Source organism: Labeo rohita, chromosome 22 (genome assembly GCF_022985175.1).
Source record: "Labeo rohita strain BAU-BD-2019 chromosome 22, IGBB_LRoh.1.0, whole genome shotgun sequence".
NCBI lineage: Eukaryota > Metazoa > Chordata > Actinopteri > Cypriniformes > Cyprinidae > Labeo > Labeo rohita.
Window position 1 is genome coordinate 27893146 of NC_066890.1, and position 72089 is coordinate 27965234.

At 34.6% G+C, this 72089-nt stretch overlaps 2 protein-coding genes and 1 long non-coding RNA gene across 4 annotated transcripts; 1 reads left to right on the plus strand and 2 right to left on the minus strand.

Annotated features, from left to right (window-relative positions):
* The first annotated feature begins 12735 nt into the window (after positions 1-12735).
* LOC127153999 (uncharacterized) lies at positions 12736-22692 on the plus strand. The gene is made up of 4 exons (XR_007825389.1): positions 12736-12853; positions 15316-15385; positions 15533-15719; positions 22610-22692. It is a non-coding gene; the product is annotated as an uncharacterized LOC127153999 (long non-coding RNA).
* gna15.1 (guanine nucleotide binding protein (G protein), alpha 15 (Gq class), tandem duplicate 1) lies at positions 22238-38836 on the minus strand. 2 transcript variants are annotated; one of them, XM_051095336.1, is made up of 8 exons: positions 38419-38836; positions 37556-37711; positions 36378-36562; positions 34471-34625; positions 32704-32832; positions 32349-32478; positions 28717-28870; positions 22238-22858 (listed from the first exon to the last, which is right to left on the minus strand). In XM_051095336.1, the coding sequence occupies exons 2-8, from the start codon at positions 37704-37706 to the stop codon at positions 22656-22658; spliced, it is 1107 nt and encodes a 368-aa protein (XP_050951293.1). In that variant the 5' UTR covers positions 37707-37711; positions 38419-38836; the 3' UTR covers positions 22238-22655. The 2 variants fall into 2 exon arrangements, with proteins under 2 accessions (XP_050951293.1, XP_050951294.1); XM_051095337.1 differs by lacking the exon at positions 22238-22858 and adding an exon at positions 25782-25984 and having other exon boundaries at positions 38419-38605.
* A 2328-nt stretch (positions 38837-41164) lies between these two features.
* Positions 41165-47549, minus strand: LOC127153993 (guanine nucleotide-binding protein subunit alpha-11-like). The gene is made up of 8 exons (XM_051095338.1): positions 47425-47549; positions 46056-46222; positions 45416-45600; positions 45106-45260; positions 44814-44942; positions 43645-43774; positions 43407-43560; positions 41165-43293 (listed from the first exon to the last, which is right to left on the minus strand). The coding sequence occupies exons 2-8, from the start codon at positions 46198-46200 to the stop codon at positions 43091-43093; spliced, it is 1101 nt and encodes a 366-aa protein (XP_050951295.1). The 5' UTR covers positions 46201-46222; positions 47425-47549; the 3' UTR covers positions 41165-43090.
* Positions 47550-72089: the final 24540 nt, after the last annotated feature.

Below are 72089 nucleotides of genomic sequence, written 5' to 3' on the forward strand. Positions count from 1 at the left end.
GCAGTTGAAGTCAAAAGTTTACATACATCTTGCAGAATATGCAAAATGTTAATTATTTTACCAAAATAGGAAGGATTTAGTCTATTTAGTACTGACCTCAATAAGACATTTCACATAAAATATGTTTACATATAGTCCACAAGAGAAAATAATAGTTGAATTTATAAAAATGACCCCTTTCAAAAATTTACATACACTTGATTCTTAATACTGTGTTGTTACTTGAATGATCCACAGCTGTGTTTTTTTGTTTGTTTGTTTGTTTGTTTAGTGATAATTCATGAGTTCCTTGTTTGTCCTGAACAGTTAAACTGTCTATTGTTCTTCAGAAAAATCCTTCAGGTCCATCAAATTCTTAGTTTTTTTGAGCATTTTTGTGTATTTGAATTCTTTCCAACAATGACTGTATGATTTTGGACTCATATGCAACTATTACAGAAGGTTCAAACACTCACTGATGCTTCAGAAGGAAACACAATGCATTAAGAGCCCAGGGGTGAAAACTTATTGAATTTGAAGATCAGGGTAAATTTCACTTAATTTGTGACCCTGGACCACAAAACCAGTCTTAAGTCGCTGGGGTATAGTTGTAGCAATAGCCAAAAATACATTGTATGGGTCAAAATTACAGATTTTTCTTTTATGCCAAGAGTCATTAGGAAATTAAGTAAAGATCATGTTCCATGAAGATATTTTGTAAATTTCATACTGTAAATATATCAAAATTTAATTTTTGATTAGTAATATGCATTGCAAAGAACTTAATTAGAAAAACTTTAAAGGCGATTTTTCTCAATATTTTGATTTTTTTGCACACTCAGATTCCATATACTGAAATAGTCGTATCTCGGCCAAATATTGTTCAATCCTAACACACCATACATCGATGGAAAGCTTATTTATTCAGCTTTCAGATGTATAAAGATCAATTTTTAAAAAAATTGACACTTATGACTGGTTTTGTGGTCCAGGGTCACATTTGTCTTCTGGGGAACATGTAAGCATCTTCTGTGGCTTCTGAAGGGCAGTACTAAATAAAAAAAAAAAAAGATATTTAGGCAAAATAAGAAAAATGTACACATTTCCATTCCGTTCTAAAGTTTTCACCCCCCTGGCTCTTAATGCATGGTTTTTCCTTCTGGAGCATCAGTGAGTGTTTGAATCTTCTGTAATAGTTGCATATGAGTCCCTCAGTTGTCCTGAGTGTGAAAAGATGGATCTCAAAATCATACAGTCATTGTTGGAAAGGGTTCAAATACACGAAAATGCTGAAAAACCAAAGAATTTGTTGGACCTAAAGGATTTTTTCGGAGAACGGCGGGCTTTTCACGACAAACAAGAGGCTCATGAACAACTATCACTAAACAAAAAAACACAGCTGTGGATCATTCAGGTAACAACACAGTATTAAAGGAGAAGTCCACTTTCAGAACAAAAATTTACAGATAATGTACTCACCCCCTTGTCATCCACGATGTTCATGTCGTCTTTTTTCAGTTGTAAAGAAATTGTTTTTTGAGGAAAACAAAAAAAAAAAAAAAAACAATTTATATAATTTTAAATGTCAAACACTCGTCTTGTCTTGCTCTCCCTGAACTCTGTGTATTCTGGCTCAAGACATTAGGGTATGTTGAAAAACTCTTATCGTAGTTTCTCCCTCAACTTCAACATCATCCTATATCGCTGCTTTACCTTTTTTGTTAAGGGTGTTTGATCTTCTTTGCATGTTCACTTTGCATAGACCGGTTTAGTACTTCTGCAGCGATGTAGGATGATTTTGAAATGATTTTTGAAGTTGAGGGAGAAAATACAATCAGAGTTTTTCAACATACCCTAACTGTCTTGAGTCAGAATACACAGAGTAAGACAAGACAAGCGTTTGAGATTAAAAAGTATATAAATTGTATTATTTTTATGAAAATAACCAATCGTTTCGCTAGATAAGACCCTTCTTCCTCGGCTGGGATCGTTTACGACCGCATTTAAACTGCATTTTGGAAGTTCAAAAATGAGGCACCATATCAGTCAATTATATGGAAAAAAAATGCAGAAATGTTTTCCTCAAAAAACATAATTTCTTTACGACTGAAGAAAGAAAGTCATCTTGGATGACATGGGGGTGAGTACATTATCTGTAAATTTTTGTTCTGGAAGTGAACTCAAGTGTATGTAAACTTTTGAACAGGGTCATTTTTAAAATTTCAACTATTATTTTCTGATGAACTACATGTAAACGTCTTTTTAATGTGAAATATCTTATTCAAGTCAGTATTAAATAAAAAGTAACATGCTTTTTGTATGACCCCACTATTATTTTGTTAAAACAATTAACATTTTGCAGATTCTGCTAGGTGTATGTAAACTTTTGACTAGGTGAGAATATCCTCCTGTCTTGTGAGAACCAAGTTTTGTTTACAGCAAAAGAAGACCAGTCTCCTCTTGGCTTATATCGAAATCCTCTGACATTTTTCTTTACAAATCCTTGTTTTGTTCTTTGCACTGTGCTTCTATGTTTGTCTCCATTCACTGCCATTATAAAGCTTGGAAGAGCCAGGACATTTTTTTAATATAACTCTGATTGTTTTCGTCTGAAAGAAAAAAAAAAGTCATATACACCTAGAATGACTTGAGTAAATCACGGGGTAATTTTAATTTTTGGGTGAACTGATCTCTTTAAGTGTGTCAAGAAACATTTGAAAAAATATACTTTTAAGATTTGAAGTACAGTAGAAGTTTACAATTAAACTTTGAAGAAAATCTCAGTAAGAAAACTAGGTAAAGTTACTTAAACTGTTGACAATTTTAGCTAGCTGCCCGAGTAACAACAAATTCGGTTTAATAGCGCAGCATTATCATTTGCATTTGCATAGAGTGTATTTCCGTCATTACAGGAGTTCACAAAAGCATAAATAACAAAATGGTCGTATCCAAGAACTCCTGTGCCAGGGCTAAACACCCTTGTCTTAACCTCTTAGCACAACAACATTGAGTCCTACAACTAATGGCACTGACTGCGGGAAACTAGCCATTTAGCATTAGCCTCATGCTATCCTTGCAGCCTCAAGGTTGACAAAGATCTCCTTTTCCTGTCTATAAACTATCCTGATTTTGCGGCCCATCACTGTAAGTGCTGCTAATGTCTCGTTGGAAAGGTCAACTAGGCTTTTAAGCCCTGCTGACGGAACCAGCCTTGAAATTACAGAATACATTATAGCAGATCGACCTCACCTTCGAACTCCATCAAGGAGAAAATTACTTGCGATGTACAGATTAGCAAGTGCTCTCTCTGGTTTGATGGGTGCTTTGAAGGCAGTGTGGGTTCATATTTCTGTGCATGAATACATATTTATGTGTTTTTTGTCTGTTTTGCTCTCTTTCTGTAGGTGTGATGCTGTGCGCTCTTGCGCTCTTTGTACATGGGGTCTAAGTGAGCAAACGAGCGACAGAATTATAATGCTTCTGTTGCAATCAACAAAGTGGTCTACACTGCAAACGAGTGTGTTGATTATGACAGGAGCTTGCTAATTTTGTGCCGTCACATTGTTAGCTTGCAGTGCCATAATGGAAAAACTGGGTCATACCAGTTTAAAGTGGTCAGGTTGGTTTTTGGAACCTGGAAGGTGGTTTATAACCTGGCAGCTCCACCAACCAGCAGTCAAAGCTGATATCATGAGAAACCGCAACTGTTTTACATATTGGAGTGTCTATTTACACTAAGTGCAAATAGCCCGCCTTAGATGTCAAGCAGGATGAGTAAATAATCTGTAAATTTTTATTCTGGAAGTGAACTTCTCCTATAAGAACCAGAATATGTTTTTTTTTTTTTTGAAGTGTCACTGTTAGGAAAGAGATTTTACTAATAGACATACCAATTTCTGTGTAAAAATGGTCATTTTGCACCATTTGGCTCCAAATCTCAGGTGAAACTTGTCATTTTGACCCCCCCTTCTCAAAATAGAGGATTACTCAGTAAATATACACCTGTGACATTTAATATTTTAGCTTTAATCGCTATATATGTTTGTCTTTCTACAGAAAAAATATTAACAAAATCAAAAAACTGACCTGGGAAAATTTCCGAAATTTGTTTGATTTTACATGGTATGACTCACATAACATTGTTACTTCACAGGTAAGATAAAATTTAATTTAGAGCCTGTTGAAATTCATTTTATTCCTTTATCTTTTCCATTAGATTTTTCCCCCCCTGGTTTTTGTTTTATGATTGAATTTGTTTTTTAAAGATACAAATTTATCATAAAAATGTGTATAAGTTGTAACAGGTGTAACAGTTTGATCATTCTTTTAAAACGTAATTTAAAATTTAATTTACAAGCAAGCAAGATTCTGCACAACAGAACTGTATAAATTTACCAAGGTAAAAAAACACCTTGGTTTTATGATAGTCCTTAAAGATATTATTATGATTCAGTAATATAATATAGTATTCAATAGTATAATTCTGTCATAAATTCTTCAGGTTAAACCAAGCTCTTATTTTGGTGGTTTGTGGTGAAGATCTTTGAGTTTCAGCGTGTGTTTGATGGTAGTTTTACTCAAATTAAATGGTGTAAAATTGGTGAAGTGTCTATCAGAGCAGCTCTGGAATTTGTGCATTCATGTTGTCATATATTGAAACGCAGATGCTAAAATTGCCGTAAGCATCAAGTTTGAGTTTGTGTATCAGACGAAACAGCACCGAGACAAACAAAACATGCAGACTTATTAGCGACAAGCACTGACTGGCAGCTGTTGCCTTTATTCTGTTAGATAATCCAGATAATCCAGATCTTATCATCGTTATCATCTTAAATTTTATGGTGATCTCGATATGATATCATTCATTGCCCCACCCTACATGAGACTGTATTGGTGCAGCTATATTTGTGACCATGGACCACAAAAGCCAGTCATAAGGGTCAATTTTTTCGAAATTGAGATTTGTACATCATCTGAAAGCTGAATAAATAAGCTGAAAGCTGAAAGCCAAAAAAGCCATCGATGTATGGTTTGTTATAACATGATAATATTTGGCCGAGATATAACTATTTGAAAATCTGGAATTTGAGGGTGCAAAACAATTTAAATATTGAGAAAATCACCATTTAAAGTTGTCCAAATGAAGTTCTTAGCAATACATATTACTAATCAAAAATTAAGTTTTGATATATTTACAGTAGGAAATTTACAAAATATCTTCATGGAACATGATTTTTACTTAATTTCCTAATGATTTTTGGCATAAAATAAAAATCAATAATTTTGACCCATACAATGAATTTTTGGCTATAGCTACAAATAAACCCCAGCGACTTAAGACTGGTTTTGTGGTCCAGGGTCACATTTTGGAACATGGTAGATGGTTTATAAGATGGTAAATGCCACTAGCTAAACCCAAACTCAAGAGAAAACATACCCATTTTACGACATGGAGGTTTCATATGGAAATCTGTGATGTTTATTTAAAAAAAGTTTGAAAGTCCCTGAACCTATCTGTCAGATCGCACAAAAACTTAAAATAAGAATGTACAAATTCATATTATCTTGCAATAAGTATGGGATTATTTTTGTGCCAATAAGAATGAACGTAACTTTATAAAACTGAACGTAACTTTCCAATAAACGATCAAAAATATGCCACTGCAAAAGAAGAAAAACACAATGAAAATGAAAAAATGAACTCAGTCGTAAATTTAACATGCTCTTCAAATATGCTTCATTCTTTGTTAATGATTTTCAAAGAATCGCTTTCGCGAATCATGGATTCTGAATGCGTTGCCACAACTTCAACGCTTCGCAAATTTTCGTATGCTGTTTTGGCACAAACCTCTCGTGGGGGCGGGCTTAACAGCGATCTACTCTGATTGGCTAATTTTTGATGGACAGTTGCAACTGGAAGCACGGACGGTGAAGTCAGTGGCGCAATACGTCGTGCTTTTTTATAGAAACTATCAGAACTGTTGCACACTGTACATGAATAAAACTTTTATCGATGTTATTGATTAACGTTACTTTAGCAACACGAACCTACTTCAAGCTGCCCTGAGGGACAAGCTGAGGTGGAAGATGATGCTGCTCCGTGTCTTTCCTGGGAGCTCATCTTTAGAAACTAAGAGACGACCATAGGTGAAATACTAATAACATTAATACTTAATATAAACAAAGCACGACGTATTGCACACCGCAACAACTTTCCAATATGTGCGCCACTGACGTCACCGTCCGTGCTTCCAGGTCAGAGAGCAACTGTCCATCAAAAGCTCATTAGCCAATCAGAGTAGATCGCTGTTAAGCCCGCCCCCACGAGAGGTTTGTGCCAAAACAGCATACGAAAATTTGCGAAGCGTAAGCGAAAGTTGTGGCAACGCATTCAGAATCCATGATTCGCGAAAACGATTCTTTGAAAATCATTAACAAAGAATGAAGCATATTTGAAGAGCATGTTAAATTCGTGCGACTGAGTTCATTTTTTCATTTTCAGTGTGTTTTTCTTCTTTTGCAGTGGCATATTTTTGATCGTTTCTTGGAAAGTTACGTTCAGTTTTATAAAGTTACGTTCATTCTTATTGGCACAAAAATTATCCCATAAATAAGATCCTCCAAAACGTGAAATGGTTAAAAATAGCTATTAGAATGAATTGGCACAGCTATATTTTGGTATTTGGTAGCTAGTTTATAACTGGTCTAAGATGGTCAACTCCTGGTCGACCTATCTGAGAAAATATTTTTACCAGCCTAAGCCGGTCTTAGCTGGTTTAAACTGGCCTTTTGGCCAACCTGGTTTTCCTGGGTGAAAATGTGCATGCAATTTATCTTTATTTTGAAACTTGCATGGCAGAAATCCATTGCAAGTTTCTGTTTGTGTGTCTCTGTTGGGTGTCTCTCGATTACAATTAGTCTCTGTGTGTGTGTGCGGGATTCATCACTGGTATAGTGTGGCAGGAAAGGTCAGTCTCGTTCACCCCCTCAAATCAAACACTCATTAATATTCAATATGGAAATACAAGAGCTCGCTCTTTCCAACCAAAGACGGAACTGTCTCGGCTTTGTCCACCCACCAGGACTGATTTCCAGAGTGGGATTTATCGTACTCAACCATTTGTTCAAACACTGTAGTAAATATAGTCCAGTGTAAATATCATTTCATTTTGCAATTTGACACTTATTTGCAACATTTATTGTATGCAAATGATTTAGCTAATATAAATTTTACTCAAATTACCTGTCCTTCAGTTGTGGTGTCATTTCCATCACAACAGATAATTTGCACCAAGGAGAAAATAATGTGAAGTAAAAGTATGAAGTAAAAATCAAAGGAAACATCACAGAATATTTCCAGTCAAGCTTTAAATTTGTTAAGTTCTATGAATTGATGTGAAAATCATATTTAATTTTGAACATTTGAAAGTCTAAAAATTACAAATAAATAGGAATGTAACTATGCACCCCGAGACGGTTAAAAAAACGATCAAAATATGTGATGATTCATATCGATTGAGATGTTAAAATGAAACACAATAAATCTGATGGTGGAGTTTATAGAAATGTTCCTGAGGGGAAATGACTGTCTTCACTGAAGTTTTAGACAGTATTTTCTTTTCATCTTTGCATATTAAAGTAGTATTTAACCTCAGAGCTGCTTTGTTTACAGGAAACGCAGTATCGCTGCTGTTCCATAAGCGCCATCTGCTGTCAGAGGCTATGTGTACACTAGTGCGTTTTCCATTTGCACTGGAAAAACATGAATTTTATACTCAAATTACTATATTTTGTCCAACCCGATCTCATGACGAAAATCTACCTGTGGGAACTTTTTTGCAAATTGCGAAATACGTACCGCCATGTACGTTTTGTGACATATCAGATGTAAAATGTCCACTCAGTGGCGCTAAAAGAGTGTTAGTTTTTTCCCTCGGAACAGATGAACGTACAAATGGTACGTTTTATGTGACATTGGTTTTGTATGTGTCATCGCAATTCTGACTTGAATAACTCTAATGCTCCATGACGTTTTAAAATAATGTACCATTTGCACTACACCTAAACCTACCTGATAGTATGAACAAAAGCAAATGTGACGTAAAAACATGATTGCAAGCATGCGGTTTTAGCTTGTTTTTCGATCTTTCAGCTCTTTTATCATGAGTCATGTTTTCAAAGAATTCATCCCCAAGGATTCTGCATCCATGCTGGTCCAAATCCATGCTGCCTGAACTACCGAGCAAGCATGTTATTTCCGGAATACTGTAAGCATAACTCTGTACAAAACTCTGTACAAAACGTTGTAAACTGCAGTGATACACTGCCCTCCAAAAGTTTGGAAACACCCTAGAAAATTGGTTTTTTTGACAATATTGGCATGAATCCTTTTTAATTTGTGATAATTTTGCACTGATAAGGGACAACACAAACTACGAAAACATATTTTATTACATAAACAGTTTATACACAGAAAAAACTTACATTTTTCGATTCATCAAAATATTGATGAATAATTAATTGTTGAAGCTATTAAGATGTGCTGACCCAAAAATCTTTTAAAACCTGGGCCAAGTTTAAACCAGTAACCAGGAATCACAGCTGGCAAATGGGCATGTCTGACTTTGACATGTATATATTGCCATTATTACGTAATCAAAATGAAAATTATTATCGCTGGTCTTCAATGATAATGTCAAGTTACTTCAATGTATTTGCACCAAAAAATGATAAGGATTTATGCTGATATCATCCAAAACCACACTTTGCCAGGGGTGTTTCCAAACTTTTGGAGGGAGTGTATGTACTCAGGGCTGTCAAACAATACAACTTTGCCTAATATATGTGTGTATACTGTGTGTAATTATCATGTATATATAAATACAAACACATTCATGTATATATTTAAAAATTTTTTACAAGTATACAAATTTCTTAAATTTTTATTTAATTTATATTATATTTAAATATAAATATCTTGTACATAACATATTTCTCCTAAATATATATATTAATTTGTGTGCATTTATATATACATAATAATTACACACAGTACACACACATATACTAAGCAAACGCAAACTTTTATTTTGTATGCGATTAATCGCGATTAATTGTTTGATAGCCCTAGTACTTATTGGTACTTATTTCGCATCTTGTGAAAAAGTTCCCACAAGTACGTTTTAGTCATGAGATCAGGTAGATTTTCTTGTAATTCCCGATAAAAAAACAATTTTCTCAGAAAGTTTTTGCTATATTTGCAATTCCCCAAAATGTTTCTGAAGTCATGGTGCCGCAGGTGAAAAAACGTTGTGATCATTTTATTGCTTTGATATAAAAATTCTTGCATCACACCTCGTTAAAATCAAGTTATTCTGCAATGCACTGGTGGATATGAAAATGAATTTGGTTAAGCTGTTAAGCTTTGTTAAGCTGTTTTTGTTAAGATGTAATTTAATGCAATGCATTAAATAACTAAATTACTTGTTTTTGTTTTATGTCATATGCCTAGATATACAATATTAGACTTATCCTTTGCTCTTATCAGAAGTTAAAGTTGCAGAAAACAGATGCAGTGCCTCAGGGCAAGAGAAAGAAAGATAAAACCCTCCCGCCTCTCTCTGGTGCCAAAGCGAGTGTTTGGATGTCTCGGTGGCACCATTTTGTTCTCGTGCATGTTTGCTTTTCCAGCAACGCTTGTGTCAACAGTCATAACAGTTTCTCCGCAACCATTTCACAGCTAGCCGTGGATTGGTAGCTCATTCATGCACCTTTCAGGATGTGGCACAAGGAGTCAAACAGGATGTTTAGCAACACAGGCTGCCTTGAAAAGATCGAGGAAATTAAAGCCTGTGTTTTGACTGAATTCCTTGTAGTGTTTTTCAAACACTGATTTGAAGTTTCTTTTGTATTTTGAAAGTTTCAGGTGCGCTTTCATCTTATATCCTTTCAAGTTTGGTGTTTAAGCTCTTTGATATTTTACTTTATTATCGATCAGAGGTGTTTATTTTCACTGTTTATCCCTCGTTAGCTGTCGAGTCTTTTTAAATGCAGCTCATTTAAAAAACATGAGTGTTTTATTTAAGCTGTTATGAATGTGCCGTCCCCTGGCTCGTCACCTTTAGTGACAGAACAAGGGCTTGAGAGAGACATAAATAGAAAACAAGGCCGAGAAAGACAGATCGCAGTGGGTGGTTCGGGCGCAGTCTGTCGGGACGGGGCGAGGGCTGCGTATTTAATGGTTTGTCTGCACGGTGATAATTTAGACGCAGAGGCTCAACGGGGGGACGTGCCCTGCCATTCATCTTCATTTTAATTGGGAACATTTTGTGTTTGGTGTTTCTCAGCATTAATAAAACCAAAAGCCCTGAGCTGTTTTGGTTAAATCTAATTAATGGCCTCAAAACAGGTGCGTATGCGTGTCTGCATGTGTTGCAGCAAGAGCAAAACAGACAGATTGGGTTCTGAATGAAGACAAATTCATAAAAGCAAGGGTGGAAACTAGATTTTTACAATTTCAGGAGAAAATGTGAGTGGCGCATGCTTGTGCGAAACTCGCTGGTAGAATAGCAGGGCTTTGCTATGTGGTTACTAGGGTATAGTCATTTAACTATGATTTTAAGATTTTTTTCTGGCCCTCCAGAGGGAATTGTCTATTAGAGATTTTATTCATTTTTGCATGAAATTTTATTTTTGGATTAAGTTTATTCAGGTTTAACACTTGAATATGTAGGGTGCCTAGAAATATGTTTCATTGTTTCCCAAATTTTGTTTTATTTTTTCCCCAAATTTAGTTTTTCCATATACTTTTTCTGTATAACCAATTTTAATGATTTAGTTAAATTTTAATAATCAAAAAGGATGTCTGATGAAGTGGATTTAATGAATTATTAAAAAAAAAAAAAAATTAATACACTATTGTTGTCTGTTTTAATTTTTATGGATTATGTGTTTTATTAATTCATTACTAATTTATTATCAGTACGGGTGATAATTAATCTCTGAACAATTCCTTTTATTATTTTTTTTAATTTTAGTTAAAACATAACATGATTTTGCTAAAAAAAAATGCTTTAATAAACTGTTTTGATATTGCTGTTATTATTACTTTATTACTGTTATTATTACTATTATTTCTTAGATATTTGAGTTGATTCAGCTTAAAATTTTAAGGCAGCTGGGTAACAAGCCCAGCTTTTAAGTTTAACAAACCAAATTTTTAGTTTAGCTGTCTCAAATATCTAAGTTATCACTTAGTACAACTTTTCATTTTGACTAATTTTCAAGTTGACTAATCTTATTTGAGTTGACTGAACTTAAAATTTTAAGGTAGCAGGGTAACAAATTATTTTAAGTTGACTCAACAAATTGTGTTTTATTGTTTTTTACAGTGCACATACATTTTTCTGTATTACCCTTTTTAATGGTTTAGTTACATTTTAATAATCAAAAAGGATGTCTAAAGAAGTGAATTCATAAAACTTTAACAACTTAATAATTTAATAAAAGTTGTTGTAAAAAAGTTTGAACAAAACTGTTGTTGTTGTTGTTGTTACTTTACTTTATTGTCATAATTTCTTATGACAAAAACTTAAACCAAACTTCTATTTCTGGCATGTTGTAGAAAGAAGGGGAATTTAAAATGATGTTTTTTGTGAACATTTTACCCCTTTTAATGGTTTATATAAATTGTAATAATCAAAAAATGACGTCTAATGAAGTGAATTCATAAAACCTTAACAATTTAATAATTTAATAAAAGTTTAAAAAAAAGTTTTTTTTTTTTTTTTTTTTTTTTTTTCTTTGTTGTCTGTTTTAATTTTTATGGATTTCAGAATTTTATCAGTAGGGCTGATAATCAAATAAATACTTAAATTAAAAAAAAAAACAATCTCTGAACAATTCCTTTTATTATTTTCTTTACGTTTTAGTTAAAACATCACATGATTTTATATATATTTTATTTTCATAATAATGTTTTAATAAACTGTTTTGTTATTGTTGTTATTATTACTTTATTACTGTTGTTATTATTATTTCTGTCATAATTTCTTCAAGTTAAACCAAACTTCTATTTTTGGCATGTTGTAGAAATTTAAGACCTTTGAGTTTCTGTGTGTATCTGATAATAGTTTTATCAAATGAAATCCTATGAGATTAAATTAGAATTTTGATTTTTTTGGTATATTTTAACTTTCACAGCTAGTACTTTGTACTTTTCTTTTGCCTTTTTCATTCCATGATCTTTTTTTATTTATTTATTTTTTAATTTTCAAAAGTTTTTTTTTAATACGTTTTATTATATTAAATTGTTTTGCATTTTTGTAGCCTATGGTGTGCTGGTGTTTGTTTGATTTTTGCCAAATGAAATGTTGAAATACTCATGACGTGACTTTCAGAGCAGCTCTGGAGATGAAGTTCACGTGTTCACATCTTCATAGAGGGAGACGGTGGACACCGAAAACCACAAGCATCACATGCATTTGAGATCAGACGAGACTTCACCACTAATTCACAATACACAGATCAGGCAAACTTCATATTTAAATAGTCTTTTTGCAGTTTAATATTCAAGGACACAAGTCCATATCATGATTTGATTAAGTGTACAGCCTTACTTTAAATTTAAACATTTTTAGAATTCTGTAACATTCTACATTTTAAATTCCACTTTTGAGATTCAGCTTCATGGAAATTATTGTGTCAAGTATAAGCAATAGTAACAGTAATACTAAAATGTATGTTATATTTATATGTATTTGTCTTGCAGGTGGTTTGGGCTGAGCAGCAGAATTAGTGGAAGAAGGAATGGAGGGATGCGATGCATTTTCATGGGAATAAAGGATGGTTAAGGTTTCATGAGGACAGTCATCAGGTATTTACACAGAACATTGACTTTGACACTGACCTCTCAAGACCCCTCGTCTCCCTGGGTAGCATTACCGGTCGAATTATTGATGTTTTACATACTGCAGGTGCTAGCTGGTTCCTAGCTGAAATGAAAAGACACTTTCCAAACATCACTGCAGGAGATGCTTGATACAAAACTGGCTCTAGCCTGTGTATTTCTTTTCGTAAATTGCTTGTTCATTCCTGTAGGTGTGTGTGTGTGTGAGGCAGGACGGATTTGGCAGCGTCTTATCAGTAAATGCAGTCCGCGCCACAGTGACATCATGGCCGCCCATGCAGCTAATGCGACCAGCATCTCTCTAAAGTCTGAGTCTAAAGCTACCTGGGGCCAGTTGCATAAAAGGTTAAGACTAGTCTTAAAAGTCTCTTTAAAGTTACTGATTAGTCTAAAGAATCTAAAAAATAAGACCTGAACTCCAGTTCTTAAGACACTGTCTTAACATAGGTCTAAGTTTATGCAGTGTGTGCTACATATTTTATTAACCTGGGAGTGGACGTCAATTTTCCGTGAGCTGTCTTACTGAGTTTATAATGTTATATTCAGGCCAATAAATTAAGCTTTGCTTAAACCAGTTTTTTTATGATATTGGACATCTTCAGTATAACACACGCTCACACAAACCTGCCAATAATCAAGCTCAGGCAGAAGATGAATAAATCTTTCTAAATGTCATATAATAACTGTCTGACATTCTTAAATAGGCACAGAAGTAACCCTGAGATTAATAAAACCGGATACAAGCGATACAGTCTCAAAATGACTTGGCATGGGGATTTAGTTTTTGGCGCAAATATTAAAAAAGCAACAGAGAGAAACAAAGCTGATCATCTGAGGTTGAATTTTTTCATTATTTAATTGGAAAAAAAAAATTGTTCAAGTGCATTAAGAGATAATTCACCCCCCAAATTTTTATTCTGTTATTATTTACTCATCTTCATGCCGTTTGAAATCGTATCACTTTCGTTGTTGTTGTTCGGTGATGTTTTCCAGAATGTCCAAGCTGCTCTTTTCCATACAATGACACTAAATGGTGATTTATGCTTCACAAAAGTACTATAAATATGTAGTAAAATATACATCACAATTCAGGCCAAATGACTTGACAGGCCCCTCTGCACATGATCACAAGCGAACTTAGTATTGAGAAGGAAAAACATTCATTGTACTAAACTAGCATTAAATATCATTTAAATATCATTAAATATCAAATAATTTAGCTCAAAGAACCACTGATCTCTAGAAGCTAATAACTCAGTCTTTCCATCCACCTATTTTTATCACATTTTGGTATATTGCATAAAAAACGCTGGATTGAAACGCCAAGATCTGCATTAATTCTAAAAATGCGCATTAAAAAACGTATGTGTTCAACTAAGTGGTTAAAATTCTTATCCGGTAAGAAAACATGCGGATAAACTACGATGTACACATCTTAAGGCGCGTTAAAAAATACATGTAACTTTGCGATGGGACAGCATAACTGGACTAACCAGTGAACTGATCTCTTTGCACAGAATCCGTCTTTAGTCATAATTACGAGATAATAAGTCAAAATTGTGTCAAAAATGTGACAAGTCCAAATTATAAGATACTGTCTTAATTATGAGCTAGAAAGCTAAAAGCTGCATATTAATCTTGTAATATTATAACATAAAAAGTTACAATTTAAAAGTCATAATCATGGCAAAAAGTCAAAATTATGAGATGACATTATAATCATGACAGAAAGTCATAGCTATGAAATGCAAAGTAAGAATTCTGATTGAAAATTAAAATGTTGGTCATATTTACAGCTTTTTACAATAATTATGACTTTGTATCTTATAGTCTTGACATAAATTTAATTTAAATGTTTTATGTCATAATTATGATTTGCTAAAGCATAATTTGTTGTTTCTTATGTGGAGGAAATGGGCTTTCATATTTGTGTGAGGAACAGACTGCAGTTTAAGCAATTATTCTTACAAGATCTTTCATTTTTAATCTTTTTCTCACATAAAGGCAAATCAAATCAAAATTCATGTGGTTAAATAAACATTACTTGCTTACTATTTTATATTTTTACATTAGCAATGTAATCAGTATTCTAGTTATTAAAGCTTTTTAAGCTTTTTACAGTTATTTCAAAATAATAACTCAAGGCAGTAACAGTTCAAACTATATATTTTGTGAACTTATGTTAAGCTATTCTCTTTAATAGTTAACTTTTAAGTATTTTTACATTTTTCAGATTATCAATATTGGTCACAGACACAGAGATTTACCTTTTTACCAAGCTGATTACTCACGAAAAACTCATGTTTTCATGCCATTTCAAGTCTTTTTTTTTTTTTTTGACATAACGAAGTTGTTATATGTGTGAGTGAGTTGTTTACTTACTTTTTTAAATTAGTCTTCCCATTAATGACATTATTTTGTTAATTCAGACCTATTCGTGAACACCTAGTATTTTGAGCAGACACGGCCTCCCTCCACGGAAAACTGAAGAAAGTACAGGTATGAAAGAATTTTCTTTTTTTCCTCTTTTGAACTTGTTAAATTTAGGCTATTATCACATGTACCCCAATCGCAGGAAATAGAAAAGGGCAGCAGAGTTTGTTGGAGAGAATGGCAAGCACATCTAACAAGGCGTCCCTCTGACAGGGGCAGTGAGACTGGCTGCGCCACGGCTGTCGCTTGCAGGAAGCTGACACACACACACACACAAGGTGCCCAGCGGGAAGAGTGTCAGCTCAGCTAACAGGGAATGACAGTCACCAGTGCCGCCGGATCACACATCAAGACGCACTTCAGTGCGCGTTTCCGACTCGCTGTCTATTAGTGCGCGTGGGTAGGTAAAGTGGTGTCATGACTGCGAATGTGTGTCTGTCTATGCAGCATGTCAACTTTAACACTATTATTAGAATTTACACATAATCCTTTTAAATACCATAGTTACTATTCTACAGACATAAATTGAGTTTACCGTGCTAAAAACTTGACTGGCATGACATCTAACCTGATTCTAAAAGCACTTCAGATTAAATTTGACTTCTTCGTAAATAAATAAGGAAGTATATTTAGGCTGGTCTGACTCGCTCCTTGTGTACATTAGCACAGTAAATGCCAAAGCAAATCTTTCATGACACTGAACAATAGCAGATGCCTCTATAAGTAACTGGGTCAAGACCTGAGCCGTCATGTGTTCATTATGTTTGTGCAATCTTTGGATAATTCTTACAAATAGGCCAAGAAACAAACAGAATTGACTTTTCCAGTGTATTGACCTTTTTTTGTGCGTGTGTATAGATGTATTCATACTGTTTAAGCTGAATGTTCCTGCAGTTTTGCACCTGAAAGGATCTGGTTTCTGTCTGTGGAAGTCAGTGGAAACCAAAACTGTTTGTATAATATAATGTTAAAGGAACACTCTACTTTTGAAAATAGGCTCATTGTCCAACTCCCTTAAAGTTAAACAGTTGAGTTTTACCGTTTTCGAATCCATTCTAGTTTAGCATAGCTTAGTATAGATCACTGAATCTGATTATACCGATAGCATTTCACTCAAAAATGACCATATATAATGACAATATTTTTCCTATTTAAAACTTGACTCTTCTGTAGTTACATCGTGTACTAAGACTGACAGAAAATTAAAAGTTATGATTTTCTAAGCTGATATGGCTAGGAACTATACTCTCATTTCGGCGTAATAATCAAGGAACTTTGCTGGGTGCATGGGTGCAGCAGGCGCAATAATATTACACAGTGCCTGAAAGTGACCGGCACTAAGTTTGTGTAGATGCAGAGTTGCAGCCGGCAGAGTTGACGGCTGCGTAATATCATTGCGCCTCCTGAGAGTATAGTTCCTAGCCATATCGACCTAGAAAATCGCAACTTTTCATTTTCTGTCCATCTTTGTACACAATGTAACTACAGAAGAGTCAAGTTTTAAACAGGAAAACTATCAAAAATCTTTGGTCATTTTTGAGCGAGATGCTATCGGTCTAATCAGATTCAATTATCTATGCTAAGCTATGCTAAAAGTGCTACCGCCAGACCTGGAGATCGACTGAATGGATTCGAAAACGGTAAAACTCAACTGTTTTACTCTAGGGGAGTTGGAAAATGAGCCTATTTTCTAAAAAAGTGGAATGTTCCTTTAAGGATGTCTCTTACTAAAATATGTAGTAGAAAGCCCATAAAAGATTCATGTTATATGAACAAAATACACAATGTTTTATACATATTTTGGACTATGGGGGGGCGCCATTATTTATATGACGTCAAATGGTTGCACTCTGTGAGCTACTGGCACTACCTGTTGCTATTTTTACTACAACACAACTGGGAAAATAAAATACTGATACGATGACCACAGCTACTGAAAGAGCTTACAGGTGGCGATGGATATAAGCGAAGGCTTAAAGGAGTCTACAAGGAGTCTTAATGCCCCTGGATATCGAATGAAATCCGCGCTGAGAAACTCGTTCAGTGTCTGCGGCGTCATGACAAGCGTCGAGATGTGTACATACTGCCAGGGTGGCATCTAGCGTTTCTTGTCTCTGCCGTTTGTAAGCTCTTTCAGTAGCTGTGGTCAACTAAAAGCCTCAAAGGCTTTAGGGCTAAAGGGGTAGAGAACAAAGGAAGTTTTGTTTGTCCACAGGCATCTTCCCATTCTTATCACTACGAAAGCAGTGAAGACTTACGTTGCTTTTCTTGTTGCCCTTCGACTGAAAATTCCAACTAAAAGCCACACAATGTGGCATCGTATCAGTATTTTATTTTCCGGGTTGTGCTGCGGTAAAAATAGCAAAAGGTAACAATGGTAGCTTACAGAGTGCAGCCATTTCACGTCATCGAAATAATGGCACCCCCAAAGTCCAAAATATGTATAAAACAATGTGGAATTTTTTTAAATGACGTAAATCTTTCTTGGGTTTTCTACTACATGTTTCAGTAAGAGACATCATTTACATTACATTAAGCCATACAAGTCTTAATAACCAGGGTTCCCTGTAAGGTGCAATCTAACTAACGTTTATACAAAAATTTGCTAAACATCGCTAGAAAAATTGACATACTCTGAGGTCTTGAATCGTCGTTTACACTTGGCCTTGGCCTTTACCAAAGCCAAAAAAACAGACATTTGTGTCCACTCTGAACTGCCCGTCTGAGTTCACAGTATGAACATCGTCTTTGTTTCTTTCAGCTTCAGTCCCCTCTCCCTCACCTAATTTCATCTTTAATTGGGTCTGGGGATTTAAGAAAGATCTTGTTTCTAGATATGAGCTCAAACAGCTTGCCCGGGGTGATTGTCAGCAGGCCACAGAATGCATTTCCCCAGCTGCGCTTTCGGCCAGATGGGCTAATCAGTGTACGGGACGGCTCATTACGAAAATGACACACTAAGAGATTCGAATCTGTAGCTTTTTCTTTTGAGGCTTCAAGGGGATCGTAACCCACAGGGAGATGAAAGTGAGTAGACCAAACCAATTACTTATTTAAACCGACCTGAGGTTCAAGATTTGTATTTGGCATTCACAATAAGCCAAGCAAAAGTTATTGCAGGAGCTTGGAATCTGCATTCTTTTTCACTATTTAGGGGTTCAATCATGTAGCATTTAAACCCTATTGGAGGGTTCCTCAAATCTTGCCGTGGAGGGCCAATGCGCTACAGAGTTTAGCTCCAACCCTGATCAAACTCACCTACCTGTGATTTTCTAATGATGCTGAAAACCCTGATAAGCATGCTCAGGGTTAGAGGATCTCGTAAAATGTAAAACTGATCATGCAGACTAAACCGTATGTCATAGAGACTTGAAACTTGAGGGATGGTAGTACTCACACCGCCTACAATGTCACCAAGGCTTTACCAATCAGCCTGATGGTGGCGCTACAGCGATCAAAAGTACAAAATCGTACTGTCTTATGTCGTTGGAATCCTTGGCTCACACCTCAGATTTGCAAACTTGTCCTAGTTGTCTCACCCGATCAGAACCAAACCAGTGCAGAAAGACTCTCTGGAGAGTGAATATCAATAATTATCAAAAATGAAGAGCTGAACTTTCGACTCGCCGTCGCAAGGGGACACCAAAACATTCGAAAGGGACAGGGCCACTTTTGGTAAAATGCCTCCTGAAAAGAATGAGATATCTCTGTCAAACTCAGAACACTTATGTAAGAGCTCAATCTGAGGTCACAGGACAAAAATCGCAGTGCTTGGCCACTTGGTGGTGCTATAAGAGAGAAAAAATCATAAAAATACCTATGCAACCAGTTGTCCTATCAACATGAAAATTGCTGAGCACAACCTTGGTCCAAAGTGCCACAATTAGCTATAAGGACATTTGTGTATCTCAAAAAAAACATGGCCACCATTGGCCTACAAATTTGAGCACCTATTAGACAAGGTTAACGGAGGTCGATCAGAACGAAACTTGGTGGGCCTATTTGATGCACAGCCTTTAAGGTCTGTGAGAAATTTGAAAGAAATCGCATTGAACCACTACTGTCAAACAGATAATTTGTTAAATGATTGAGAAGATGAAAAAAACCTACTTTTGCAAACTAGTCCTAGGTTTTTCGCTCAATCTGGGGGGGAAAAAAAACACTGCAGTACAATTCTCTGGACTCTCTAGGTCAATAATTATGAAAAAAAGTTGAAATTTACACTTTGCAAAGCTATAACGGGGTTGTTTATAAAAGGAGCCTGTCCAAATTTACTCCAAATCCTATAAAGCCTAAAAGGAAATGCTCAAAACTTCACAAAACCTCCTGAGCACATGTGACAGGTGATTTTAAACAAGCATGCAAAGTTTTAAGGAGATCGAACCACAGCTGGCACTATAACAGTATTTCTATAGTAAACTATCTGGAGTTGCAAAAAAAATGCTGTTTTAAATAATTGATTTAGGTGGTTACAGGCTTGCTACATAATGTCTTTTTTCATATGTGCTTAAATGCCTTGAACCCAGCAATTGCTGCTTGCAGCTATATTTATTTTATTGTTCATTACAAAACGAGAAAACAAAGTATAATTTTTTTTTAAACTTATTTAATATGGTTGAATTTTATTAAATTGAGGTTCCTCCTTTAATGCTCAATCATTTATGTCTTGTAGTAAGGGTGTTTCTTTAACTTGAGGCACATCATATTTCAGGGGGTTATTTTTTTTTTATTAAAAGTGATTACAAAACAGATTTCAGTGTTTTTATTATATGAAGATCATATTTAAATGAAGCTTTAAACCACACATTCATATATACTCGTCAACGCAGTGGGTGAGACTTCTGGGAAATAATGAGATGAATAACAACCTGCAGTAAATAGTAAAACTGTTTGCACTACAAACCGGTGTGTTCATAATTAAGATAATGCATTAAAATAATATGGTAAGACACAAATTTGCAATATCAAACAGCAAAACTAAATGTTTTGTACAGTTAAAAATAGCTGGTCACGGATGAGACCGGAAGCCGGACACATAAAACTTGCCGCGGCCTCTCTTACGGGAAAAATAAGGTTGATAGAATGCTATGAAACACAAGTATGTAATTTGAAATGTGCTGGAAATGACGCTGTGGCTTGAATGTTCGTGACGTGCAGGAAAATAACAAATTTATTCTGTGTGGTAGGTTACACATTCATATTGAATGAATAGAGAGTAGTACACTGAATCCCAGGGCATTTTTCACAGACCTCAAGTGAGAGTGGCTGTTTTCAAACACCTTAAAGGTCTGCATGTGATTGTGCCCCGCATCATGCTAAAATTATAAGCAATTAGAGTCTCTTTTCTCACTCCTGCACGAGCGTGACAAGTGGTCTCTATAGCGATGAGGATAAAACCACCCTGTGCACTTAAGTACTTTCACCCATTCATCAAATGAATGAGAGAAGAGCGTAAAGAGAAGCCAGGTGAAATTTGGCATGTTGTAATTTTTTCCAGTTGCAGTAAAGGACCAAAACCTGCCCTGTTATTACTGTTCACTGCCTAAAACCCATAAAATACTGCTTCCAGATTGTTTCTAGAGCACCTGGAGCCCTGTAGGTTCAGCAAATAGGTTAGGGCGCTGGAAGTTATTGTAGTGTAGAGGAGAAGGTGAAGCAAGGGGATTAGAGGAATATCCTCAAGCTTGAGTGGGTTATGATGGAGCGGAGAGGAGCAGATCCTTTGGGAACCAGATACTTCATAAATACAGGTCTTTCTTGCTTGCTTTCTACCTTATGTAGCCACGCCCATTTGAGCACTGCGCTCGTTGTCTTCCGTCTTCCGGTTTGTATTTCAACAGCTGAAGGCAAGACCATACGAATTTATCAATGAACCGCTCATTTTAAAATGTTCCCATCTACCACTTTGAACATTACAGTGTAGGCTACATTATAACTTTCCTTAACGCTCTCTCTCTCACTCTCTCTCTTTTTATCCACCTTATTTTTCCCATAAGAGTGGGCACGGCCATTTGTACACTTTATGGGTCTGCCGTCTAGCTATTTTTAGCTGTACAAAACAGCTTGTTTGCTGCTTGATGTTGTAAATTAGTGTGTCGTACCATATTATTTCAATGCATTTTCTTAATCATGAACGCACTGTTTTGTAGTTCAAACAGTTTTACGGTTTACTGCATTGTTATTCTTAGTTATTTCCCTATAGCGGTTAATGAACCGGAAGTCTCGCCCATAGGCTTTCTTCCGCGTTTAAAGAAAGTATTATAGATATTATTGTAATATTTTATATATAGACCTTATGTAGCCACGCCCTTTTCAGCGATGCGCTCGTTGTCTTCCGTCTTCCGGTTTATATTTCCACAGCCTGAAGGTAAGGTCCTATGAATTTATGAATGAACCGCTCATTTTAAAATCATCCCGGTCTACTGATGTTTATGACATCCACTTTTGTTGGTTATATTAGTTAAACTTATATTAGTTAAAATATATGTTAATTTAATACATATGAAATATACGAAGAGTTCAGATGCAAAACCAGCTAAAAGCCACCTTGGTCAAAAATGAGATAATGATACTGAGTGAATGCTCTCGACACATATTATACGTCCATCAAATACTTTTTCTTCAAACTCGCTAAAATACCAGCCTCAGCCCAACCAGAAGTACCGGTACTTACATAGAAAATAGAAACCTATACATCTGAGCCTGATAAAAATGCTTTTTTTTAAAAGAAAGACGTCATATATATATATATATATATATATATATCCTATGAAAAATCTGCACATTAAAATCAATGCAACATCTGTTTTGCGTCTCTTTACAGTTCTGTATATATTATGTACAGTAATATTTATTGAATATATTGTGTGCAAATATGGAATAAACATGATGTACTTGATTAATTCTCATTTAACAGAGTTTTTAATCAGAGAGGTAATGAAATTTGACTTTATGAAGTTCATGATGACATTTTGTCCATTTCATAGAATATTTAAGAGCCATGCCATATCATCTACTGTGGGTATAATCAGCAGTGTCTCTTTATTTTCGATTATTAATATTTTGTGATATTCTATTTCGATAGAATATTCAAATGTAAGTGTAAAGACAGTCAGAAAGTCACAAGTTTCTCTTAATGGTGCAAAAAAATGTAACAAAATATTTTCGAATGCAAGTACAGTGAATCGGTCAGTAAAGTTCAGATTACAATTATATTTACATTAATAGCGATATCCATTCAATCATGTTATACCATATTTAATGATCTTCACAATGTTTTGGTCTTTCCAGGAAGCAGTTCTGATTGTCTGCACGTGAGATGACGCCGCTCCTCATCTTAAAGCATACCGTACAACTGCAGTTCCTTGATGAGGACGGTTTTCTTGACGTCATCGAAGACCTTGCGGATGTTGTCGGTGTCGGTGGCACAGGTAAAGTGTCTGTAAATGTATTTCCGTGCTCTAGTTGTACGGTTTAAAGATTGTTCGAGGTACAGCTCACTGATGTAGTCCATCGCGTCATCCGTGTCTCCCTTCTTGCCTGGCATCATAACAGGGTGGAGTTGGAAAACATTTAGATAAACAAGACAAAAGAAAAAGTAATCAAAACAAAAGCATAAAAACGGAAAAAAAGAAATAACGATTTTAAATTTCACCACAGAAAAACAGTTCATTGATGCTAAGATAGAGGCACTTTCCATGTATACGGTACACTTGTTTTTCAAAGCATCAAAATACCATTTTTTGAGAGCGTTTAGATATGTTACTTATAAACATTTTTCATGTAACATACCTAGCATGCAGAGTTTAAATATAATCTTTAGACAAATTGTAGAACAAGCTCAACCTTCAACCCTGTTACCCATTTTATTGTAACAAGAAATAATCAAGCAAGTTTTCTTAAATTTATAGGAAATCAGTTTATCACTACATAAAATAGTAGTTTTTTTATTTGATGTTTATTTCATGCTTATTGGTAATAAATAACAAAAGTTAAAAGTAAACTGTATTTAAATTTTATTTAGAATTTAATGGTAACAGGGTTGCAGCAATTCCAAATCACACGAATAGAAACGAAATATCAAAATTATGAGAAAATAAAAAAATAAATAAAACCAATTTTTTTGAGGTTTACGATCAATTTTCTTTTTATACTGTATTCATGGAAAGTGCCTCGTATCTGCATGTTGTTGATGCTGGTGATGTTTATAAAGGCCTTAAGTTATATTTTCAGTTTCTGATATGATCATGATAATCTAAAACATATTGCAAACAAATGTAATCTTTCCTGATTGATTCACAGTGAAAACACTAGTATTAGAAATGATGGAAGGCTTCTAATTTTAATTACAGCAGATGGATTGGATTAATTGAAATGCTTAAATGTCAATTTAACAGCTGACTGGAGTTTTGTATGAATTAATACTAAATGAATCCGTATATATGTGCAGTGTGTATTAACTAATAACAGTGTTATGGTTAAAGATACATTACACTTGTTATACACAACAAACAGACCATCAGAACTACCAGAGGAACTATACTTTTATATATACATATCAAATGTATAGACATCATACTGTATATATAAACAAATTCAAACATTTGACATGAAAGTAACAGTAAAATCTCCATTTTGAGAAAATATAATAGACTATATTGCTTTAAAATTTTAATTTTTTATTAATATTTTTTTAATTTAAGACCTCAACATTTACAATTTTAACAATTTGGCTTTTATTTGTACGATAAAAATAGAGACTACTATATGTTAGAGAAAGGAAATTATGAAAGCCTGTTTCCTCCATGTGAATAAAAAACTTTTTTATCTCACAAATGAGACTTTAATATATATAAACATGCAATTAAGACAAAGAATGTATTCTGAATTTATTTCTTGCAATTTTGAGTTTACATCTCACACCACAGAATAAAAAATAAAGGCAATTGTGATTTTTATTGTACAATTCTGACTTCTTTTCTAGCAACTGCACGTTTATATATCACAGTTGCAGATTTCTCACAATTTCTTTTTTATCACAATTTCTAATTTTATGTCTTACAATTTCATACTTTTCTTCTCAGAATTGCGAGTTTATATCTCACAATTCAGTCAGAATTGTGAGATTAAAAGTTATCTTTTTTTATTCTTATTTTAGTATTAATTACACTACCAGTCAAAAGTTTTTGAACACTAAGATTTTTAATGTTTTTTTTTAAAAGAAGTCTCTTCTGCTCACCAAGCCTGCATTTATTTGATCCAAAGTACAGCAAAAACTGTGAAATTTTGAAATATTTTTACTATTTAAAAGAACTGTTTTCTATTTGAATATATTTTAAAATATAATTAATTCCTGTGATTTCAAAGCTGAATTTTTAGCATCATTACTCCAGTCACAGATCAGAAATCATTCTAATATTCTGATTTGCTGCTCAAAAAACATTTATTATTATTAATACGTTGAAAACAGCTGAGTAGAATTTTTTCAGGTTTCTTTGATGAATAGAAAGTTCAGAAGAACAGCATTTATCTGAAATAGAATCTTTTGTAACATTATAAATGTCTTTCTCATCACTTTTGATCAATTTAAAGCATCCTTGCTAAATAAAAGTATTAATTTCTATAATTTCTTTACAAAAAAATTATAGACTTTTAGCTTTTGAATCAAATCAGCAAATCAGCATATTAGAATGATTTCTAAAGGATCATGTGACACTGAAGACTGCAGTAATGATGCTGAAAATGTAGCTTTGATCACAGGAATAAATTATATTTTAAAATATATTCAAATAGAAAACAGTTATTTTAAATAGTAAAAATTTAGGATCAAATAAAAGCAGGCTTGGTGAGCAGAAGAGACTTAAAAAAAAAAAAAAAAACATTACAAATGTTACTGTTCAAAAACTTTTGACTGGCAGTGTATCGTTTTATAATTCTGTAAAACAGAAACAGGCTTCCATATGAAGTTCTGGTCCTATTTGAAAAGGAAACTCTCCACCCTCGTGCTCTAAGCTATCAGTAAAGTCAAATATTTGGGCAGGACGCTGAGCATGTGCTCCAGTACAGATCAGCCAATCCTTGCTTTGTACTTCTCATGTCGTTATTGCCAGCAGCTACAGTGTAAAATTCCTGCCGCCCCCTCGAAACCAAAACACGCTGAAAATCTGCCTGTTGTGTGCGGTTCCTGTGACAGTCTGAGGTGTCATGTGAAAGCTTCCTCATTCCTTCAGGGTGATGTCACTTTAAGCCGATGACTTGCAATTATCTAATTTGAAGAAAGCGTGTCATACCATAAGAAATCTTATGTTTTTATCTACCAAAAAGTAGGAATGTAGGAATACATGCAGCAAAAGACAAAGAAACGGAAGGCTTCATAGAAGTGGCACAAGGAAAAACGATTCAAGCCATCAACTGCGCATCCATCCAAGCTCAGTTTATTAGGTCGGCAGAAGCGGTGGGCCGCTCAGAGCACTCCGTATTCCTTCAGAGACTTGATCAGGACAGTGTCTTTCACATCATTGAAAACCTTCCGGATGTTACTGGTGTCCGTGGCGCAGGTGAAGTGAGTGTAGACGTTTTTGGATTCCTTTGTCTCCGCACACACGCTCCTCTGTTTATACATATTATGGATGAACGTCATGGCTTCTTGTGCGTTCCGCTGTTTGCCTGAGGGTGGCACCAAACCACAGAGGAGGGGAGGAGTTAGTACAAGCTCGGAAGGTAAGAGCGATTGAACTGGGCGGAGCACATGCAAATTATAGAGGCAGGAACAATAAAGGCGAGAGAAAGAATCTAAGCAAACATCTTTAAAATCGCTATTGTTTAGAGCTTCTGCTTTTGAATTAATATTTAACCTTTTTGGAATCAGAGTGGTTAGTTTCATTGGGTTAATGGCGTTTTAGACAGATCATGATTGTCATCTTATACTGACCCCGTCTGACTGACTTTCTTTTGTAAAGCACAAATGGAGATATTTAGCGGAATGTTCACGCAACTCTTTTCCACATAAGGCTGGGTTTGCAATTTAAAATAGTAAATTGTTAAGATTTAAATTGTAATCATATTTAAACATTTTCCTGTTTTTGCTGTATTATTCCAAACTTTTGACAAGTTATGGAAGCCCGTTTCCACCATTGAAAAAAAAAAAAAAGAAGATAATTGATTTTTTTTTCACATTTCAGACTTTTTTCTTGCAATTGCGAGTTTACATCACACAATTGTGACTTTTTTCTCAGAATTTTGAGATATAAACTTGCGATTGCGAGTTATTAAGTTGTGAGAAAAAATATTGCAATTCTAACTTTTTTTTACGCACAAATGCAAGAGTCTTTTCTCGCAATTCTGAGTTTCTTGTACTTAAAGATGCAAGTTTGAATTTTGCAATTCTGACTTTTCTCTCAGAATTGGGAGATAAAACTCGCAATTCTTTTTTTTAACTTGCAAATGAGTTTGAATCTCGTGATTCAGAGTTTCTGTCTTGAAATTCTGACTTTATTCTCGCAATTCTGACTTTTTTTTGCAGAATTGGGAGATAAAAACTTGCAATTCTGACTTTTTTTTTGTTCGCAATTCTGAATTTCTCAGAATTGTGAGATATAAACTTGAAATTGCGAGAAATAAAGTCAGAATTGTAAGATAACTCGTAATTCGTTTTACTCACAAATGAGTTTGAATCTCGCAATTCTGACTTTTTTTCTCAGAATTATGAGATAAAACTCGCAATTCTTTTTTTTTTTTTTTTTGCAAATGAGTTTGAATCTCGTGATTCAGAGTTTATATCTTGAAATTCTGACTTTTTTCTCACAATTCTGACTTTCTCTTACTCACGAATGCAAGTTTGAATTTTGCAATTCTGGCTTTATTCTCACAATTCTGACTTTTTTTCTCAGAATTGGGAGATAAAAACCTGCAATTCTGACTTTTTTACTTGCAAATGAGTTTGAATCTTGTGATTCTGAGTTTATATCTTAAAATTCTGACTTTATTCTCGCAATTCTGACTTTTTACGCAGAATTGGGAGATAAAAAAGTCAGAATTGCAAGTGTTCTCGCAATTGTGAAAACTTTGTTTTACTCACAAATGCAAGTCTGAATCCTCCAATTCTGACTTTTTTTTCACAATTCTGACTTTTTTCCTCAGAATTGTGAGATATAAACTTGCAATTGCAAGAAATAAAGTCAGAATTGTAAGATAACTCGCAATTCATTTTACTCGCAAATTAGTTTGAATCTCGCAATTCTTTTTTTTGTTTTACTTCCAAATGAGTTTGAATCTCGTGATTCAGAATTTATATCTTGAAATTCTGACTTTATTCTCGAAATTCTGACTTTTTTTTTTTGCAGAATTGGGAGATAAAAACTTGCAATTCTGACTTTTTCTCGCAATTCTGACTTTGTTTTACTCACAAATGCAATCATGCAATTCTGACTTTTTTTTTTTGCAATTCTGAATTTCTCACAATTGTGAGATATAAACTTGAAATTGCGAGAAATTTTGACTTAATAACTTGTTATTGCATGCTATAAAGTCAGAATTGCAAGTTTATATCTCACAATTCTGATTATTCTGAGAAAAAAAGTCAGAATTGTGAGTTTTTATCTCACAATATCTGAAAAATTTGAACTGTGAGATAAAAAGTCAAATGATCTTTTTTTTATATTTTACTCAGTGGTAGAAATGGGCTTTATAACAAGTAGTGTGTGTATGTAAATACTTTAATTCAGTAACTACTCATTAAATTTATATATATGTAAAAAAAACTATTTCAAATAAATGCTGTTCTTTTGAATCCTAAAAATATTTTAACATAACCTAAAAAATATTTAACATTGATAAAAATAAGAAACATTATTAACAGAGCACCAATAATACTGATATTAAGCAGCAAATCAGCATATTAGAATGATTTCTGAAAAATAATGTGACACTGAAGACTGACTTAGACTGACAAATAAATTATATTTTATAATATATTACAATATAATTTTCTTTTAAGATGTACTGTCTCTTTAAATGTAACTATTTCTGTTAGGCTGTCTATCTTTAAATCTCAAAGATGGAGCTACTCCTATCAGAGGGTCTGTCTGACGCTCTTTTTCTGCCTGTAAATGCACGGAATTGGCTATTTTTTGGTTGCTGTTGGTAACGGGGTAGAGGGCGAGACATCTAAAGCGATCAAACTGGGGCCATTTCCACAAATACTCTCTCCATATCAGCGCTAACAAACTAATATCTGTCCTACACCATCTGCTGTGAAGCAAAACCTGTTCCAGCTGCATTGTCAATTCAGTTTCCTAGACAGCCTGATTAGTCTCATCCCATAATATTTCTTTTTAAGGGGCAGAACGGTTTAAGGCTGGTTTACTGAACTGTTGGTGCACAAATACTTATTTCCATACCGTTAAACCCTGTGAAGTAAGTTTTTAGGTCTGATGCCTTGACCTTTTCCTCCAGGATGTCCATCTTGTTTAGGAAGAGGATGATGGAGGCGGTGGCGAACCACGGCGAGTGGATGGTGGTGTAGAAGAGCGACAAGCTCTCTTTCATGCGGTTCTGGAGCCGGAGAGAGCAAGCATTCACAGCAGAAGTTAATTAAATGAGAGAGACACTAGGTGCAAGAGAGATTACGCAATTTATCAGTGCTGCATGGGAAAAGAGCACGAAGGAGCATTTCAGGGAAGGTGCAAACAAATGTGAAACAACAGAACGTGAATCTGTCAAGAAATGTCTGGGTCCAAAAAAACTGTTTTGCATAAATGAAATTAAGCCTGTTTTCGGACAGCTGAGATGTTTTGTATTGTGACATTATTTTCATGACAGTTAAAACCTGTCAGTAGCCTATTTTAATATGAAAGAATCTCTTTTTCATCACTATAATGAAAAAAAATGTAATTGTGTTTGTAAAATGTTGGTATTTTTGCAGTAAACTTAATCCAGTTTAATTAAATTAGTACTAATGTAATTAGTATTAGTGTAATAATTCAAATTAACAATTAATTTGTGATATGTGATTTAAATTAAGTGTATCCATGTTACTATTTATAATACAGAATTTAAAATGTATGCATTTATCCTGTAAATAAGCTTTTTTTTTTGTTAAATCAGCTGGTTATATGTGGTTTTAACTGGGTTTTAGCTGTTTTTTTATTTATTTTTTTAGCTGTAGTTTCATTCATGTTAGAAATATGTTAAATCACATTAAAAACATGCTAGCAACATGCTAATCATGTTAGAAACATGCTAACAGCATGTTAAAATGTTAATAATGCTAAAAACATGCTAGCAACATTCTAGAAAAATGTTAATCATGCTAGAAACATGTTAACAACATGCTAACCATGTTAGAAATGTGTGAAAACATGCTTAAAACATGCTAATCGTGCTAGAAATAAGTTAACAACATACTAACATGTAAATCGTGTCAAAAACGTTAAAAACAAGCTAGCAATATGCTAGTTTTAATCAGCTAGTTTTACTTGTTTTTTTAGCTGTTTTTTTTAGATGTTAGCACTGTGTGGAATCATGTTAAAAACATGCTAGCAACATGTGAACATGCTAATCATGGTAATCATTTTAGCAACATGCTAATCATGCGAACAATAGGCTAGCAACATGCTAATCATGCTAAGAACATGCTAACCCTGTGTTACAACATGTTAACAACATGCTAATCATGTTAGAAATGTGTTAACACGTTAATCATTCTAGAAACATGCTAGAAGCATGTTAATCATGCTAGAAAGATGTTAGAAACATGTTAGCAATGTGCTAATCATGTTAGAAACACTAACAACATATTAACAACATGTAAATAGTGTTAAAAACATGTTAAAACATGCTAGCAATATGCTAGTAACATGCTAATCATTTACTAAATCAGCTGGTTTTAATTTTTAGCTGGATTATTCTCATTCATGTTAACAATATGTTATATCACATTAAAACATGCTAGCAACATGCTAATCGTGGTAAACATGCTAGCAACATTAAAATATGCTAATCATGCTAGAAAGATGCTAGAAACATGTTAGCAACAGGCTAATTGTGCTATAAAAATGCTAACATGTTAAAAACATGCTGCAATGTGTTAATCATGCTAGAAATATGTTAAAAACATGTTAAAAACATGCTAGCAACATGCAAATCCTTTTCTAAGTCAGCTGGTTTTGTTTTTTTAGCTGGATTTCTTCTTTCATGTTAAAATATGTTAATCATGCTAAAACATGCTAGCAACATGGTACTCTTGCTAAAACATGCTAGCAATATGTTAGCATCATATTAATCATTTACTTAATCAGCTAGCTTTGTTTTTTAGTTTTTTTTTAAATTCATGTTAGTAATATGTTAAAATGTTAAAAACACGTTAAAACATGCTAGAAACATGTTCGCAAAATGCTAAGCATGCTAGAAACATACTAACAACATCCTAACAACATGTAAATGGTGTTAAAAACATGTTAAAACTTGCTAGCAATATACTAACATGGTAATCATGTTAATTATTTACTAAATCAGACGGTTTTGTTTTTTGGCTGGATTTTTTTCATTCATGTTAGCAATATGTTAAATCATTAAAACATTAGCAACGTGCTAATTATGCTATAAACATGCTCACAACGTGTTAAAACATGTTAATCATGCTAAAAACATGTTAACAACATGTTAATCATGTTAGAAACATATTAGTAATGCTACTGATGCTGAAAACATGCTAGCAATATGTTAAAAACATTCAAATCATGCTAGAAATGTTAAAAACATACTAACATAAATTGTGTTAAAACATGCTAACAATATGCTAGCAACATGCTAATAATTTACTAAATCAGCTAGTTTTACTTGTTTTTATTGTTATGTATGTTAGCAATATGCCAAATCACATTAAAAACATGCTAGCAACAGGCTAAATGTGCTAAAAATGCGAATCATGTTAGAAACATGTTAACAGCATGCTAATCATAATAGAAACATGTTAGCAAAATGCAAGTGATGCTGAAAACATCCTGGCAACATGTTAAAAACATGCTAAAACAATGTTGAAAAAACAGTATATGCTGGTTAAGTAGGTTTGATGCTGGGATGCTGGTTTTAGCTGGTTTATGCTGGTCCTTAGCTGGTCATGTGCTGGTCCAGGACCACCTTAAACCAGCTAAGGACCAGCAAAGAGCCAGCATAAACCAACTAAGGATTAGCTAAAACCAGCATCCCAGCATCAAAACCTACCTAACCAGCATGTGCTGTTTTTAAAAACATGGTAGCAATATGCTAGCAACATGCTAGTCATTTACTAAATCAGCTGGTTTTGTTTTTTAGCTGAATTTTTTTTATTCATGTTAATGTTAAATCTTGTTAAAAACATGCTAGTAACATGCTAATCATGTTAAAATACGCTAATTATGTTAAAAATCATCATGTTAATTGTGCTAGAAAAATAGTAATCGTGCTAGAAACATGTTAGAAACGATAGTAACGTTAGAAACATGCTAATCATGCTAGAAACATGCGAATCATGTTAAAATATGCTAACAACAGGTTAGCAACATGCTAATCATGCTACAGTTATGTTAGCAACATGCTAACAGCGTGTTAGCAACATCTTTCTAAAGTTTCATACGTCAAGCTTTTACAACTGCTTCAAACTTTCAGTTACATATTATATTATTTATTAATGTCTTGAATTATTTCATTGCACATATATATATATATTCTAATTTTCATTAAAGTTTTTAAGTTTTCATCTAATGTTTATATTTTTATTATAATATATTATTTAGTTTTAGTAAACAAGTTACATTTTATATTAGTTTTTTTTTTTTTAATCAATTAAATGATTGGTTCCAAAAATGGTCTTTATATCTTTATGCAAATTAGAAATGTGCACATTTCTTATTTCTTATTGTCTTTCAGTTGCATTGAATTAGGTCTCAGGAATGATGCAAATCCAGACCCAAGATATACTGATCAAAGCAATCGATTAGGACAACGGGGAAGGAGAGATATTCAGACAGACTGGGGTGAAGGAGACGCTCACCTCCTTGTTATTCTCCTCCAGCACCTGGTCGTACTCGCTGAGGGAGGCTAAAAATATGAGGGATGTCACATTCTCAAAGCAGTGGATCCATTTCCGCCTCTCGGACTTCTGGCCACCCACATCCACAATCCTTCAGAAAAAAAAAGTTGTGATGTTTATTCTTGAAACTTTCTGTATAAACCAAAAACACTGATCGTCAAACCCCATAATTTACTCTTACTTCCTCGTCGTCATATATCAAACATGTCTACGTCAAAATACACAGGATTTTATCAGGTAACTGACTCACATCATCTTGCGACTATGTTTTTTTAATGAAATATTTGAATTCTATAAAATACATTCATTACAGTACCTAAGGGTGATCTTCTCCACAGTGAAGGAGTAGTCATTGATGCCTGTAGTGGGGAATCGGACTCGGAGCACATCCTGGGCTGTGGGGATAAACTCTGGGGCCGCAATACGTTCCAAATTCGTCATATAGCTAAAAAAAAATTTGAATGCAACATAAATCAGTGTCACATTTCAGAACTGTGTGAGTGTGATAAAGTGGCATGATGTTTGCCTTTTGCTTTATTGGTGTTTGTGCTTTAGACGGCAGTTTAATTAAATGTCCTGGTTTGTTTGTGTTTCTTATCACGGCCAGGTTTGTAGAACTGAAAGCACGGTCGGGGAAGCAGGAGGAGAGAACAAGAAGGACATGCAGAACTGTGTAAAGGAGTGATTAGGTAACGATTAACAAGAGCACGCTGATCTACTTTACAGGAAATGTGCTTAACAATATGTAACACTGCCTTAATTTAACAGGCTTCAAGCAGATTAATGGTATTGAAATGAAAACACACTTTATTCATCTTATAACTATTCAAAAAGTGAAAACGTGTTAATAAAATATGACTAAAACAAAAGCGAACACATAAATCATCAACAGAAAATAGAAAATAGAAAGAACGCTCATTAATATTTGATGCAACTGAGTGGTTTACTGCAATACTGACTTGTTTGGACTTGGATGCTTTTCTAAAGATACAGCTGTATTGCCCTCCAATGGTGTTATTTGGATCTGCACAAACCATTTTGGGGTTTTTATCATGAACATTTGACACGAAAAAGCTAAAAGTCTTGTTAATATGAATATATTAGTATTTATTTTAAATGTTATAGAATTGATATAACAATAGTGTAATTCTAATACAGATCGTATAAGATAAAAAATACATAATGGATCATGTATAAATAATATAAATATTACATTTTATTAAATGTATATACAATTTAATTCATGTAATGTTAGAAATCATAATAAGATGTTTTAATTATTAATGTTAATAATTAGGTATTGCAATTTTCTGTGCTGCGCAATTACAATAATGTAATTTTACAACTGTAATTCTAACAGTTCAGCGTAAATTTAAATTAAATGAATATAATATAATATTTAAAATAATTTAGTATATATGAAATAATATTATTGTTAATTTGTGACCCTGGACCACAAAACCAGTCATAAGTAGAGTCATTTGTACATCTTTAAAGGTGATTTTTTCAATATTTCGATTATTTTTTTGCACCCTCAGATTCCAGATTTTCAAATAGTTGTATCTCAGCCAAATATTGTCCTATCCCAACAAACCATACATCAATGGAAAGCTTATTTATTAAACAAAATTGACCCTTATGACTGGTTTTGTGGTCCAGGGTCACATTTATATTTCTAATTATAAATTGTAATTACTTAAATTATTATATTTAATAAAAATGTACATGAAGTGATATAACATGTAATGCAGTCAAGACCTGTCGGGAACTACTTTAGCCGTTCCTTTTCGTAAAAATAATTGCACACCTCAGAGTGTGCATCCGCCAATCAGTCAATCATTCAACAGCCCCCATAGTATAAGTAATAAATAATAAATATTCAATGTAATTACTTGTATTATTCTGCTGTCTCTCAAATCAATATTTCATGGCCATGTTATTTATAAGTTTTCATGTAATAAACATGCTCATGTACAGACAGATGGTGATTACTGCAAAATCAACTCCTTTAGAATGATATAGGGCTTTGTGTCAGGCTCTGAATCACCCCATCTAAGTTTATTTTTTTGATATAGATACTTACTATTCTGTAGAGTCCAGAAGCTGGTACTCTCTACGACGACTGTAACAGGCCTTGATACCGTCATCAGCCCAAAGTCGGCGAATAGCGTCCACATACATTCTGTCCAAATGTGTCATCTGGCGGACATCCACAACCTGAAACTGTTTCCCATATACCTGTGGATATAAATGGCAACAAATGAGGCTTGTTTATATAAATATTGAGTGGATGCTTTCTATATTCATGGTCTATTTGAAAGGACAACTGTCACAGCTATTACAGCTGAATATAACTTGTGTATATACACAAGTTATACACAGATATATATATATATATATATATATATTCATATTTTTATGATATATATATGTGTGTGTGTGTGTATTAGATATGTATATACATGTTGCGTGTATATATATATATATATATATATTCATCTGTTCTCTTCAAAATAAAGCCTGTATCATCCTGTAGGTTCATAATTAAAAATGAAAACGATAACAAAAATAAAAGCAATTAAATGTGTTATTATAACTAAAATATGAAAATTAAAATGACGGGTAATAATAGACTACGACAGAATTTTTACAACCCTGTCTGTGAAAATGACGGACAATGTTAAAGTCTAGCGCAATCTCTGATATATATATATATATATATATATATATAAATATATAAATGTGTGTTTCCCAGATATGCATGTTTGTGTGTATATTAATAAATATATACATCATAAATAGTCAAGTACTGTTAAATCAATTAATCACATATATAAGCATATATTGTATATTTAAATGTACATAAAGTATTTACATTAATATATATATAGACACATTAGTGCTGTCAAATCGATTAATCACGATTAACTGCAAACAAAATGAAGTTTATTTACACAATATATGTGTGTGTGTAAATGTATATATTTTTCCTAAATATATACATGTGTATGTTTATATATACATATAAATAGTAAAATACTGTTAAATCAATTAAGTAAAGGATAATCAACGGTTTGCCGTGCATTGAAGGATATTAAATGCACTACGCGGGGACACAGAACCACTCGACGCAAAGCGGGAGACAGAGAGAGAAAGAGAGAGATGACAGTTGTGTGTGCATACCTACACGCTGTGCCTGCGCATCTCTCTCTACAAACTGATTATTACTTCAAAAACAGCAATTTCACCTAGTCTAGTATCTAGTATCTAGGCTATTTTATTAATAAAAATCACAGGGAAGTGTTGACAACAAGTTTATGTATGTGCGCAGGGCAATGCAATCTCTGACCTCTCTCTCTTTCTGTGTGTGCACGCGTTTGTGTAGATCAATTAAAGCAGTGCATTAATATAGAACGGTGATTAAACTGACTTTGAACTACCTGTGCATTAAACGATTTTAGTGCATACCTGCCAGCCAATCAGAATTCAGTATTCTGACAGACCATGGAATAATCATGATATATAAGCGCATATATAAGCGCTTGTATATACACACACACATACTTTACATAGTTTGATTATATATATATATATACACACACACACACACATGCACATTTAGATATTATATAGATATTAATAATTATAAAAATACAGTTTTATAGTTTAATATTTTTATATATTTGTTCATATTTTACATATTTTCTAAGTTAAGTGAAGCAAATAAAAAACTTTTAAAAAGTTTTTAAAAAGTACTAAAAAGCAAATAAGAAAGTTTTTGATCAAATATGGCGAAACAAATACTGTTCTTTTGATTGAATTACCCCACCCATACAAACTCAGTCGTAAACCTGGTGTGTGAAACAGGTAGTAACTGCTTGTGTAAATTGTGCTATCAGTGGGTGTTTCAAAGGACCATTGTGCATTTAATTTCAACTATATAACTGTAAAGGGTTCGAAAACAATCAGAGATTTTCTCTGGCAGGTCACCTCGTTTTGCGGGTTAGCATAGGGAATCTTTAAGGTGTTCATGGCCACTGTCATAGCCTTCATAGCTGTGAAGATATTCTGGAAAACCAGTTTAGCGTAGCCACGCCTGTCTTCTTCAGAAAAGCCCTTGCCATGAATAATCCTCATCTGCTTGATAAAAGTCGTCTTCCCGCTTTCTCCAGTGCCTGAAATCCACAATAAAAAAAATGTAATAAATAAATACTACATGAAACGGAAAAGGGATGTCACTAGTTCTGAAACCAGACCATGGTATGACAAAAATGAAGAACTGAAAGGAATGCAGCGTGCAGGTGATAACGTACAAGGCTTTTTTTTTAAAAAACAAAGGAATGTTATCCATCCAGTTCGCTACAAAGCGAGATGTTTTAATCATCTTTAGACTGACAGCTGGAGACTGTCAGAAAGCATGCGGCCGGACGTGTTTGGATGCCTTTGAACCGAGTTGTCCTCCACCATCGGGTGACTTCCTCTGCTGTGAGGTCTCTCGTATTGTTGCGGTTTAAGTGATTTGAGCAGTTTAACCAGTTATCAGAGACTCTCAGTTCTCACCGTTTCTTAAACGGCAAATATTTGATGGGCAAACAATCGTGCATTAAATCAAATCAGTGTGAGAAGCTTGTACCCACAACGGGCAAAAAAAAAACAAAAATGTCAGGCATGTCCTAATCACTTGATCACTCAAGAATGTGTCTCTCAAGACATCACGTGACATCTGAAAGCTGATGAAGAGATTAGTCATACTAACTCGCCACCTACAACTATCTCCATGTAGGTACGATAAATAATGGATAGGTATTAGGTAACGTGACATGTCAAGTAGTTATAACACCTTTATTTGCTCAATTTAACTTGCCACAAGTATTTCAATGCAAAAAATTAGACTCAAATACATATATATTGATTATAAAGCCCATGTCCATGCGTTTTTCTGTTCTTAAAATACATAATTTAATTTCAATGCACCAGTAGGAACATGCATAGACAAGTATTTTCAAAATAATGGTTCACTCCCTTCACAGTTGATATGAGTCAGAGAGCACTCACCTGACAACCACAATTAAAGATCTAAGTTCCTTGGGTGATGTCTTCAGTGTCCATGTTTGTGCTTCTAGTGGCTTCTACATATATAAAAACTTTGATAGGTAGAAATATCTCACCTAATAGAAGCACTTTGATTTCTCTCCGTTCTCGTTTCTTCTGATCCTTAAGGATTCTTTTGATTTCATTATGTACCATGATGGCGTTCTTCTCATCTTCAGACAAGCAACAGGTGCACGTCGTGTAGCACCATCTCCAACAGCCCCCCATCTTCCCTACAGGACAAAAATAACACATGAACGTCCTGAAGAGCCATTAAGGTTATGTAAGAAAATTAGATCTGTATAATAACCAAACATCGAATTTAGAACGCATAGTTGTTTCGAATCGAAACTTTTCAGTGAATCGACTGAACCGGTTCACAAAAGAGTCAGAACGATTCGTTCACGAAACGGGCTGTGTCAGTCCGAGACGTTCTTTAGCAGGTCGAGCATTTCATTTAGTGAACAAAATAGTGTTTGTTTATTATAAAAAGTTGTGTTTACGTACAAAGATACTAAGAGCCGGGGCCACGAAGCTTGTAGCCTAATATGAGAGAAACATTATTGTTGTGACATAAAAAAGAATCGTTGAATCGAATTCACTGTTCGAAAGAACCGATTCGCGGAAATGAATCGAACTTCCATCCCAAGAAGGCTACATACATTCAAAAGTATAAATTTCCATTCCAGTGTATACCTATGGGTTGCACGCATGCGTATAAGTGACTGTTTAGGGGAAACCCAACTTTTGTTTAATTTTCATATCTACTGAAAACTCTGTTTTTAAACACATTTCACAATCTTGGACTTCCCCTAAAAAGAAAAAGAAGAAACCTAATACTTATTGCAGGTGCGTCGTGCCTTTTATTACACCTGGAAAGACAGAAACAAACTGAATAACCTAAACAGAGATTACAGCATAAACGCGATGAATCACTTACCTGCATTCGTCGACACACCTGTACGGAGTCAGTAATGCCTTTACGAAACACGATCCATTATTCTCCTTGAACTGGGTTGGAATCAACTTCTTTCTCTTGTAGAAGTTTGTTCTTAAAAGCTTCCGCCTCAAAAACCCGAATTCGCCAGTGTACCTTACATGATTTTCCCTCCTTGGCTTCAGACAGGTCTACCTGCAATTCAGGAAAGTCCTTCTTGAACTGTGAATATGGGCTGTCTCAAAACTAGTCAGCTGTCTACCTAGACCGCAGTTTGTGGCATCTTAAGAGGCGCCTTCTTGTGTTTAAAAGCTGCAAGACTGAGTGAGGCGGAAAAGAACGCAAGGGTTTCAAGGCGCGTTTTCAAAAGTTTTTAGTTTGACGCGAGACGATGGAGACGCGACGCAAGGTCTGTGTGACGCATGCGTACATAAACCGAGAATTGTGCCGACAAGAACGCGCCCGATGTGAACGCCCCCCTAGGGGTGTGTTAGTCAGCATTTTTAGCCATCATATCTCTCAAAAATGCAGTCTAGGTTGACAGGTTGTTAAGTTTTGAAACACTTGTCAGTGGAATGCGCGCTATGAAAGTTGTTTATAATCAAGCAATAATAGAATTTACAGTAGTCTACTACTTAAGACTGACCTAAGCAGAGTCTAGGTTATTAGTTTTGAGTATCAAATTGAAGAAAAACATCCAGTTTCAGGTAGAAAAGTACAAAACCTGTTTTAGAAGTTACAAGTGGTGTTAGCTTCTTGAATGGCTGTGCAGGTATTTGACACTCCTCTCTTTTGGACTCTGGAAGTCAGTCTTTTGTCTTGGTCGGCAGAACCGGTTTATCAGGCCTTTCACTGCGTTGTGAGATATTGAGATTGCCTATAGTCCACATATTACCATGGGAACCAGGTAAGTAAGTCAAAGTCCTGGAGAACGACAATGATTTTTAAACACGTTTTAGGAGAATCAACCAAACTAGAAGATATTTGTAATATCAACACACCTTCCACAATAACCTGTTCATAGTTTTCAGTCACGTGACTGGCTTGAAGACCTGGAGGGTAAAACATCCATAGAACTGCAGAACAAACCTGTCAATTTTCCATCTGAGCGTTCCAAAAGCAACTTATTCTTACATTAAATTTATTAAAGTGCTACATGGATTTGCAGAAATTGCAAGTGTATTTCACAATAACTCTCGGAGAAAGTTCATAACTCTAAATCTAAATTTGACGAGAATGGACGAGGTGACCTGGAAAGTAGGCTGCTTGATGGAAGGTGAAAGCTATTGCTTTTAGTCATGCAAGGCAAGCAGAACCACAACAAACTTTAGAGTAAATTTGGCTTCTTGGTGCCCTGCATGGGTCAACATGTTGATACTTTAAGCTTCATCTCAATGTAATACCACGATAATAGTCCAGTGGTGAAATTACTAATCTTCATTTCACTTTCAGGATAAGGAGGATATGATTTGGATGGTAGGCACCATCTGTTGTGGAATTGCTGCTTGCTCCAAATGCAAATGCAAAATTGTTTCTTGGCAGGGTTCGTAGCCCGTTGTACATGCAGAATGCAATACAATAAATATGTAGATCCAGGCATCCAAGGATGATTAGCTTTGAGGATTCAAATGCTTTAGATTTGTTAAACCGCTTTAAATGACATCAAACTGAAGCATGTGCTTCGATGTACAAGATTATGCCTTTTTATTTTTGTTCAATGACCTATTTTCATTCAAAATGTATGTATCCTCTGTTTTTGTGTTATATATTTAAATGGTCATGGGATTTTGTGCATTTTTGGTTACAAGAAGACACTAGGTCTTTATTGCCCTACAGAATGGATGATATTCTGTTAATGTGTATGTGTAGGGTTCCTAGAAATCCTCAACAATGTATTTCATTTAGCATTTTTGACTGGCCCAGTGTTGGTGCTACAGTCTATAGCTATTTCAGTTCTCAGATTTGATTGACTGAACAGTTTGTGCATTTATGGTGGGGATTTTCCAGTCGTTTTTTTTTCTGCAGGTCACGTCGTTACGCCAGTAGATGGCAACAGGGACTACATTTAGTCTATGCGTTCGTTTACTGAATGGGTTCATTCAAAACATTCATTCAAGAACGAAATTCATTCACTCAGCTGATTCATTAAAAAACAATGTCGTATCCGAAAATAACTAGCATTAACAACTCATTCATTATTACCTACACTACTCCACTAATTTAGTGAATGAAAACAAGTGAACTTCGAAATGCGTTCCGGCGCCATATTCTGGCAAGACGCGGGAATTGACCCTTCGCAAACAGCTTGATTGACAGGCAATCTGACCAATCATAACGCCGCCATGCTGTCCGACAAACAAATCAGACAGCAGAGTAGATTAACTTGGTGAACTTAAACTTGAAAAATTGTGTGAATTGATGTCTTTCCACGGTTGAAATAAGATCATTCTGATATTCATCCATGGTTTTTTCAAGCTTTAAGTAACTTAAAGAAGAAAAGACAATCGGTTCACCTGTCAAATGATTTAATAAGGCAATAGTAATCTATCAAGACACATTAAAGAGCCACAATACGGCATTTATTGTTTGAAAGTCTTAAAAAATGACAACATTTTAAAGCTGAGACCTTGTTTCATACATATAAAATCACACTTTCCTGATAGCACACGTATATCTCAGAGACGTCCATTTGACGTCTGCGTTTACATCTGCAAGATGTGTTTTTTAGATTGTTTGCTCATCTGCAATACGTCTATAGGACGTTTCCTATCAGATGTCAAATAGACGTCTATAGATGTTTTTAAGATGTTTATGATTTAGAATGCTTGTACACAGCAGATGCTTTCCAGATCAAGTGATCTTTAACAGACATCTTGCAGACGTATATGTGCTATCTGGGTTACTTGCGGTTTTTGAGACTTCCCACCCAGATAGCACACATACACCTGCAAGATGTCTGTTAAAGATCACTCGATCTGGAAAGCATCTCCTGTGTACAAACATCTGGCAGACGTCTGTAAGATGTCAATTTTACATATATTCTAAATAATAAACATCTTAAAGACATCTATCAGACATCTATTTGACATCTGATAGGAAAAGTTTTGCAGATGAGAAACAATCTTAGAAATACGTCTTGCAGATGTAAATGCAGACGTCAAATAGACATCTCCAAGATGTACCCGTGCTATCAGGGTTGAGAGCACATGTACGCGACAGAAAGTTGTCCCAGATTGGAAAAATGCCAAAACTCAGTGCCGTTGAAGCACACGGCGTAAGTTAATAAGATATTTTATATAATTTTAGTAGTAAAATATAGTGTTGCACATTTTATTGACACAGAGATGAATATGTGTATTTTGAAGAACGTTCACAACTGCTTTTATCCATTAGAAACAAAATGAAATAATGTTAGCTGTTACACAGGGACTACTGAACAGTCAATTGGAAGTTTACTTTAAAGTACAAAGCATATACAAAATATAGTGTAAATAAAGCACTATAAAAGTAATTTTACAACACTATGTTGTAAGAGTGTCCCATCAGGTCATCAAAAATTGTATGCACACTTGAACACTTTCCAAATTCTGGAGATACATCATGTAAACTCATGCATAGGATGTAGACATAGCGTAAGCTCTGGCGAAGATGCTGATTTTGTGAGGAAGAAGTTTTGTTGACAGCAAAAGAAAACCAGTGTCCATTTTGTACTTTTAATTCGTGACCGGTGTTTTGTTTTGCTCTTTCTGCGCTTCTGCGTTTGCCTTTCGCCCTACTGCGTCCACTGGAAGGCCATTCTCTTGTGAACGAGCATACGAAAGTTAGTGGAAGCTAGAGATTACGATTTATAGAGTTTTAAATATAGATATTTTTCTTACACAAATGCATAACTTCATTTCATAAGGCCTTTATTAACCCCGCCGGAGCCATATGAAGCACTTTTTATGCTGGATGGACACATTTTATTTTTACTATCAAACTTTTACACTATTTTCTTTTCGTTGGTCGTTGTTACAACAAAAAATGCATAGTAGAAACACAGCTGAGAACAATTCTGATATACTACTACACCGCGCATTGAACTATGGCTCAGTCATGAGTGGGCTGGTGCTATTTTGCAGTGTGGAGAAACAGTCTGACAAACAATGACACTTCACTTGGCAGGTCTGTCTCACGATGCATCTGTAACGCCACGGTTCTCTTTTTGTGGTCTACCTACCTTCCCTCTTGGTCTTAGTGAGAAATTCAGTTAATTTACGTTGAATTGTACAATATACCTACATAAGAATGGCTTTTTTTTATTATAAATGTAATTTTTTGGGGGAGACTTAATTTAGTAGTTAATTTGTAGTCACATTAAAATGAATTTCATCACAATAAATAAACTGATGCTAAAAGCTTTTCTCAGAATGAGTCAGTTTTCTTCATCACATTAATTCTTTACAAAATAGTCCAAGCTTAGCATGTGAATATAGATAAGTTATTAAGCAACATAAAAATTAACCCATAATTACATTTTCTCCAAGTGTGCTCTATTATAAATAATGATTAAAAAAAATGATTTGACTGAAGAGTCATGCCTCCATAAAATAGTAGTGTTTCTGAATGTACATGGATTGGCATTGGGATCAATATAGTCTGATGCCGCGTGCCGTGAAAGTGCGTCTGGGGCTCATTAGACAAGTCCAAAGTCTTCTAAGGCCTTGACGAGGACAGTGTCTTTCACGTCATTGAAGACTTTCTGTATGTTTTTAGTGTCCGTGGCACAGGTGAAGTGAGGGTAGATTTTTTTGGAGTTTTTTGTCTCATAGGAAACTGATTTTTGTATATATAAATGTTTGATATATTCCATGGCATCTTGAGTGTCCCGACGTTTACCTGAAGGTGGCGCCAACCACAGAGTAAAGGAAAGGAACAGTGCATCAGATATGACAAACAAGAGATGCATGTATAACCTTGCTTTTCATCTAATTTAATATGCACCAAATTACCTTTAAATTGAGGGAAGTATGTTTGTAGATCTGAGGACTGAATCTTCTCAGCCAGGATGTCCATTTTGTTCAGGAAGAGGATGATGGAGGAATTAACAAACCAGTTTGAGTGGATGGTCGTGTAGAAGAGCGACAAACTCTCTTCCATACGGTTCTGGAGAAAAAGAGTTAAACAGATTAACAGATATATGAATATTACAAGGAAGGACAGAACATAATCGGAGAGGCAGACACTTACATCCTTGTTATTCTCCGCCAGAAGTTGGTCGTACTCGCTGAGGGAGGCTAGAAATATGAGTGACATCACATTCTCAAAGCAATGGATCCACTTCTTTCTTTGTCCTCTTTGACCCCCGACATCTACAATCCTGAAAAGTCAGACAGACCAGAAATGAAGTTCAATCATCCACTTTTCTGTTTGATCTTGCTGTGGTGGGTCCGTAACAGTCCAAGATTTGTCCCAAAAATCTGTTCCTTCTTCCTTTTTATAGTTAGAGATCATTTACCCCCCAAAATTAAAACACTGTCATTCACTCACCCTCATGTTGTTTCAGACCTTTACGACTTACATTCTTCTGAGAAAGAATAGAAGATATTTTGAAGATTGTCCATTTAAAAAAAGTCAATGGGGTCCAAAACAACATGTCATATGGCAAGAACATGCTTCAAAATAGGAAAGGCGACAACATGAAGTGTCTATCGATAGAATTTTTTCATACGTTAAAGAAGAAGTCCACTTCACAAAAATTTACAGATAATGTACTCACCCTCTTGTCATCCAAGATGTTCAGTCTTGTTCTTCAGTCGTAAAGAAATTGTGTTTTTTGAGGAAAACATTTCAGCATTTTTCTCCATGTAATGGACTGATATGGTGCCCCGAGTTTAAACTTCCAAAATCCAATTCCAAATGTGGTCGTAAAATAGTTTTTAATCTCAGACGCACATCTTGTCTTTTTCTCCCTGAACTCTGTGTATTCTGAATCAAGACAGTTAGGGTGTCTTGAAGGTGTCTTGATACTCCAATCGTATTTTCTCCCTCAACTTCAAAAATCATTTTAAAATAATCCTACATCACTGCAGAAGTACCGACCCAGTCTTTGCAAAGTGAACATTCAAAGAAGATCAAATACCATTAACAAAGGTAAAACAGCGATATAGGATGATTTTGAAGTTGAGGGAGAACATGAGATGGGAGTTTTTCGACATACCCTAACTGTCATGACCCGGAACAAAAACAGTTTAGGCAGAGGGAGACAAGACGAGTGTTTGACATTAAAAAGTATATAACTGACTGAAGAAAGAAAGACATGAACATCTTGGATGACAATGGGGTGAGTACATTATATGTGAATCTTTGTTTTGGAAGTGGACTTCTCCTTTAAGAGGTTTGGCTGTTCAATTCTGTACCTGAGAGTCATCTTCTCCAAATGAAAGCAGTGGTCTTTGATGCCCGTAGTGGGGAACCGGACTTGAAGAACATCTTGATGCGAAGGAACGTAGCCTTGACCTGCGATGCGGTCCAAGTTATCAATAAAGCTTTAAAAAACAGAATTCAAACACTTTAACTGAAAATCCACGTGCCATTGCTTATAAATGCTTTATTTGCATAACTTTTATCACATGAATTGATGGTGGCTTCAGGAAAGGAGAAGAGGAAATAGACAAAAATGCAGGTTGTCAGTAAAAGACAGGAACTTACTATTTAGTGGAATCTAGTAGCTGATACTCTCTACGCCGACTGTAACACATCTTAAAGCCTTTGTCTGTCCATAGGTGACGAATAGCCTCTACGTAACTTCTCTGAAGCTCTGTTATCTGATGTATGTCCAGATCCTCGAACCACTGAGCATAAATCTACAGATAGCACAGACCTAATAAGACTGATAATATATTACAATGCAAGATCCAGTCTTTTTTGGTGCAAGCATATAGATAAAAACATGATTGTTTGTATTAAATGACCCTTATTAATCAATGAGCTCTAAAAACACAGTTGGCCTCTTGATCACCTCATTCTGTGGGTTGGAGTAGGGAATCCTTAGCGTCTTCATGGCATCCGTCATTGCATTCATAGCTTGGAAGATATTCTGAAAAACCAGTTTAGCGTAGCTACGCCTCTCGTCGTCCGAGTATCCGCTTCCATGAATGATTTGCATCTGCTTAATAAATGTTGTCTTTCCGCTTTCTCCCGTGCCTGAATGCAAGCAAAATAATCAAGCTTAAACATTAGAAACCTACAGAAGCACAGTGGAATGCTACCTGTCCCGTATAAGAATAGTCTAAGATTTAATTGTATATTAATAGTCTTTTCAGAAAGCTCAGGGTGTGTTTGAATGTTTCTCTCTTTATATTATGTTGAAACCAGACTATATACTGTATTACAAAAATGTTGCTCCTTCTTTATTTAGTAAAGGGGAACTGAAGTTATACATAGAATAAAATTATCTCACGGCCAAAAAGTGAAGTCAGTTTTGAGAACTGCAAGTCTAATTATTTGAACACATGTCAGGAAATGACCCACAAGATATAATGTAAGAAACCCCTTATGACATTTACTGACGCAACATTTAATGCTATTTGCTTTCACTTTATAAGTTGAAATGAATCAGCATGTTTGAAATTTAAATAAGACTTACAGAATCATCTCACCTAATAAAAGCACCTTGATTTCTTTCCGTTGTCTTTTCTTCTGCTCTGCAAGGATGCGTTTGATTTCATTATTTATGGCGATGACGTTCCTGTCCTCATCGGACAAGCAACAGAGGAAACATGCACAGTAGTAGTAATGCCCCATTTCTCCAAAAGAAATAGAGTAACTGTAAAAACATAAACAGTTATTCAATTATAATATTCAACGTTGGGTTTTTTTTTAATTCTTTTAAAATGACCGTTTAGTATGTTCATTATTATTTAAATGCAGATTTAGCAGTTGGGATTTTTGAACTAGTCGCGGGAAGCTGAAAAAGAAAAACCCGGAGTGGACTTTAAGCCGAGGTACTACAGAACGCTTTGAGACGGGCGGGAAAATGTAGAGCCGTTTCATTTATTAACGCTTATCCAGACCGGCTTTTAGTCTTTGCGTTGCCAGGTTACACGCAGCTTCAAAGCGTTTGACTACTTCTGGAACTTTTCCGTTGGTGGAGAAGAAATAATACGAACTATCCGGCCATTTGTTTTTGTGAAAATTGAGTAACTTAATATTAATTCAGCGCTATAAGCGCCATAGACTTTGAGGAACTTTGAGAAGTCTCCTCCAAAAATCAGAGAAGGCCAAATTTACTTACATTTACATTTTCACAGCGGTTTCAACGTCCAAGTGATTATAACGGCTAATCAAATTAAAGATGGCGGGCTTTTGTTAACAGAGGAGGCTTGAATTCACAAAGCTACACCACAGTTTTAACAGTCAAAGAGTGTGAGGTAAGATTTAAGTAATTATACATTTAATATTTTACCTATAAATATGTGAAATGATCGACAATAACAACTAATTTGTAATTGAATGTGTTGTGACGATACACAACGGAGCTGTTTTCAGCAGATTAGGCATGTGATTAAGAATGAATGTGTGGATATTCTGAATTAACTTTATGAATATGTTATGTACCTGCTTTCCTGGTAGTCTTAAAATAATTCAGAACTGAACTAAAACTTTAATCTTTAAACCTAAACTAGAACAAGAAAAAATAGTTTGGTCCCTCGTGATTACTTCCTTGTATTAATTAGGCCAGACTCATTTAAATGATGTATGAAGCTAAATGTTACACTCAAAATCAATATTCATTTTAACTGCACTGATTTTGTTGTGTGATACAACATTTTTGACATAATGTGTGGCTTCTAATATCACCGATAATAGTGTGAACAACTGCTCTCAATTGTAAACGAACCAATCACTTACTAAAATGGAAACGTGAAAGTTCTTCTACAACAAATATACTTTTACTGTACTGTATTTCACTGTATTCCACAACAATGAAAACGAAGTAAACACAAAATGACAAAGAGAAACACTCACCTTTATTTGTAAAACCTACGGCGTGGAATGGGAAACAACATCCATCTTCCGCGAAATAAACAGTGTCTGTGCCACCTTGAAGGAGTTTTCCCAAACAGATTTTTTGTCAATTGCGTCACGTTTGTTCATTACAGACAAACTGCTTGCATTTCCTGAAAGTCTAGCTTTAAAGTATAATATGCTGGGTATGTTGCAGAGCAGAGGAGAACCAATGGGAAGTCAGAGAAATGAACCGTGACATTATTCCTTAAAGCTTAAAAACTATTTAAAGTGACCAACACTATTTTTTTATTCTAAGAGTAGCTCTTTCCATTTTGTTGTGTTGTTTTATTAGCTTAGTTCGTAGAAGAGAGCATGGCAAGTTGTCACACAGGGAAGTTGGAGGGACTGCTTGTCACATTTACAACTAATAAAGTGTCAAACCGTATATTAGTTACCGGATCTTTTGACCAAAACAATTTACTGTCGGTTTTAAGAATTTGACTGTATAAATGTAGAGCAATATAAAACCACAGGTGATGTTCATTTCACTTTCAGGAAAAGAAGGATATGTTTTGACATGTATTTTAGGTTGTGGTTTGAGAAGCATATTTGCCCTCTATTGTGAGAGTTTGTTGTGCAATTGGTGTTTGCTCCAAATGCAAGCATAAAATTGTTTGTTTTTTGGCAGGGCTCATGGACTTGAAAATGCAAAATGCAATAACATAAAGACGTAGATCCAGGGATCCAAGAATGGCTTAGCTTGGGTATTAAAATTACTGAATTGTTTTGGATTTGTTAAAACGCTTTAACTGACATCAAATTGAAGCATGTACATTGATTTACAAAATATGTTTTTGTAATTTTTTGGCTTTTGTTCAATGACATATTTTCAGTGGAAAACGTATGTATCCTCTGTTTTTGTTTTATAGATTTAAATGGTCATGCGATGTTATGAATTTTTGGTTACAAGAAGACACTGGGTCCTTATTGCCATAAAGAATAGAACACAGCTTGTTAAAAGAATAGTTTGGCCAAAAATTTTAATTCTGTCATTGTTTACTGACCCTGAAGTTGTTTCAAACTTGTATGAGTTTCTTTCTTCTGTTGACCGCAAAAGAAGATATTTTGAAGAATGTTGGTAACCAAACGGTTGATGGTAGCCATTTTTTTTTCAAAGCATTTTTTTCCCCCATGGCTGCAGCCATGATGTCAAAACTCAGAAGACTAATTCATCACAGCTTCCTTCAAAACTGTTTGGGTTTTTATAATGTTGTTTTTAAAACTATGAGTAAAAGAATATATATGGTAAACATAACTTGACAATACTTAGACATTTTGCTTTACAATGTGAATTATGCACACCCATACTGGAAACTATGTAAAAACTAATACAATATTTTATATAAGTCAATATTGATAATTATCACGATAAATTTTCAAATTTTTATTTCAAGTTTAAGTCAGGTTTTTGCTCCTAAGTGAAAGTTGTAGAAACCAGACTGTTAATTGTGGTTTTAAACTACTCTTCATGGTCAGAACATGACAAATACTTCACGTTTTTGAATTCTTTGAACTTTTCGAGTTTCTGTATAAGTATCGTAATATAGAAACTGTGCTGCATTTTGAGCAACTTTGAGCTGAGCAGATAAACAGTCCATGTTTCTTTCCGCTTTTGGCGCATGAACATTATATTGAAGATTTATTGAACTCTTGTGAGAATTACATTTAGCCCAAGTGTGCCCTGTTATAAATAATGAAAAAACATTCATTTAATTGATCACTGAAGTAAAATGTCTTACAACCAGGCATGTTTCATTTTAATTTGTAAGAACTGTAATTTAAACTGCATATAATTACATATAAACAACAAAGTAATAATACTTCAGACCAGCTGCTGGAAATATCTCCACAGGTTTCTCTTTTTTATTATTCAAGTTTAGTGAACATATTATTTTTTTAAACATTGAAAAATTAACCTTTAATTAACTTAAAGGAGCGTGTGCATTCTGGATACTTAAAAGAGCTAAACTGGACAGTCTTTGTTGTAACATTGTGCTCCGGAAAAATGTCTTGATCACTTTAAATTTTAAGAACGAACTGTAACTTAAACTGTAAGTCGTCAGTGAACAGCTAAAGCGTTTGCCATTGAAACAGTCAGACCAGGGCACAAAAACATAGGCTACTTAAATATATTTCACTTAAATCAGTAATTAATTAACAAAATGAAAGGGAAAAAAGTGTAAAGCCGTTTTCTTTATTTTGTAAAAGCTTTACAGTTTTCTTTTCTTTCTTTTATTACTATTATTATTGTAAAGCCAAAGCTTTACAATAGGGTCTGGCTGCAGACATGCATTTTCAGACCTGCACTCTCAGACAACTGCACTTCTGCAGTTTGTTTTCTTTCTTTTCTCTTTTCTTTTGCTCCAAAAGGATGCGGTCGATTTCCTTATTTTTGGCGATGGCCTTCTTCTTTTAGACAAGCAACAGATGTAACATCCACAGTAGTAGTAATCCCCCATTTCACACAATATCTTCACACACATACACAAAAGTAGCATGTTTCATGTAGGATGTTCATATTGTGGGCAGGTTATTTATTAGATGCCAGTTCTCCAAGAAAAAACCCGAAATGGAGTTTTAGCCAATGGAAAAGAAAATATAGAGCCACTGCACTCACATATGCTTATCCAGACCAGCTTCTAGTCTGTGTGTGATATGCAAAGCTTTTAGCTTATTCTGCTGTAACTTTTTCAGTGTTGGATATAAAATATAGGAGCTAACTTGCCAGTTTTTGTTTGTAAATTGCATTAGTCAATATAAATGACTTCTAATTGTTGAATGAAACCTATATTACAGTCGATACTCAAAAAATTGTAGTTAGTAACGTAATCCATTACATATGTAATGTAATCATGTAATCAAATAAAAATGTTACTGTAGTCTGATCAGGAGTATTTTAAAATGTAATATAATCTAATTACAAGTGCTTAAATGCTTAAAAAGTGCTTTGTCAAAATTGTCCTATGGTGTGACTGTCTCAAACATGGTTCAGTAAATCACAATGTTTATAAATTTAAAAGAAAAGCATTTTTAAATTAAAAAGTGTGTTAAACTACAAAATCTTGGAAAATAACTGCTAAAAGAGTTGCAGTAAAATCGATGTTACTACTAAGAGACAGAATTTTGTTGATAAAAATTTGTTTGCTTTGTTTAAAAAACATTTGTATACAATTTAAACTTTCTCCTTTGACATGTTCAAAATTAAATAAAAATACTTTAATAACTACTATTTCTGTCCTTTAGTGTGACGTAATGTCCTATGGTGTGACACACATAAAAGAACCACAGATTTGTTTTTATCTCAAAACAAACAAACAAACAAAAAAAAAAAAAAAAAAAAAAAAAAAAAAAAATATATATATATATATATATATATATATATATATACATATTGCAATAGGGGAGATATATCTCTCGTACTATTTGTATATTATTAAGAGTTTTTTTTTCCTTAATTTTTGCTATGTCACACCATAGGACACATTTATGATAAAAAAAACCAAACAAAAAAAACAATGAAAGAATTTACAAAATTAGTGACCCTTTATATTTTCTCAACGATTAGACTTCACATTACATGAATATTGCACTTCTTCTTTAAAAATGGAGTTTTACAAAAAAAAAAGTATTTTAACTGCCTATTTGTCAACTACCCACATACATACAGCTGTAAAGTGGCAGGTTCCCACTAGATGTTGCTATCGCTTATAGCGCCAATACTGGGGCATGTTGTCACAAAAGGTAATCAAAAATTGTGTTTAAAGAATTGTAGCCATTTTTTCCCCTCAGCTATAATGGTGGAAATTTAAAAAAAAAAAAAAAAAAAAAAATATATATATATATATATATATATATATATATATATATATTTTTTTTTTTTTTTCCTTCTTCTTCTGTCTATACAGATTCTTTCTTCTGTCTATACAGATATTCAAAAATCAGAAATATTCTCTTTTTTAATACTAAAAAATATTTTAATGTAATTTTTTTTCTTTTCTTTTCTTTTCTTTTCTTTTCTTTTCTTTTCTTTTCTTTCTGGAATTTAAACGCAAATAATTAAAAACCAAATTCATTACCAACATGAATAGATACTAGTCAGTCCTGTAGTTAATAGTAACTACAGGATTTTAAAAGCTATGCAGATTGCCCTCAAAAAAATAATTTTGTAGGGATGTAGTCTTCAGCTGCAATATGGTCCAAGTTACTAATAAAGCTTTAAAAAAACATACAGTTGAGGTCAAAAGTTTACATACACCTTGCAAAATTAATTATCATACAAAATGCATGTTAATTTTTATTTAGTACTGACCTGAATAAGATATTTCACATACATATAGTTCACAAGGGAACATTTATTATTAAAAAAAATGTATACAAATGACCCTGTTCAATAGTTTACAAACACTTGATTCTTAATTCTGTGTTGTTACCTGAATGATCCACAGCTGTGTATTTTTTTTTTTTTGTTGTTTAGTGATAGGATTTTTGTGTATTTGCAACAATGACTGTATGATTTTGAGAACCATCTTTTCACACTGAGGACAACTGAGAGACTCATATGCAACTATTACAGAAGGTTCAAACACTCACAAATACTCTCAAATACTCACAAGCCAAAATAAGTTCTATTTACCCTGATCTTCAAATTTAAAAAAAAAAAAAAAACTTTGGTTATTAATGCATCTTATTTTGGTAAAATAATTAACATTTAGCAAATTCTGCAAGGTGTATGTAAACTTTTGACTTCAACTTTATGTTATTAAGTTGTCTTGAAAAAGCCAACTTAATGATCTACTAGATTCTTCTTCTTCTTCTGAGCCAAATTTCGGTATCTGCCTCCTCCTAGAGCTTTCAAGCTAGAACCACCAAACTTGGCCCAGACCTTCAGACTGGTCTGACTCTGTGTGCTATATCTTTTTAGACTGATCCGCCTTACAGTTTTCATAAACCAGACTATCAAAACCACCAAAAATCCCATAGACTTACATTGACGGAATGACGGTAAGCTTCCACTCTAATATTTCTAATCTATCTAGCTATCTATATCATGCTAGCAACATGCTAATCATGCTAGTAACTTGCTAATCATGATAGAAACATGCTAGCAACGTGCTGCTAAAATGTTAATCATGCTAACAACATGCTAGTAACATGCTAATCATGCTAACAACATGCAAATAACTTGGTAATCATGTTAGAAACATGCTAACAACATGTTATTAATATGCTAATCATGCTAACAATTTGCTAATAACTTGGTAATCATGCTAGCAGCATGCAAATCATGCTAACAACTTGCTAATAACTTGGTAATCATGCTAACAGCATGCAAATCATGCTAGCAGCATGTTAGTAACATGCTAATCATGTTAGAAACATGCTAACAACATGCTAGTAATATTCTAATCATGCTAACAACATGCAAATAACTTGGTAATCATGTTAGGAACATGCTAACAACATGTTACTAATATGCTAATCATCATGCAGCACAACTTGCTAATAATCATGCTAACAACATGCAAATAACTTGCTAATCATGCTAGCAGCATGCAAATCATGCTAACAACTTGCTAATAACTTGCTAATCATGCTAACAGCATGCAAATCATGCTAGCAGCATGTTAGTAACATGCTAATCATGTTAGAAACATGCTAGTAATATTCTAATCATGCTAACAACATGCAAATAACTTGGTAATCATGTTAGGAACATGCTAACAACATGTTACTAATATGCTAATCATGCTAACAATTTGCTAATAACTTGCAAATCATGCTAGCAGCATGCAAATAATGCTAACAAATTGCTAATAACTTGCTAATCATACTAACAGCATGCAAATCATGCTAGCAGCATGTTAGTAACATGCTAATCATGTTAGAAACATGCTAACAACATGCTAGTAATATTCTAATCATGCTAACAACATGCAAATAACTTGGTAATCGTGTTAGAAACATGCTATAAAAATGTTATTAATATGCTAATCATGCTAACAACTTGCTAATAACTTGCTAATCATGCTAGCAGCATGCAAATCATGCTAACAACTTGCTAATAACTTGCAAATCATGCTAGCAGCATGTTAGTAACATGCTAATCATGTTAGAAACATGCTAGTAACATGATGGTCCGAGGAGGTCCAGGAAGGCCAAAAGTCAGGCACAACAGCCTAACTGCAGGGAGGTCAATAGTAATGGAAAACTAAACAAAAAAATGTTGATTTTTATGCCGTTTCTATCACTATCCCCTTGAGTAATTTTTCCAGAGAGCTAAAATGAGGATGGAAAATAGTTTGGACCTTTTTGGTGCAAAAAACTTTATAAACGAAGCTCCATATAAATCTGAAACTGCATTTAATGACACAAATACATTTACTACTTAGTGGAGTCTTGCAGCTGATACTCTCTATGTCGGCTATAACACATCTTAAAGCCTTGGTCTTCCCATAGATGATGAATAGCCTCTACGTAATTCCTCTCCAGCTGTATTGTATGTCCAGATCCTGGAAGCACTGGGCATAAATCTAAGGATAACACGGACTTAATCAGAATGACAATACTGCAGTCTTTCTAAATTAGTGTAAAACATACATCATAAAAATGATGAAATTGTTGTCACCATCTTGTTGAAAGAACATATACCATATGATTGTTGATGGCTCAAAAATTGCTTTAAAAATACACTTGGTCTCTTGATCACCTCGTTCCTTGGGTTAAAGTAGGGGATCCTTAGCGTCCTCATGGCATTTGTCATCGCAATCATTGATTGGAGGATATTCTGGAAAACTAGTTTAGTGTAGCTACGCCTCTCCTCTTCTGTGTATCCGTTTCCACTAAGTATCTTCATCTGCTTCAAAAGCGTTGTCTTTCCACTTTCTGCCATTCCTAAATGACAACGAAAATTCAGCATTTAAAAAGCTTTATATTTCTTGCTTCGAAAATAGTCAGTTGCCATTGTGCACAGTGGAATCTTAATTGTCTTAATTATGTATAAATTGAAATGTTGTTTTAGAAAGCTCAGCACTGTATGAAACCAGAAAATATGTCTTTATGTATTGCATTACAAAAACGTTATTCCTACATGAATGTTACCAAAGATAAACTGCAGGGTTAAAGACGAATGTTTTGTTGTTTAGTATGATCCCCTGCATTAAAAAAAAAAAAAAAAATCAGAAGGGTAATTCACTTTAGTCTGTACTGTCTAATTTACTATATGACCAATACTGAGCATTTCTCTACACAATTTCTACAAGTCATGACACCTACAGTTTGTAAAGGGGAACTGACATCCACTAAAATTACTTTGTTACAGGAAAAGAAGTTAGTTTTGAGAAGTCTAATCAGTTAGATTATGTAATTGAAAGTTGCCTTGAGGGATGATACAACAATCCCCTAATGTCATTTACCTGTTTTGTTTATAAATACCTAATGCCCTTCAAATTTACTTTCACTTTTGAAGACCAAAAAGCTACAAATAATTCTTAACAAACATACCCTTCTTTTCTCTATAAGCAGAATCTTGTTGTGAGAAAGTAAAATAAATGAATACAACCATGTAGATAAGTTTAAACAAATTAATTTCTGATATCTGTCAGAATCTTCTCACCTAATAAAAGCAATTTGATTTCTCTCCTTTCTCTTGTCTTTTGCTCCAAAAGGATGAGGTTTATTTCCTTATTTTTGGCGATGGCGTTCCTCTTTTTTTTAGACAAGCAACAGATGCAACATCCACAGTAGTAGTATACCCCCATTTCACACAATATCTACAAATAGGTCAAAAAGTAGGTTCTTTATGTAATGCCAATTCTGCAAGGAAAACCTAGAGTGGAGGTTGAGCTGAGTGATTACAGGAAGTTACATGATGAAAATTATAGTTAGTAACATAATCCATTACATTACACATTTAGGTAATATAATCCGACAACGTATCGCATTGATTTAAATGACATAATCTTGTGCTGTTCTGATATAAGAATACAAAGAGAAAGAACGTGTAGAGAAGAAGAAAGTGTATCAAACATTACACTGTTTGCATGTAATCAAATTGAAATGTAACTGTAGTCTGTTCAGGAGTATTTATAATCTAATTACAAGTTAATTTTTGAAATCTGATTACATAATCCATAATACATGTAATCTGTTACTTCCCAGCAAAGAACATTGCTTTTTAAACATAACGTGTAGATCCCACTATAGTGTAAATAGCTGTAGAAGTCTGTGATAAAATATAGACATGTTTCTCAGACTGGAATGCAAATGTAGTTCTTCTATAGACAACAAATTGGCTAACAGTACATAGGCTACTTCACCGTATTAAGCAACAATTAAAACAGACGACAGAGAATCACCCACCTTCTTTCATAAAACCTATACGGCATGAAATGGAAAACAATATCTATCTTCTTTTAAATAAACAGTGGCTTTCTGTCAACTGCGTCACGTTATTTAACTATAAACCAACCAGTTAAGCTACCTTTCCAGAAAGTCTGCCTTTAATGCGTAATTTGCGGGTATGTTGCGGAGCCGAAGAGAACTAATGGGAAGCCAGAAAAAAGAACCGTGACATTATTCTTTCAATTTCAGTAAGTGTTTAAAGTGACTGGCACTTGGTATTTATTCATTCATCCATTCCTTAGTGGTCGCTACATTGCATATAGGGCCACTGATATTCACTGATACAGATTTTTGACAATGATGCTTATAATGGACTTCTCTGGATAAAGCAATCCATACTAAAATGTTCAAAACTGCAGTAAACCATTGTTTCGCTCAACAGAAAACATGATGAATTGTGACTAACAAATGATACATCCAGTCCCATTATATGGGCCACTCTACATGACTGGTCCAAAGTCAGAGTTGGAAACAACAACAACAAAAAATGTCTTTTTCCCAAAAAAATGTACGTATGCAAATTGTACAATATCCAAGGTACACTTTTTTAGTAATTGTGCAGTTGTCAGCGCTGATAGCCTTGTGGTTAGCGCACTGACATATACAGTGCAACTGCTCTCACGGCGACCAGAGTTGGATTCCCGTCTCGAGGTCCTATGCCGATCTCACTCCCCTCTCTCTACCCAATACTGTCCTGTCATCTCTCCCATCTCAATAATAAAGTAGCAAAAAGCCAAAAAAATGCAGTTTATTACCATATTGTATTTTCAGAAAGTTATATTTGTCCTCTCCCCAAATTTGTCACTGTAATAATAGTTTAATAAAAAAGGGTTATATTTACCTGTTAAGATTTTGCTTACATCTACATTGTAAGTATATATTTTTGCTATTTTATATTTTTTTTAGAGGTAAATTAATAACAATTACATTTTTAACTATATTTCAGATGTAATTTCTGAGATTTGTTGTATATTGAATCCAATTTTTCTTTGTAAAAGGCAAAAAGATGATTATACTGATTTCAAAGTTAAGGATTCATTAGTTTGAATATACACTGAACCAAAAAATATCATAACATCTTAGTTGATAATTCAGTATACTTTATTTTTGACAAAACATCCCATGTTTCGGTAGTGACTGCACATTTTTGGTAGTGAAAATGTAATGCTTTAATAGCGACCACATCACATTAGTAAACATAACTTGACAATACTTGGACATTTTGCTCCACAATGTGAATTACACACACCCATACTGAAAACTAGGGCTGGGCGATATGGCCAAAAGAATTTTCACGATAGAATTTTTAATATCAGTCAATATCAATAATTATCACAATAAATTTCTTAATCTTTATTTCTTTCAAGTTTAAAGGCAGATATTTGCTCTCAAGTGAAAGCTGGCACATAAACATTACATTGAACATTTATCAAACTCTTGTTAGAGAATTATGTCGCGATAGTTATCATTTTATCACCCAGCTCTACTGAAAACGCAAATTTTGAAGCAGTTGAGTTATTTTTTAGAAACATAAGAAACAAGTATCGCTAAATTACAAGTAAAAAACAAGTATCGCTAAATTATGTTTACCACAGACATTTACCCAGATAGCACACGTACGTCTGCAAGATGTCTGTGAGATGTCAGTTTTACGTGCATTTTAAATCATAAACATCTTAAAGACATCTAATCGACATCTATTTGACATCTGATCTTCCAAGCAATGAACGTCCAATAGACGTATTGCAGATGAGCAAACACGGTAAAAAATACGTCTTGCAGATGTAAATGCAGACACCAAAAAGGCGCTTTTGTGATGCAGTCCAAGTGTGCTCTGTTATAAATAATGAAAAACATTAATTTGGCTGGAGAACACACACACGTGGCTTAAAAATAGAGGTGTTTTTGAATGGAAATTAGCATTGAGATCAATATTATAATCTGATGCCGAGTGTCATGAAGGTGCATCTGGGGCTCCTTTGAACATTTAAAAGGCACATTATTTCCTAACAAGTATAGTGCATTTTACATCAATTAGGACTTCCTTGGATGTTTTTGGTGTCTGGCACAGATGAAGTAAAAGTAAGTCATTCTGTAGTTCTTTGTCTTGTTGCATCCCCCAATTATGATGCCTTTCTTTCCTTACTGATAATAGTGAAATTCAGAATTGCACTGTATATTATTTTACAGTATGTTGAGTTTGTACATTACACCTGAATAAAAATGACATCATATATCGCTATGTGTAGATAAACATCAGCTTCTGCAAATGGACCCCAAAAGTTTGAGCATGTATAATATATATATTTTTAACAAAATAAGTGTAGTAAAAATCAACCATTAATTACATTCTTTCAAGCACTCTATTGAGCTTCAAGCACTCTGTTGAGCTGTTGAGCGTGGAAATGTTTCTTTAGAAAACAGTAGTGCCCTTGAATGTAGATGGAGATCAATACAATCTGTGAGCCAGTGAAAGTGCATTTTGGGCTTATTAAAACACTTCATACTTTTGTAATAACTGTGTCATTAAATCATGTTTCACAGTGCTGTAGAGAGCACAGGTGTTTATGGTGTCCGTGGCACAGATGAAATGGGGGTAAATCACTCTTTTGTTCTCCGTCTCGTTGCTAACAGTTTTCTGTTCATATAACTGTGTAATAAACCGCTTGGCATCTTCTACATTCTGACGTTTGCCTGAAGGTGGCGCCAAACCATAGAGAGAAAGAAAAAGTGTGAAACAGCTATGACAGAAAAAGATCTCTTGCATTTAATGCTGCTTTTTGCTTCATTCAGTTTGCGCTAAATTACCTTTAAATTCAGGAAAGTGAATTTTTAGATCTGAGAACTGAATCTTCTCAGCCAGGATGTCTGTTTTGTTTAAGAGGAGGATGATGGTGGAATTAGCAAACCACGGTGAGTGAATAGTCGTGTAGAACAGTGACAAACTGTCCTCCATACAGTTCTGGTGAAAAAGTACACAGATTTATTAATATTACACAAAAACTGAAAAAAATTACAATTATTTTAAAATGGCCCTAAATTAAATAGAAAAGTTGAACAACTTGAATAGGCGGTATATGTGACCCTGGACCAAAAAAAACAGTCTTAAAGGAGAAGTCCACTTCCAGAACAACAGTTTACAAATAGTTTACTCACCCCCTTGTCATCCAAGATGTTTATGTCTTTCTGTCTTCAGTCGTAAAGAAATTATGGTTTTTGAGGAAAACATTTCAGGATTTTTCTCCATATAATGGACTTCAATTGTGCCCCCGATTTTGAACTTCCAAAATGTAGTTTAAATGCAGCTTCAAAGGGCTCTAAACAATCCCAGCCAAGGAAGAAGGGTCCTATCTAGTGAAACGATCGGTCATTTTTTTGAAAAATAAAAATTTGAATACTTTTTAAGCACAAAAGCTTGTGTAGCACAGGCTCTTGGATGCGCGTCCACGGGTCATTCTTGCGACCCTCAGAGTTGGTAAAATGATCCGAACTTCCCATCACTACTACGAATTATGTCTAAGTTCATCGTCTGTGTACTCCGGCTCAAAAAGGTAGAGTATGGCGAAAAATCATTTCGCTAGATAAGGATTGTTTAGAACCCTTTGAAGCCGCATTTAAACTGCATTTTGGAAGTTCAAACTCGGGGCACCATAGAAGCCCATTATATGGAGAGAAATCATGAAATGTTTTCCTTAAAAAAACATAATTTCTTTACGACTGAAGAAAGAAAGACATGAACATCTTGGATGACAAGGGGGTGAGTACATTATCTGTGAATTTTTGTTCTGGAAGTGAACTACTCCTTTAACATTATAATTAAACTTCAAGGAACATATTAAAATAATTCATGTCATGACCTTTTTAGAAGCAAAATGAATTCCAACCAAGCACTTTTTAAATAATGTACACACTTGTGCAACCAGGTTAAGTTTTTTTTTGTTTGTTTGTTTCAGTTAGTTTGTTACATTGTGTTAGTTTCAACCTGATCTCATGCCGAAAACGTATTTGTGGGAATTTTTTCGCAAGACGCGAAATACACTATATTGCCAAAAGTATTCACTCACCTGCTTTGACTCGCATATGAACTTAAGTGACATCCCATTCCTAATCCATAGGGTTCAATATGACGTCAGTCCACCCTTTGCAGCTATAACAGCTTCAACTTTTCTGGGAAGGCTGTCCACAAGGTTTAGGAGTGTGTTTATGGGAATTTTTGACCATTCTTCCAGAAGCGCATTTGTGAGGTCAAACACTGATGTTGGACGAGAAGGCCTGGTTCTCAGTCTCCGCACTAATTCATCCCAAAGGTGTTCTGTCGGGTTGAGGTCAGGACTCTGTGCAGGCCAGTCAAGTTCATCCACACCAGACTCTGTCATCCATGTCTTTATGGACCTTGCTTTGTGCACTGGTGCACAGTCATGTTGGAAGAGGAAGGGGCCAGCTCCAAACTGCTCCCACAAAGTTGGGAGCATGGAATTGTCCAAAATGTCTTGGTATGCTGAAGCATTCAGAGCTCCTCTCACTGGAACTAAGGGGCCAAGCCCAGCTCCTGAAAAACAACCCCACACCATAATCCCCCCTCCACCAAACTTTACACTTGGCACAATGCAGTCAGACAAGTACCGTTCTCCTGGCAACCGCCAAACCTGGACTCGTCAGATCAGATTGCCAGATGGAGAAGCGCGATTCGTCACTCCAGAGAACGCGTCTCCACTGCTCTAGAGTCCAGTGGCGGCGTGCTTTACACCACTGCATCCAACGCTTTGCATTGCACTTGGTGATGTATGGCTTGGATGCAGCTGCTCGGCCATGAAAACCCATTCCATGAAGCTCTCTGCGCACTGTTCTTGAGCTAATCTGAAGGCCACATGAAGTTTGCAGAAAGTTGGCGACCTCTTCGCACTATGCGCCACAGCATCCCCTGACCCCACTCCGTCAGTTTACGTGGCCTACCACTTTGTGGCTGAGTTGCTGTCGTTCCCAAACGCTTCCACGTTCTTATAATACAGCTGACAGTTGACTGTGGAATATTTAGGAGCGAGGAAATTTCACGACTGGACTTGTTGCACGTCTTCATGGAATTTGTCATTGGATTCATTGCTTGGAAGATATTCTGAAAAACCAGTGTAGCGTAGCTACGCCTCTCATCTTCCGAGCACCCACTTCCATGAATGATTTTCATCTGCTTCATAAACGTTTTCTTTCCACTTTTACTTGTGCCTAAAAAACAAAAAAACCAAAAACACACAGTCGTCAGCTGTCCTGTATAAGAATAATTGCTATCTTAATTACGAATTTGTCGTTTCAGAAACACATTTACGATGAATATATATTAGATTGTTTGGATAACTTTAAATGAAACACATGATTTATTTCACCTAATAAAAGCAATATCATTTCTCCTTGTTCAATCTTCTCTTGGGAAGAGAGAATGTCAATATATTTTGGGTGGTGACGTTCCTCTTTTTTTTTGACAGGCAACAGATGACACATCCACAGCTTTGGTCCCCCATTTCTCCAAAAGAAATACAACTACAAAAAAGAACGAAAGAAAGTCAGTTGATACCAACTTCAGGGTAAGACTAAAAGTAGCCTAATGTTAGTCTAATCCAGTGGTTCTCAACAGGGGGGGCGCGGAGGGATCGGAAGGGGGGCGCAAATCATGGATCGCGGAACCGGGGGGGCCGCCCGGGCCTGGGCGCGGGTAACTTTTGACGTCTGGTGCAAATTTTGACATACAAAAATACATAGCCTATAGACTCATATGGATTATTCATTGAAAGGTCGCGATCTCGTTTCAAACACACGCGAACTTACTGCTATATGATGATGATTTCGCCATGCCTATAAAACCTTTGAAATCGCAGTCACATCGGAATATTTAAACCTGCTTTCGCGCAACCGCTGATTCAGAGAGAGCTCTGCTCATGTAAGTTAACCTTTGTTTGAACAAGCTTTACGACCAGGATACACGGTATAGGTTACATTTCTGTGTTGCAAACATTGAATAATAATTAAAGTATTCGGATAAATGTTCATTAAAGCCCTGCACGGGCCTCATGTATATTTCCTAGACCGGCCCTTGTCCGACAGCTTATCAGAATTATCGGCCCGAGCCTGTCTTTTTCCTCTTTTATACTACTGTTTCATCTATCGAAAGTTCAGTTTTGTATGTAATGGTAAAGTGATTTTATTTCGTTTCATTATTTTGTTACGTTAATTTAGAAAAACGTTTGGAGCATTTTTGTTCATTAATATAGACTAAAGTTTTTGTTTTTTTTAATGTAAGGACTGTTTGATCAATTTTGCCTTCTCAAATCATCATGACTTGTTTAAAATAAAATCTATAGATATAGGCCCAAAAGAGTTCAAGTATAAAACAATGTTAATTGCAACGTTAAACTTAGAGAAATGTGCGCTATTAGACGCATACCCAAATGTGTGCGGAGAGTGGAAGCTAAAGGCGCACTGCAGGACACTGAGGCGCCAGCGCGATGACTTGCATTGTTTTTTCAGTGGAAACAATTTAAAATATTCCGTCATTTTTGCTCAATCTTTCGCAACTGTTAAGGGTCAACTTTTATTTGTGTGCAATCAAAGCATCAACAAAACGTTACAAAAGGTGCTTTTATTAAATAAAGAAAACAAACATGATGCGTTTTCTGTTGCCTCAACAGGAGCGTTTCACAAAATGAACCGAAACTCAGCAAATGCATACCTCACAGACATGATACATATATCTATAGAACGCTTGAAATGATTAATTAACGAAATAAAACAAATACTCTGTCACAAAAACTCTTTCTATATGTAATCTGTAAAGATGCATTTCTCTAAAGGCGCGTCCGAGTCAGGATCGGCAACTTTATCCTCGCGACACTGAAAACACTGGTTTATTAATAAATAATTAAAATATCCCCTTATTTTCCCCGAAACATTCATTGTAATTACGTTTGCTGGTGCTTTGTGGCATTTTCAGCCTATTGCGTGCCCTTGAACGCGGATCTTCGAGCTGCGCTGATTTGCTGCCGCTGGCAGAGACACTAAACGCTTTCCGAGTCGGTCTCGAAAGTGAAAGCGAAGTCTCGTGTTGTTTCCACCAGCGCGGAAATTTGTTTTCATCACCATAATTGGTGTATGTATAAAATATCAAAATAAGGAGAAAAAACAGACCCGAGGCCCGGCCTGAGTCTGAACTATAAAAAAATTGTCCCGATTTTTATAACATTTTAAATGGACTAATTTATAAAATTAAATAAAACATTTTAACTAACTATACTCTTAATATTGTTTTAATATTAAATTGCAGACTAGCATGTAAAATGTACAATCTTACAGACTTTATAGACCCCCCACACCTTCCAAATTCGTATAACATCCGCCCTAAATAGTACTGAATATTATATAGGGCGGACAGTATGCGAATACTTGAAGAATGCAATGAACGAATGAAATGCAACATGCTTTACACGTAAAATAATACTTTTTATATAGTTTTATAAAACTCATAATAGTTATTTTAAAAATCATAAGTTATGAAAAGTATAACAAAGTACAAAAATCCAAAAAAAAAAAGTAAAAAAAAATCTATCTATCTATCTATCTATCTGTTGGAGGGGGTGGGGGGGTGCGATATGAGTTTGGGGGGCTTTAGTTCCAAAAGGTTGAGAACCTCTGGTCTAATCTATTAACTACACGCTTAATAAACTCAGTCTTTTTAGTTTTTTAATTACTAGATATGGGAGATATGTCAGAAAATATTTTAATACGACCTAATTTGTATTTAACGTCATCATAATTTAATAAAAACATCGTACTAAATATAACGCTTTCATTTCCACGGCTATTCAAACAGCAAATAATACAGAAAGTAATACAGAAGTTCATATATAGACATACATCTGTTTTAAACAATTAAAACTAAACAGAGGCGACAAAGGCTCACCTTTATTCGTAAAACCTACGGCGTGAAATAGGAAACGATATCAATCTTCATTGAAATAGATAACAAACCTTGGAGGAGTTTCTCAAAAAAAATGCTTTTGTCAAGTGCGTCACGTTCGTTACACAAACTAGTCCCATTTCCAGAAAGTCTCCATTTATTGCATAATCAGTACAATAGTACCTTTCAAAAAGGTACCACCCCTAGTGACAACTTTTGTACTTCTTTTTTGACAGTGCAATCAGAAGTCTGATATTATTCTGCCAAGCTTAGTGACCATTTAAAGTGACTTTTTTTCATAATTTTTCATCTTTTATCAACATTTGTGAGATTTACTCAGCTAAAACCGTTCTGAGGTTAACTTTCTCTGAAAAATAGTGGTCTATGACACTTTGTGACAATGTACATTTCAGACATTTTAACTTTTCATAAAACTTTTTGAATCAAATCGTTCAATTTGCATTCATAGTGCTGCTATTATGATATACAGTTCTGCTCATAAGTTTACATACCCCTTGCAAAATATACAAAATGTTAATAATTTTAACTAAGTAAGAGTGGTCATAAGATATTTAACATAATAGATGTTTATATATATATATACACACACACACACACACACACACACACACACTTGTCTTTCAGTGCTGATAGTTTGGCATTAAGACAATACAGTCTAATGCTGAGTAAAACTCAAGGTGCATCAGGGGCTTATTAGAGCATTTTATACTCGTTTAGGCCCCCACTGATGGCAAAGTGTTTTATGTCATTGAAGAGTTTACGGGTTTTGTGGTGTCCGTGGCACAGATGAACTGACAGTATATGTTTTTGGAGTACTTTTCCTTGTAGGAAACCACTTTTTGAATATATAAACTTCTAATGAACAGCATGGCATCATGAACATCCCCACGTTTGCCTGATGGTGGCGCCAAACCATAAAGAAAGGGAATGGAAGAGCAAATCAGGTGTCAAACATGAGATCACATATTATTCTGCCTTTAACTTTAATGTGCACCAGACTACCTTCAAATTGAGGAAAGTATGTTTTTAGATCAGAGAACTGAATCTTCTCGGCCAGAATGTCCATTTTGGACAGGAACAGGATGATGGAGGAAATAGGAAACCATGGTGAATGGATGACCATGTAGAACAGCGCTAAACTCTCTTCCATACGGTTCTGGAGCCAAAGAGAGTTAGATTACACTGATTAACAGATTAACAGATTTATTACATTACATAAGAAGGACTGGAGACATATGAGAACTAACCGATATATAAGATGTGGTAGTACTGTAAGCTAGTATGTTATTCTGAATTCAGAGTGGCTGTGTTTGCAGCTTGCTGAATACGTTAAAAAAAAAAACAAACCTAAGATAGCCAACTCATTACATGTATGCCATCTCAGATGTAAAATACGTAAAATTGTTATAGTGTAAATATGTCTTAACTTTTGCAATATGCTCAACTTATAGTGTAAATATGTCACAATGCAATATGCTCAACTTGAATTTTGGCTAAAAAAATATTACGATGTGATCTGGCTGCTAATAATTCTGCAAGAACATTTTAAAATGGCATGTAACAAAACAAACAAACTGAGAGTAGTTGCTTTTTGTTCGGGTAGTCTCTTAAAGGAGAAGTCCACTTCCAAAACAACAATTCACAAATAATTTACTCACCCCCTTGTCATCCAAGATGTTCATGTCTTTCTGTCTTCAGTCGTAAAGAAATTATGGTTTTTGAGAAAAGCATTTCAGGATTTTTCTTCATATAATGGACTTGATTGGTGCCCCGATTTTGAACTTCCAAAATGTAGTTTAAATGCAGCTTTAAAGGGCTCAAAACGATCCCAGCTGAGGAAGAAGGGTCTTACCTAGTGAAACGATCGGTCATTTTTTTTGTAAAATAAAAATTTGTATACTTTTTAAGCACAAAAGCTTGTGTAGCACAGGCTGGGATGTGCGTTCACGATGCTGCGTACTACTGAATCACGTCGAAAGGTCACACGGAACGTAGACGGAACCACAGACCCAGTGTTTACAAAGCAAATGCCCAAAGACTAAGAAAGTGCAAGTAAGTCAAACGCTGTTTACAAACAAAAAGGTACAGCGATGTTGGACAATTCTGAAGTTGTAGGAGAAAATACGATTTTTCGACAAAAACTGACAAGTTTTCGGGTTCAAGTCACTCGTTCATCACGTGACAGCCCCATAAGATGAACGAACGACTTGAAAAACCCGAAAACACAAAACAGGTGAACTAATTCCAGTACAGAATCTAACAGGATTGCACATGCGCAAATGAATGAATCACGCCCCGAGACGACTCGTTCTTCCCGAGTCACATTAAAGAGTCGTTCAAAATTAATGAATCATTCAAGAACGACCCATCACTAATTTGCAGCATCATGAACGTGCATCCCAGAGCCTGTGCTACACAAGCTTTTGTGCCTAAAAAGTATACAAATTTTTATTTTTTGAAAATAATGACCGATCGTTTAGCCAGATAAGCTGGGATCGTTTAAAGCCCTTTGAAGCTGCATTTAAACTACATTTTGGAAGTTCAAAATCGGGGGCACAGTTGAAGTCAGTTATATGAAGAAAAATCCTGAAATGTTTTCCTTAAAAACCATAATTTATTTACGACTGAAGACAGAAAGATATGAACATCTTGGATGACAAGGGGGTGAATAAATTATTTGTAAATTGTTGTTCTGGAAGTGGACTTCTCCTTTAAGGCCCGGGACACGGGACGCGGCGAGCGGTGAAATCACCGCGCGGCTGCTGCTTTCTATTGTTTTTCTCTTCTCTTGACCTAATGAGACTGACAACAAATTACAGTGCAAGATAAAAATAAGTAACTTAATTATGAATTAATATATTTTATTTATCTTCTATATTTATCTGTAATAACATCTGGTTGTTTATTTAATCTTTATTTATTTTGCTCACCCACCACCTAATTGACTGAATGTTAGAAGAAATGATTGCTGATATAAAATGGCCCTCATTAATCTCTGGGGGGGCTGGTAAGTTACTTTAAAAACACACTTGGTCTCTTGATCACCTCATTCTGTGGGATGGAGTAGGGGATCTTTAGCATCTTCATGGCCTTTGTCATTTCAGTTATTGCTTCAGAGATATTCTGGAAAACCTTTTTTCTGTAGTGACACCTCTCCTCTTCTGAGTATCCGCTTCCATGAATCATCCTCATCTGCTTCATAAATGTTGTCTTTCCACTGTCTCCTGCGCCTACATGAAAGCAAACAATCAAAAAAGTATTTAGCTTTAAAAACCTAAGGAAACTTAAAATAAATGTGCTTGCTAATAGTACCGTATTACTTTACTCTGCTGTAAAAATAGTCCATTGTTATCTGGAATGGAGTTATACTTGTTCAGAATAAGAATAATTTATATTTTGATTGTGTATGAAGTTAATTATTGTTTCAGAATTATTAGCACTGGGTGTATTTAATGTTTTTTATTGATCTGTATGAAAGCAGAAAATATGTTATTTATTGCATTACAAAAATTGTATTTCTGCTTAAGTGTAAGGCAAACATAAAAGGCAGTGTTGAAGATGATTTATTTATTTCAAAAAGCAAAAACTACAAATCATTTTTCAGGGTAGAAAAGAAGGGCAAATTGAATTGAAAATTAAAATGAATTTGAATTTTTTACTGCACTGTCCACTTAATTATACAACTACATTCAGCATATCGTCGCCTTAGAATTATAAGGTTCTATCTGCATTCTGAGCACTTTTGAGATATTGAGCTTCACAGTTTTTGCATTCCATAGACTTCTGTAGATAAAACCATTTTTTGGGGCCCAAAATGTACACAGCTTCCACTTCCAAAACAAATATTCACATGTAATGCACCCCCTTATCATCCAAGATGTTCACGTCTTTCTTTCTTCAGTCGTAAAGAAATTATGTTGTTTGAGAAAAAACATTTCAGGATTTTTATCCATATAATGGACTGATATGGTGCCTGATTTTGAACTTCCAAAAATGATTCCAGGTGAGGAAAAATGATCAGTTATTTTCATTTAAAAAATACAGTTCAAATACTTTTTAATGTCAAACACTCGTCTTGCCTTTCTCTCCCTGAACTAGGGTAGGGTTATGTTGAAAAACTTTTTCAAAATCGTATTTCTCCCTCAACTTCAAAAATCATTTCAAAATCATCCTACATCACTGCAGAAGTACAGACACAGTCTTTGCAAAGTGAACATGCAAAGAAGATCAAACACCCTTAACAAAAAAGGTAAAACAACGACATAGGGCGATTTTGAAGTTGAGGGAGAACATGAGATGGGAGTTTTTCAACATTCCGTAACTGTCATGAACCGGAACAAAAACAGTTCAGGCAGAGTAAGACAAGACGAGCGTTTGACATTAAAAAGTATATAAATTGTATTGTTGTTATTAAAATAACCAATCGTTTCGCTAGATAAGACCCTTCTTCCTCGGCTGGGATCGTTTACAACCGCGTTTGGGATCGTTTGAAGCCGAACTTAAACTGCATTTTGGAAGTTCAAAATCGGGGCACCATATCAGTCCATTATATGGAGAAAAATCCTGAAATGTTTTAATCAAAAACATAATTTCTTTACGACTGAAGAAAGAAAGACATGAACATCGTGGATGACAAGGCGGTGAGTACATTATATGTGAATCTTTGTTTTGGAAGTGAACTACTCCTTTAACCCGCATTGTGTCACAATGTCTAATGCCCTGACTAAAATTTGCATTGACTTTTAGAGACTATAAGTCTATAAATAATTCTTCACAACCTTTCCCTTCTTCTGTCTTTGGTAGGAAGCTATCTTGTGCTAAAGTATACATGATGACATGGATAAGTTTTAATACAAATTGTGATTAAACAGACTAAATCATCTCACCTAATAAAAGCATTTTTATTTCTCTCCCTTTTTTCTTCTGCTCAGCCTTGATGCGTTTGATTTTCCTTATTTACAGCGATGTTGTGCCTCTCTTCTTCAGACAAACTGCAACTGCAACAGCAGTAGTAATTCCCCATTTCTCCAGTAAAAATGCAAAAACTACAAATAAAGAATTATGGTCAGCATGATTTTGTTTAAAAAAAACCCCAGCAAATTATGTTTGTATTGTAGACCCAGTGATACTACGTGTAGTTTGTAACAGTCAAAAAATAATATTTTATAAAATGCAACTTTGTACGTTTTGGTATGTTAAAGTGTCTGTGGAGCTGGAAAGGGAAAACCTGGAGTAGAGTTTGAGCCAAGCGATTACAAAACGCTTTGAGCGGGAGGGAAACTGTAGAGCTGCTCCACTAATATATGCTAATAAACACAATTTTTATTGCCTGGCTGACGTTGTGTTCCAAACAACTCAAAATATGGATTTTCTCGTAGGCTACCTCCTACTTGGAAATAATGCCTAGAACGCCGCTTGAAGTCAGACACCCGACCTGTTGCAGGTGTTTTGTAGTTGGATGTAAAAGAGGAACATAAAAGTCTTCATTTTCTCCTGGTAACACGCTACCAGACACACAAAAAACAGGAGAGTGGGGTGGGGTGAGCAGTAGCTCATTATCATTTTAAGAGCATTCATGCACTGAAACGGGTTGCTGTGAACAGAACTGATTTTGACAAGGTAAAATAGCTGTTTTACATGACCATTGAGGATTTTTAACCAAAGTACATTACAGACATTTCATGAAGACCCTAAAGAATCAAACCAAATTCCTCTTCTTCTTTAAGGAGATTTCTGGAATTGACATTACTTTGGCAAAGAATAAGACTTTACAGAAGACAACTTGTTTTGTTCTTAATTTGTTTATTATGTTTTTTTACCAGGTTTTGTTCAGTTTAAGTTTGAGCTTTGTCAGTATTTTAAAGCGCTGGAGGGTGTAAGGAACGCTAAGGCCAAAAACACTCAAAGCCTTGAAATTTGATCTTTTTTAAGGACCCTTATATTTATTTTGTAATTAGAAATATGGATTTGTTTTCAACATCCTCCGTATATGAGCCTTTCTACAGAATTTGTGCAAACTGCTGTTCCACAACCAAACAAAAAACACATTTAAAAAGCATTTAAGTATTTAAATCTTAAATGTTCATTAAGAACCTTTTATTTATCTATTGAAACCCACAGCTTAATATATACATATTTTTTTCCATAGTTATTTTTAAGTTCTAAAAACATTTATTTTATATTTTCTTTGTAAATTATGATACTTTATGTAAAAAAAATGTGTCTTGCATTTTCATGTCACTACTGAAACAGTGTATGCTTTAGTGCATCAGCTGAGACTGATTTTAACTATACCCTTTAAAGAATGTCACTAACGAACACCATTTTTCTATAATGAAACACACTTTTTTGGGAGTTATTCCATTTAGTTTTTATATGTGTAGAACTGTTTAAAACTGTTCTAACTAACCATGTGCTGATTAGCATCTTTGAGCTAGGTTCAAAAGTATTTAAAACTGTCACTATTAAAACAGTTACGACCGAAACATTTGGTGAAGTTTCGGTAGTGACATCTTTGTTTTTTAGGGGGTGTTATCCCATACAGTTATCATTACCGTAATGGTCACAAACGAAAATATGTCATCATAGTTTCAGTAGTGACAAAGGGGAACACATAATCTTTTATTTGGGAGAAGTAAACAACATTTTAGTACAGTTATGCAAATTTGTAGTATTTTAGTGTGTTTTAGTAGTGTTTTAGTATGTGGGTTAAAATGTGGTCACTACCAAAACATTACTGTCACTACTGAAAACGTGCAGTCATCGAAACGTGGGGTGTTTTGTCAAAAATAAAGTATACTGAATTATGAACAAGGATGTTATGATAGTGTTTTGTTCAATGTATATTCAAACTAATGAATCCTTAAGTTGGAAATTAGTATGATCTAAGGATGGGCGATATATCGTTTGCGATATACCGCAGTGCGACAAAAATCGATCTTTTAATCACGTTAACTGTACTAGTAGCAAGTGTACGATGCAGTTTTGTGTGTGTTTGAGCCTGTTTACAAAACTGCTGTCCAAAAAAGATATCATTTATTGACATGCTTTTTCTCCAAATTAACTTCATAACATAGTCAAGTGTTTGAAATAACCTTTTGCGATCAGACGTGGCTTCATATCACAGAATGAGGCTGAAATCATACTGTTTTACAGGATTACAAAGGCTATGGTGATTAGCATTGCGTTATAAATATACTTTACCCTTATAAAAATACCCGATTGCTTGAAGAAAACACAAACCATATGTTGTATCAATCGTATGTTTCTTGTTTTCACGTTTCCTCAGTAAAATTCCTCTATCTACGTTTTGCTCAGCTACAGCGACAACTGCATTAGAGATTCCTAGAACATCGTCAGTATTATTACTTCTACTATAAAACATGTTTCACACACAAGGAATTCGTCGAATTTAGGAGCTTCCAGTCTAGAAAATACAAACAATTTAATTCACATTCCAGTGAAATAAACAGTGTACTCAGTAATGCTCACAACACCCTATTTTGGGTAAAAATAGGAAAGACAATAAAGAAACAGGATTTCCCTGAATTATGGTCATTGATATGATTATTGCAATAAATACCAGAAATTATCGTGATAAAGTTAAGCCATATCACCCATCCCTAGTATCATCAACTTTTTACTTTTTACAAAGAAAAACTGGATTCAAAATACAACAAATGTCATAAGTCACACTTAAAGTATTGTTAAAATTGTAATTGTTATTGATTTACCTCTGAAAACTTTTGAATAAAATAGAAAAAATATATTTACAAGGAAGATGTAAGCAAAATCTTAATAAGTTAATATAATCCTTCTTATTAAATTATATATTACTGTGTTTCATTAGTGACAAATTTGGGGAGAGGACAAATATTCCAAAACTGTCTGAAAATACAATATGAGAATTAACTGAACAATTACATATATATATATATATATATATATATATATATACAGTGGGTACAGAAAGTATTCAGACCCCCTTAAATTTTTCACTCTTTGTTGTATTGCAGCCATTTGCATTTTTCCTCATTAATGTACACACAGCACCCCATACTGACAGAAAAACACAGAATTGTTGACATTTTTGCAGATTTATTAAAAAAGAAAAACTGAAATATCACATGGTCCTAAGTATTCAGACCCTTTGCTCAGTATTTAGTAGAAGCACCCTTTTGATCTAATACAGCCATGAGTCTTTTTGGGAAAGATGCAACAAGTTTTTCACACCTGGATTTGGGGATCCTCTGCCATTCCT

Coding starts and splice junctions, on each gene's coding strand:
- gna15.1 (XM_051095336.1), bottom strand. CDS start 37,706: ATGGGGGGCTGTTGGAGATGGTGCTACACGACGTGCACCTGTTGCTTG. Junction 34,626..36,377: donor ATGCTAACCCGCAAAACGAG/GTGACCTGCCAG, acceptor TTATATCCACAG/GTATATGGGAAACAGTTTCA. Junction 22,859..28,716: donor TTACTTCACAGGGTTTAACG/GTATGGAAATAA, acceptor TTATGATGCCAG/GCAAGAAGGGAGACACGGAT.
- LOC127153993 (XM_051095338.1), bottom strand. CDS start 46,200: ATGGGGCATTACTACTACTGTGCATGTTTCCTCTGTTGCTTGTCCGAT. Junction 43,561..43,644: donor TGGCGGAGAATAACAAGGAT/GTAAGTGTCTGC, acceptor CTTTTTCTCCAG/AACCGTATGGAAGAGAGTTT. Junction 43,294..43,406: donor ATACTTCCCTCAATTTAAAG/GTAATTTGGTGC, acceptor CGCCACCTTCAG/GTAAACGTCGGGACACTCAA.